The 69,221-nt window shown below is 36.0% G+C and overlaps 8 protein-coding genes across 19 annotated transcripts in view; 5 read left to right on the forward strand and 3 right to left on the reverse strand.

Moving 5' to 3' along the window:
• The first annotated feature begins 3,379 nt into the window (after positions 1-3,379).
• On the forward strand, positions 3,380-11,619 carry LOC132165545 (protein PHOSPHATE STARVATION RESPONSE 1-like). 3 transcript variants are annotated; one of them, XM_059576163.1, is made up of 9 exons: positions 3,380-3,571; positions 6,808-6,886; positions 6,976-7,617; positions 7,719-7,938; positions 8,024-8,100; positions 8,216-8,255; positions 9,027-9,084; positions 10,082-10,151; positions 10,889-11,619. In XM_059576163.1, the coding sequence occupies exons 3-9, from the start codon at positions 6,982-6,984 to the stop codon at positions 11,237-11,239; spliced, it is 1,452 nt and encodes a 483-aa protein (XP_059432146.1). In that variant the 5' UTR covers positions 3,380-3,571; positions 6,808-6,886; positions 6,976-6,981; the 3' UTR covers positions 11,240-11,619. The 3 variants fall into 3 exon arrangements, with proteins under 3 accessions (XP_059432146.1, XP_059432145.1, XP_059432144.1); XM_059576162.1 differs by having other exon boundaries at positions 6,808-6,862; XM_059576161.1 differs by lacking the exon at positions 6,808-6,886.
• Positions 11,620-15,450: 3,831 nt separating this feature from the next.
• Positions 15,451-20,905, forward strand: LOC132165889 (cellulose synthase A catalytic subunit 4 [UDP-forming]). The gene is made up of 12 exons (XM_059576581.1): positions 15,451-15,575; positions 16,230-16,428; positions 16,531-16,649; positions 16,887-16,944; positions 17,040-17,190; positions 17,397-18,009; positions 18,135-18,272; positions 18,569-18,694; positions 18,796-19,008; positions 19,097-19,609; positions 19,696-20,046; positions 20,135-20,905. Exons 1-12 carry the CDS (start codon positions 15,492-15,494, stop codon positions 20,714-20,716), a joined length of 3,147 nt encoding a protein of 1,048 aa, XP_059432564.1. The 5' UTR covers positions 15,451-15,491; the 3' UTR covers positions 20,717-20,905.
• Positions 20,906-21,864: 959 nt separating this feature from the next.
• On the reverse strand, positions 21,865-31,523 carry LOC132165890 (probable inactive histone-lysine N-methyltransferase SUVR2). 7 transcript variants are annotated; one of them, XM_059576584.1, is made up of 11 exons: positions 31,282-31,522; positions 31,055-31,148; positions 29,012-29,245; positions 28,872-28,907; positions 28,279-28,777; positions 25,195-26,429; positions 24,783-25,045; positions 23,910-23,976; positions 23,739-23,789; positions 23,065-23,161; positions 21,865-22,388 (listed from the first exon to the last, which is right to left on the reverse strand). In XM_059576584.1, exons 3-11 carry the CDS (start codon positions 29,192-29,194, stop codon positions 22,360-22,362), a joined length of 2,460 nt encoding a protein of 819 aa, XP_059432567.1. In that variant the 5' UTR covers positions 29,195-29,245; positions 31,055-31,148; positions 31,282-31,522; the 3' UTR covers positions 21,865-22,359. The 7 variants fall into 7 exon arrangements, with proteins under 7 accessions (XP_059432567.1, XP_059432571.1, XP_059432570.1 ...); XM_059576588.1 differs by having other exon boundaries at positions 25,195-26,016; positions 26,221-26,429; positions 28,279-28,774; positions 31,055-31,522; XM_059576587.1 differs by having other exon boundaries at positions 25,195-26,016; positions 26,221-26,429; positions 31,055-31,522.
• Positions 31,524-33,151: 1,628 nt separating this feature from the next.
• Positions 33,152-37,126, reverse strand: LOC132165822 (homeobox-leucine zipper protein ROC2-like). The gene is made up of 9 exons (XM_059576504.1): positions 37,034-37,126; positions 36,658-36,861; positions 36,231-36,548; positions 35,737-35,850; positions 35,418-35,630; positions 35,080-35,257; positions 33,774-34,021; positions 33,266-33,668; positions 33,152-33,171 (listed from the first exon to the last, which is right to left on the reverse strand). The coding sequence occupies exons 1-9, from the start codon at positions 37,124-37,126 to the stop codon at positions 33,152-33,154; spliced, it is 1,791 nt and encodes a 596-aa protein (XP_059432487.1).
• Positions 37,127-40,667: 3,541 nt separating this feature from the next.
• LOC132166113 (plasmodesmata-located protein 1-like) lies at positions 40,668-42,749 on the forward strand. The gene is made up of 3 exons (XM_059576878.1): positions 40,668-41,629; positions 42,150-42,299; positions 42,480-42,749. The coding sequence occupies exons 1-2, from the start codon at positions 40,858-40,860 to the stop codon at positions 42,287-42,289; spliced, it is 912 nt and encodes a 303-aa protein (XP_059432861.1). The 5' UTR covers positions 40,668-40,857; the 3' UTR covers positions 42,290-42,299; positions 42,480-42,749.
• Positions 42,750-47,655: 4,906 nt separating this feature from the next.
• Positions 47,656-48,326, reverse strand: LOC132166326 (mitochondrial import receptor subunit TOM9-2-like). Its single transcript, XM_059577129.1, has one exon. It carries the CDS (start codon positions 48,260-48,262, stop codon positions 47,945-47,947), a length of 318 nt encoding a protein of 105 aa, XP_059433112.1. The 5' UTR covers positions 48,263-48,326; the 3' UTR covers positions 47,656-47,944.
• A 3,252-nt stretch (positions 48,327-51,578) lies between these two features.
• Positions 51,579-53,319, forward strand: LOC132166798 (uncharacterized). Its single transcript, XM_059577684.1, has 5 exons — positions 51,579-51,641; positions 52,078-52,188; positions 52,363-52,452; positions 52,685-52,780; positions 52,971-53,319. Coding segments are annotated over exons 1-5 (528 nt in total). The 5' UTR covers positions 51,579-51,640; the 3' UTR covers positions 53,201-53,319.
• A 2,298-nt stretch (positions 53,320-55,617) lies between these two features.
• Positions 55,618-69,221, forward strand: part of LOC132165268 (pre-mRNA-processing factor 39-1) — a 13,817-nt gene continuing 213 nt past the window's right edge. Inside the window, exons 1-14 of one of the 4 annotated variants that reach the window (XM_059575753.1) lie at positions 55,618-55,725; positions 57,738-58,237; positions 58,650-58,759; positions 60,103-60,332; positions 60,989-61,156; positions 61,669-62,032; positions 62,521-62,664; positions 64,366-64,518; positions 64,610-64,726; positions 65,361-65,441; positions 65,556-65,705; positions 66,893-67,192; positions 67,859-67,972; positions 69,038-69,221. The exon at positions 69,038-69,221 is cut by the window's right edge and continues 213 nt beyond it. In XM_059575753.1, the coding sequence (XP_059431736.1) occupies positions 57,772-58,237; positions 58,650-58,759; positions 60,103-60,332; positions 60,989-61,156; positions 61,669-62,032; positions 62,521-62,664; positions 64,366-64,518; positions 64,610-64,726; positions 65,361-65,441; positions 65,556-65,705; positions 66,893-67,192; positions 67,859-67,972; positions 69,038-69,151 (2,511 nt within the window). In that variant the 5' untranslated portion in view covers positions 55,618-55,725; positions 57,738-57,771 and the 3' untranslated portion in view covers positions 69,152-69,221. Of the gene's footprint in view, positions 55,726-57,729; positions 58,238-58,649; positions 58,760-60,102; positions 60,333-60,988; positions 61,157-61,668; positions 62,033-62,520; positions 62,665-64,365; positions 64,519-64,609; positions 64,727-65,360; positions 65,442-65,555; positions 65,706-66,892; positions 67,193-67,858; positions 67,973-69,037 lie in introns of all 4 variants that reach the window. The other 3 variants (XM_059575755.1, XM_059575756.1, XM_059575754.1) reach the window with 3 other exon arrangements.

Raw genomic sequence — 69,221 nt, forward strand, 5'->3', positions numbered from 1 at the left:
CTCACTAAACAATTTAATCCGAATCTCAGTGTAATACGATTGAAGCAAGGGTTTTATAAGTTTATCTCTTTACAAAATATAATAGAGTTTGATAAAGCTTGCTAGTTTAATTGAAGTGTCTTCAAAGAAAGGCACTCAAGATCTCAATCTTCAGAACAAGTTGATGGATCAAATTGAATGGCTGCCTGACACAATAAGAGGCCCTGCTTATTTGGAGAGAAATTGACTATCATAACTAAGAATGCAACCATATATTGAGAGAATTCTGTGTGGGTTTAATGAGAAGCAAAGTGCAACTGTTTGGAGGAAACAGAGGACTTCATTTATTCCTCTTCATGACAGTTGAGTTCAACCAACTAAAACCAATAAAAAAGAATATTTAAATAAAGTAGCGATATATTTAGAGAATTTGATGTTTGGTATTTTGGAAAGTGGCTAGCTAAAATAAAAAAAAATAATAATAATAATAATAATAATAATAAATTGATTTTCTGACTAAAATTTAGCTAGATTTTGACTAGTTCCCCACTATGTAATATATCTTCATCTTAAAAAAAAAAGAAAAAAAAAGTTGTATTTGGATTAGACCCAACAGATTGTCCACTCTAGTGGGAGTTGTCTAATCTTATCAAATAGAAAGTTGGAGATGCCATCCATACAATTTGGAAAGACATTTATTCTAACCAATTGTCTATATATCTAGGTCAAAGTGTCTGGTTTTATGATATAGAAAGTCTGTTTCTACATTGTACAGTTCAGATATCAGAAAATGTTCTTGTCTAATGTCTCCAAAATATGCATCTATTCCTGTACTGTGGCCTGCGGGTATATATATATATATATATATATGATTCTAAAGCCATCTCCATCCCCTCTAAGAAGAATCCGATTGATCATCTCCTTTAAGAAAAGAATCCGAGATCTTAGGATAATTCTTTCAAGTTATTCAGGACTTTAGTTTGTGTTCTGAGCCACACACAATACATAAGTTGAGGTGTCACGCGTCCTCAATTGCTAAGGTGACAACCCTACTTTGCATCTTGTGCACACAAGAGACCGGACACAAGCCTTGCCCTTACTCAAGGCTTGTGATAAAACCTTGCTCTTACTCAAGTTCAAGGTTGATTTTTCTTGTTTCCTCTTTGTAAATATGATTATGATAAATTTTCCAACTACTTTTTTCAGTTGTTCTAATGTAATCAACAGTTGATTTACTACACCGAGCAATTTGATTAACAAAACAATCTGAATTTCAATGACGTATATCAGCAACCAAAGAGAAGAAAAAGAACACAGATTATCTTAAGGTTGGAAATTAGGAAAATAATTTAGTTGACAAAAGACACATAGAAGGCAACATCTGATGAGTGGAGCAGTTCAGGGAGACCTTCCAGGTTCGGAAAGAACACTCAATGACATCTGTTTTTAAAGCATGTGAATCTTACGTGTATTTTTAATAGTAACAAATCATTTGCATTTTAAATATGCATGTAAAAATCACATGCAGTAAGGAAACACATTAATTTAATACATTGAATGTGAAGAATTTAGGCCAAGCCAACTTAGAAAGATCGCTTTATCCTTACATTTCTTAAGAATATTGGTGGAGAGATGGTGGTTAAACACAAAGAATTTGATACTTGCCCAAATAAAACCATGCCATATTATGCTCTCTTTCTTCTTCTTCTTTTCTCTCTCTTTTCTGCACAAATAAACATCATGATCAAAGTTTTTAAAGGCTACATCTTTTCTTCATTGATTTGATTGTGTAAATGTAAACAAATCACAATTTATCATAAAAGATTTTTATGGTCTTTTATCCTCTCTCTCTTTCTACTTCTTCCTGCCAAACAAAGCTTTAATAATAGAATCTACTTGTCAGCTTTACATAGCGGCAAGTTGATACATATATAAAATTAGATGCGACTTTGTGGAAGCTCACCAAAAGAATATCTAGTTTTAGGCATTAAAGATCACAAATTATGGGGTTATATCTTGTGAAAAGTTTGAGCAGTTCCACTTGGTGTTCAGACCCAAAATCAGCTTTTGTTTATATATTAATTAATATTTGGTGCAGAAAAGTTTTGATCACTTCTTTAATCTTTACCTTTTTCCCCCCTCCCCTCCATCTCCCATCAATTTTGTGTACTTCTTTATATTTGTGGAACTCATAGCAAGCATTCTTTATCAACTTAACACCTCATGTTTACAATAAACAAATCATTCATGTACTTTTTTGTCTTTCCTTTCTTTTTAAAATATTTTGGGCATGTAAAAAACAAGGCATGTAGCATGAGGTCCATGTCATCGTGTTGGTCGAGTGACAAAAACAATTTATGGGTGGAAGAATATTAATTTAAATGATTGAGTCTATATTTGTTTTAGCAGTTTAATTTTTTTTAAATAATTGATAGAATGCTAAATTGATCATTGTGGTTGGCCTAAATTACAAATCACTCATTGTGGTATAAAAAATAATTTATAGGTCATTGTAGTAATGTAGTTGGCCTAAATTACAAATCATGTACTCTTTATGGTATAAAAAATAATTTATAGGTTTTCAAGGTATGCCAAAATAACAGTTTAATCTGTTACTTTGTCACGTTATACCCAATAAAAATGTGACACATGTTATTATTAATTTCTGACTTTCAAAAATGACAATTAAGATTTTTCACATTATTTTACGACGCCAACTAAGATTACACACCAACTCTCACTCCACGTCATACAGCTACAGTAAATTAACCTAATCTTTTATATCCCCAAAATTTTACCTCGTGCGTAACCCTCCCTTATCTTCATCTTTATCAGCCGCTTGACAAAATACAATCGTCAAATTCTCGCAAAATGCTCCCAAATTGTTGCAAGGAAGATGAAGCTTTTACCCAAAAATTATTTTTAACTTAAAAGCTCTATTTCTTAAACACAGTATCAAACAAGCTCTATATCAAATTCAAGTCGACCCACCTCCTTATCCGCAACCTAAGATGAGAAAATATAATATACTATCTCATATACTTTTTGTCTTTTTTCTTTTTCTGGCCTGCACGGAAGTCCACCAAGAAAATTATCCATCCACATATTGACACGCGTCCAGGCAAAATTCCTATGGACCATGTTTGTGTCTGAAAGGAAAAGAAGAAAGCCCTATGGGCCTTTTAAGGCGATGAAAGAGCATTTCTCTAATCGTACGGTGCAAACGGCAAAATCATAAGCCCCACGTGCACCCATCAGATATTACCACCGCCCACCAATAAGGAACTTCCAAGCGTGGGCCCACCACATATGAACTGAACTCTTCCCTGACACTTTCCAACACGCGCTGTTGTGGAGCGTGGACCATCTACTGTTCCTTATATCGCAGTGGCCAATAGCCTGCCCAGGCCCAGAGAGAGAGAGCGCAAAGCGCACTCGTCACCGTTCACTTCCTTGGGCACGCCGGTGACGGAATTTAAAACACCCGTCTGTCTCTACAGCACTATCTCCATTTTCTGAGCTCAAATTCTCGGTTTCGAATCGATTCTGAGCCTTTCGTGTCCTACTTTCCGAGCTTTCTATGAATTTTTAGGTGAGAATTCGGTGTACCCTTTTGATGATTTTGTACAATTTTGTGTTTTTTTGGTGAAATTTGAAGGCTGTGTTGGTTGCTATTGTGCAGTTTGGGATACCCATTTCGAGTTTGATTCAATTTTGGTGTTTCTCAATCTGTTTTGTGGCAAATTGAATTGGGTCATCTCTCTCTTCCATGGGTATTTGATGTTGTTTTGGTGTGTCGGTAGATAATGTGTTGTTACTTCCATCGTTTTTTATGCCTATACACTGTTTGTGATATGTATTGATTTGCATGGTGGGGTACGTGGCTATTTTTTGGTGAATTTCAGGTTTTGGGTGGATTAGGTGTGCTGGTGATATTTGATTCTTGGAGCTAGTTACCACTTTTTTCTGGACGTTTTTTCCTTTTCTTTTTTGTGATTTTTTTGGGTTCAATAGATGATAGCTTATGATAGAGCTAAACCCATATGGAGTAAATGGCGAAAGCTTTTATCTTGTGAAACCCATATGTTTTGTGTATGATTAAGTAAGAATTGGCTCCAGATAAGGTGGAATGTTTGACTAGAAATTATGTTTGGCCAACCAGAAATATGTGGACTAAGGGTGTCTTTTGTTGACATTTGAGAGATATCCTCTGCGTTGTTTTGAAGTGAGACTTACTAGTGCTTTAATGATGATCCACAATGTGAACTTTTGGTCTGATATGGTTGGGAAGTAATGATATCATGGTCTCTTGCTCTTACTTTGATTGGTATTGGTGAACAGGATGTAAAAGTATGTGACAGCCTTAATGGAGTTGCTAGTCTTCAGATATTTATGAGAGCCATTCAGATCAAGTTGGACTCATAAAGTCTGAATTTAACGGCTCCATTAAGTGTTTGAGAAAAAGTTGATTCTGGAAATGGCACTGGAAAACCTGTAACGTTGTGCAAAATCTTTGGTAGAATAGTGTTGCGGGACTAGAATCACATTGATACAGTGCCTCATCCAGTGCTAGGAAACAGTTTTTTTACTTTATTTGCTTTTAATCATAGTGAATTGAATCAATATGTGCAACTTTAACTTAAAGAATCCATGATGTAGTCTAAAAGTATACTTTGTTCAGGCAAGTATGATGTTATCGTCTACCTAGGTGTTGGTTAGTGCTGACATTGATTTTGTGGCAGAATTAGCACTTGTGACTTGCAAGACTTGCCAACTAGGTTGGCCAGTGTTGTGTATACTTTTCTGTCTCATGTTCTTTGAGAAATATTCCTATTCATCCTCTGTTTTCTCATTTGTAGGTCTTTGGAGATTTGAGTCTGATTACCATGATTATAACACCCAGGAATAAAATAAGAATTTTTGGAGTCCTAAAAACTTAACAAGAAAACAAATAGAATACTTGTCACGAGCAACAATAGGTTAGACACGGAAAATTCTGTAAGCGTTAGATCTATACAATGTGAAAAAAGAGATGGAAACACAAAAGAAATTCGAAACTGTGAGGTTTTGTTCAAACAAAATGGCATCTTCCACATGCCAGTTGAGAATGTGCGGAAATTCGAATGAGGTAACATCTCATTCGAACGACATTGCATCTTCCACATGTCAATTAAAAAAGTACAGGAAAAAAGTGAACAGACACAATCTCATTCGAACAACATCGCATCTCCGCGTGCCATTTAGCATATGGAATTAGGTGAGACGAGACACCTACGTACATTTAATTCAAGTTTGTTTGAACAAACTTTAATCTTGTTCAAGCATGATGAACAGTAACCACATAAAATTGTCAATTTAAGCATCTAGACCGAGAGCCAAATGTTGGTTTCTTGTTTTCCTTCATCCCTTGAGCCGAGAGTTAACATGAGAGTGCATCCTTGGGGGTTTGATTAATTTTGAAATCAAATGAATGTTAACAAAGCAGTTAAAGGGAAGGTCAAGAAAAATAAAAGTATTATAGAAGTTAAAGGAAATATGCTTAAGTAACTATGATTAGTTGTGAAGCACGGTTGATTTAAATATTGCTATAGTTATGTGCTAGTTTTCAATCACTGCAATGTATGGTATTTTGTTTTATGCATGAGATTGGAAAACCTAGTTATATGCACAGTTTTAATGTTCAAAGTTAAAAGAAAGTCTCTCTCTGGTTCTAAAGAAATGTGAAGCATTGGTGTTTACCTTAAAAGAATCTTGGTGCGATACCTTTGTATTTTGAAAGACAGAACACGTGTTAAAGGAAAAGTTTTAACGACCTTTCGAAAAACAACATGATGTTTTAAGGCTTTCATTAAAACAAGAGAGAGAGAGAGAGGATTTTTTATCAAATAAGAGCTCTCATCACACACAATTGATTGGATATGTTTCACTTACTGAGCCATGGACTCATAGTTCCACTTGTAAAACATTGTTTTACAAAAATTGTCAATATTGAGGCAAAGGACGAGCAAACATGGGAACCGTAGGTTAAAGCTTCGAGGGTATATTTTGGACTTTCTTAGATTTGTATTTTGATATAGCTGACGTATAGGTTGATAGAATATAATGTATAAAATGAAAGATAGATGTGACTATGGATATATGCCTAGTATTTTCTTTGACTATATTGTGTTGTTCATGGTCTAAGGACTCATGAATCTAAATTCTGGTTCTTCATTGGAGTAAGTAAAGCTGATAGTGACAAGCTTAGGCATCTCCCTTTGGATTATTTGTTAGATATCCTGGATATCCTAGTTTGGCGAGCTTGGATCCCTAGTATAATCTGGTGACTTGGACTTGGTTGTTTTAGGACTAGTATCTTTTTGAATGTCTTGCATCAGGAGCTTTTCATTCAACTATTCTCTGGGTACAACATCTGAAGGATCGTCAAGCATGCTTAGTGTCTGGCTTAGAATATTATTCATGTCTAATGAGTACCAGGATCTGATCCAGAGTTAACACCCTACATATTTCTTTATACAAGATGATGATATTTATGATCATCAATTCTTCACTCACCATAGTTTCAAGGGGCTGATCCCATATATATGTCCCATACATCCTCCATAAGAATCAAATTTGCTTATTGACTGCTGCTTTTGTTGATTGTGGAACTGGAATCTGAATGCCTGTTTAGATGTAAAGACGAAATAATATTAGAGTTCAGATGACTGAATCAAATTCCCAATCTTGACTGAAAGCTTCTCATCTTCTTCTCCACCAAGAAACACTAATTACAATGTGCTTCCTTTTTGTTCGTAGTTTACATTAATGTACTACTTCTGCTTGCAGATGTAAAATTTGATGAAATTTTCCTTGGTGTGAGTATCAAGAACGAGCAACCAGGGTGCATTCTCTAGGTTTTTAGTTGGCGAGTATTTCTACCATGTTAGTGTGGACCGCACAAACTAAACTAATAATTGACTATATAACTGACACATTCTTCTTTTCTGATTTAAGGACAAAATGGAGGCACGCCCTGCTGTATCCATTCGAAGATCAGGTGCAAATCAGCTCAGTAGCATGGGGATTTCTGGAACACTGTCTTCATCTTTACCAGTCCTTCCAACCCCTTTGGAAGAAACATATCCTAAGCTACCAGACTCTCAACAGGTTTCCATGGAAAGAGAACTTGTAACAAGGCCTCTTACCCATGTGAGTCATTTATCCTCGAACAGTGGAGTAGTTGGTCACATGTTTTCATCATCCTCGGGATTTTCTTCAGATCTTCATTACTCATCTCATTCACCCCATGAAAAGCTTTCAAGAAACAGTCCTTTTATTTCTCAGTCATCAACTAATGGGGCATCTTTACCATTCACACATTCTTCTCATTCAGAACCTCTTGAATCTACAACGTCAAGTCATTATCCTAAAGAAAACACTGCTTCCTGGCATACTGATTCACTTCCAAGTTTTCTTGATTTTCCTGTAAATACCTCTATTGAGAATGGTCAGGTAGAAAACAGTAATTGTAGTGCTGTCCTGGCATCTGAGGAATTTAGTAAATGGGCAGACCAGCTAATCACCGATGAAGATGCTTTGGCTTCTAATTGGAATGAGCTTCTTGCTGACACCAATGTTGCAGAGTTGGAACCAAAGGTTTGATCCTCATAAGACATGATGATTAATATACACCCACAAGTGAAATGGATAATTTCTAGTAGAATTAATTTTCAAATGCTTTGGGTTTGTTTCTTTAGATGGCATACCAGGTGCCCAAACTATCTCCAAATTTTCAATCGCACCAGTCCCAAGTTCATCTGCAGTTTCCTGCTCCATCTGGAGAAATTCATGCTGTTGCTGCCCCCTCTTCCTCAGCCCCTGCCTCTTCCTCAGCCCCTGCAAAGCCACGCATGCGTTGGACACCAGAACTTCATGAAGCCTTTGTGGAGGCAGTCAATCAACTTGGTGGTAGTGAAAGTATGTAACACTGATGCTCTCACTGCACTCTTAGCGTAAAATTATGTAACTTTTTCTTCAATTGTTTATTATTTTCATTTTACAGGAGCTACTCCAAAGGGTGTGCTGAAGATCATGAAAGTTGAAGGGTTAACAATCTATCATGTGAAAAGCCATTTGCAGGTATTTATGATTTACTTATTTTACCGTGAGATTAGTTTCCTGCTAAAACAATGTGTGAGTGTGTTTTTGCATGTGTGTTCACTTTTAACTGGAGATCTTGCTCCATTAATTGCAGAAATATAGGACAGCCAGATACAGACCAGAGTCGGTAGAAGGTATATAATGTGTGGGTGTATGAGTATGCATGCTTGTTCCTGTGTATGAGTATACATGCTTGTTCCTGTTTTTTGTTATGTTTGTGCTGCTTTCATTTGACCTCAATGTATTAGTTCCTTTTCATTTAAATGTTTTCCTCTGCTGGGAAGAATAGGGGGTGGGGTGTTATACCTTACTGTATCAGTACCTTTCTGTTTGGATTATTTTCCTTTGCTGGGAAGAAGGGGGTGGGATGTTTAAGTATGCATTTAGCCCCTATTTATGCTTGCATGGAAATCTTTAAGTCTTGAAAAGGACATGTTTTTGGTAAATGCATATTATAATGTCTGTTATGTTTTTGAGGCTTTTGCATTATGTGAAAGTAAAGAGAGAAACATATAGTGTTGGACAAAACTTTCTGTCCCAAATATAAAATGAGACTCACTTGTTATAATCTGGAGGATTATTGAAGTTGTTATTAGCAGGGTATCGTGTGCTTTATTGCTGGAGATAATTTGTGTTTAAGAAACGTCCCTAAAATATTATTCCACTCTCTTATACCATCAAATGAACATTTCTTCACTAATTTCTTGACTCAACTCAACATAATTATGCCATAAACGGAAGTAAAAGTTTTCTTACTAATCCTTTCTTGCTTATTGTTTGCTCCAGCTTATGCTAGTTCATTACTGATGTTTTTTGTGGTTGGTGCAGAGATGTTGACTTGTTTTACTATTTACAAATTACTTCTAAAATATTTAATGCAATGGGTTGTTAAATTCTATTTACAGGATCCTCTGAGAAAAAATTGACTCCTATAGAAGAAATGTCATCTCTTGACTTGAAAACGTAAGTCAACTATTGGTTAATAGCTGGAGGAATTTCTGTTGTATCATTTGGTGCATTACATTTACTCTTTGGCTTGCGGGATTGCATAATTTTGTCTTGTCTGAGAAATTTATTACATGTAATGCACAACATGGTTTATTATACATCGCTCACTATGTTTCCACATGGGTGACTTGACTTTGGCCTTCATGTTTAATAGAGTAGAGGGATGCTGTGGGTGTTGATAGGCAGTTTCCAGTTATACGAGACACTGCAATGGTATAGCTTGGGGGTTCTCCTTTTCATAGGATTTTTTTTTTTTCCTGATGGGAGATATGATTTTATAAAAATATTAAAAAAATGAATACCTCCTTTTCTTAATGAATTTGGTGAAATTTGAAAATTGTTTATGCTCCAAACCTTTAAGCCATCTAAGGCTCTGCTAATAGTATGCATGAGCCCAGAACCACAAGGAAGGTTGTAGAAATCGACAAGGTTGAAATCTATTAATACTGTTCCTATAAGTAGATGGATATTTCTCATACATTCATGTTGTGCTTTAAGTTGTAAGTTGTACCATCGGTAAGTTCTCATGCCTTTTCTGCGGTAATTCTATTTCGTGAGGAGAGGAAAGTTGTATGTACAATTTTTCTAGCCAGCTCTTTCATTTTTTAAGACTGAATCCAGCAAGAGCAAAACTTGTTTGTAAATTCTATAGCAACTTTAGCCCCTTGAACGTGTTCTGTGCAGTCACTATTGGCAAGCCTTTATGATTGATGTTTTCAGCCGAAGTGGCTCTGTAAGCCAGACATATGGTTATGGGCTTCCATAATGCGTTAAGATTACAGGCTGGGTAGGCTGTTTTTGAGGATGATTCAATGGGCCTGGATTAGGTCCAAAGGGGGCCCAAGTTTCAAATAATTCGAGCTTATACATGTTTTGGCTTGTAATCTCTCACATTAGCTATTGAATTACTATTCTAAATTTAAATTGATCTATGAACTCTGCTTTGTTACAGAGGTATTGAGATTACTGAAGCTCTGCGGTTGCAGATGGAAGTTCAGAAGCGGCTTCATGAACAGCTCGAGGTATGAATTCGTCTAGGTGGTCTCTTTTCTACTAGATGTATAGAGGATTGCACCTTGTTGGCATTTTTATTTTATTATTATTATTGTTCTTTGTCATGAGTGCTGCAATATTGATAATGGCCCTAGTCAAAATCATTGATATGTAAAGGAAGTTGCGAATAATTTGTTCACATGAAGCGGTTGATATTCATGGGAAGTCCAAAGATGCAGTAAAAGGAATCGGTGATCTACCATTTTATCTTTTTCCTCATTTTAGAGAAGTAGCACTGCACTTCAAGTGTAGTGTAGCTATGATATTTTTCTTTCTTTCTTTCTTTCCATTTTTTTTTTTTTTTTTCAAATGGCATTTGTCGGGTTAGTGTTGACAGTGGAAGATTAATTTGCCCCACCTTTTATTAGTCTGCAGGTTTAATGTTGGGACCGGGTAATACTGATATACCTGACATGGGAAATATTGGGGCTGCATTGTTTATTTGGGCATTTTCATTGCAACATTTACTTGGCAATTTTTGTTGGTTGCTGCTATCCTTTTACTGGCTTGATTGCTCATTGAATCATGGATAAAACGTAAGGTTGTTTCTTGTGAGCATTGATTACTATGAATATTTTGAGGCCGTATCCATCATGCTGTAATCCCACCCCTTCTTTTTCTCGGTTCTACATATTTTCGGTTAGTTTCGGTGTTGCTGTTTATGTAATTTGTGGTGTTAATATTGCTATCTTTAAGCTCTGAGCAGATTCAAAGAAATCTACAGTTGCGTATAGAAGAACAAGGAAGATGCCTCCAAATGATGTTTGAGAAGCAATGCAAGTCTGGTATTGACAAGCTGAAGGCACCAGCATCCACTTTGGAGAACCCCTCTGCTGCGTCTTCCGATGCAGTACCGGGTTCCCCTGACAAAAGCGAACCGGAAGCCTCCCAGGTAGACCACGGTAAAACAATAACTGATCCAGGTAGTGCCAACACTAGGATGGAAGAAAGTTCGCCGGAGCAAAAGGCACCTGAAACTAAAGCTCCTCAGAATTCTGAGCCCGATGCTTGTGAAGCTAATTCTCAACCCTCAAAGCGTCCAAGAAAGGATGAATAGCCCATATTCATCGGCCAAATCAGCATTGGACTGAGAAGAGGTTACTTATTAATGGAAAATATTATTCTTGAGAGACATAGCTGACTGATGGATAGAGCTTTGGAACTGGAGCTGGGGTTCCTCTCTTGTCTTTCTATTATATCATATGATTCTCAAGGACAATTTGCATGTGCAGTAACAAAGTTGAGTCAAGTTTTGATCATAATTTTCTTCAACCGTACAAATCCTCTCATTTGTACGCTTTAAGTTAAGCAAGGATGAAGACGCATAAAGAATTGTTGCAAGAATCCTGCTGATTATGCCTGCATGGGAGTCTATTTTGCAGTAAAAATCTGTGGCCTCAGTTTTAAGCTATCAAGAATCAATAATCATTTCACTCCGTTATAATGTTCTCATTTATCATTTGTTCTTCGGGGAATAGGATCGTCTTCATTTCATTTGAAATCGACAATATATAGCTAATATTTTTAGAGGGGTAAAATTGTCATTTTGGGTAAAATTGTCATTTTAATTTTTTTGACAATTTTACCTCTCTAAAAAACACTAACCGAATACTCTACATTTCATTTGAAATGGAAAGAATCATTTTTCCGTAGTATGGCGTTCGTTGGCATGTGATATGTTTGCATGCTTTCAATTCTAATGAAACCCACAAAAATATTTTTTCCGGTGATTTCCGAAGGAACAAAGTTTTCCTCGGGTTGCATGACATTTTTTCACGTAGACTATTGAACTGAAATTAGTCTTAAAAGCAAGTAATTCATTTAAAAAAAAAAAAAAAAAGCATGTGAACATTTACATTAGGCACATGTCAATTTAATATACTAAAATGTATGTAAATTTTACATGTTATACTAAAAATGTACGTGAGCATCACATCACATGCTCTATGAACAAATGTTAATTTTAGCCCCAATCTACCTCCATATCGGCTCTCAGCAGGGGTTGGTTTTCACTATTCGGCAGCCCATCCATAGGGGTGAAATCTATTATTCACCCACAACAAACAAATAATTTGTGATTATCCATTCTTGTTAATCATCTTTTCTTCCACGCTTCAAGCTCTAGAACGCCCAAAAAATTCATCAAAATACAAATCGCCAAATCCTCCTTTGGTTCATCAAAATATAATATCAACAACGCCAAACCCGATACCCAAATCATCAAAATACAAAAACTAGATATACATGCATATAAAATAATGGGCATGCGGTTGGGTGGATATTATCCACCCCCACATGCCCATATACTGTTATCTGCCCGAGGTAATGTGTCAAAAATCCATCCATTACCCTTATGAGGGGGTGGATTCGAGCGGTTAGACCGAGTAAGATTTTTTTTAACTTAGTCTATTTAAACTGACATGTGTACTTAGAATGTGATTTTTTACATGCATTATGACAGTTTAACAGACTAAATTTGAAGATTTTGAAAGAAAAGTTTATTACATTAAATGAGGGGATAGTGAAAAGGGGGCCCACCCCAAGGGTAAGGGCCTAAAATCCGCCCATCACCCATACGGGTGAGCATATTCGAGCGGTCAGAAAAAATGTATCGAGGATGATAAAATTTTCTTCAATCCAGTCTATTTAACTAACATATGTTTAGAATATGCAACCTTAATCTTAGCATGTTCTCTTCTTTTTTTCTTTATTCTTTTTTTCTAATTAATGCAGGAGAGGGGGATCTTAGCATATTCTCTTGTTGTGTCTAACCTTACCCCTTAAGTGTTATGGGCTATTTATGCATATACAATTATTATTATTTTCCTTACTGATATATATATATATATATATATATATATATATATATATATATATATATATGCTTATTATTTTGTATTTTACTTGACTAAACCTTGTCATAAAAAGTTAATCACATTTGTGTTATCACTTAAAAATAAATAATCAAGTACTTGCAATTTGAACTCTCTAAAATTACTTAGTCTCACATATTAAGAAATCAATGTGAAACTTAGTACCCATAAGCACTTCTATAATTAATCCTATTACTCAATATGGGCAATCCGGCGCCTACCATACGTGGGACTAACTTTTGGGATGTCACGTTAATGTTGATCATAATTAAGAAGTAACAACTCAAGTGGATTATACAATTGGATATGATCCTGTTGAAAGAATTTATATATATAATCTGAATTATGGGTTATGATATTGCTAGATGGCTAGGAGATCCATTGCCTGAATTGTTCTACACAATCTGCATGCAACCACGTTAATTATGAATCTCACTATTTGGATTGGACAAGTGCATGCAATTGTTTCATTCACGTACAAGTGGTTTCTCAAATTTGTTGTTCGCAGGTAGCTAAAAAGGCTTGACAGATTTGTGACATTGCAAGAGGATGATCAGCAGGTCAAAGCTCCTTCAAGTGCTAAGATGCTAGAAGGAGCTTGCTGAGCTGAAGCACTTTCCTACTTCCAAGCGCTTGCTGATCATCGATCTGTTGGTCTAGACTCTAGAGTAAAAATATACCTTCATTCATAGCAGCTGAGGAGGATATCTTGGAAATTAAGGCCAAAAGGGCTTTCCTTCGTCGATGATCTTCATGGGTTTTGAATATATATAATCTCAGCCAGCCATTTGAAACCAATGCTGTGACGAAGTCAGATTTCACAGTTCAATATTCCTACTTCCATGGAGGCTACTAATTGGTCAATATATATATATAGGACTGAGGAAAAATTAATAAGCATTATGGCCTTCTAATTAAAGAGGGTAGTTTGCAGTCACCACAACAAACGCAGAAATTAATGAAGTTTTGTGGTTCTCATTGTTGTTGGCAGGTTCTTGTCCGATGATGTTTTTTTTTTTTTTTTTTTTTTTTGGTTTTTTTTGGTGAGTAATTGTCCGATGATGTTAATGCTTCTGTTTCTTTTTCTTTTCATTTATTTCCAGTTTGTCAAGGTTCACATTTTGGTGTAATATTGGAATATCTTTGATTTGAAGGAAAGAGTGCAGTCAATGCTACTCACCCTACTATATTATTCTTTAATTAAAATAATATAGAAAAATAAAATTGCTATTATATTAATTAAATAATTAAATTCACAATTTCTTATCATATTAAGTTTTCAAGATAATTGATAATTTAACATAATTTTTTTTTTTTTTCAATCAAATAAGGAGAGGATCTTTTCCGCTCCAGATCCAAAATGAAGAAAAAAGTGGACAATCCTAAAATCAAAACAAGGGTGGGCTCCTCAACAAAAGTCCCAAAATAAAAATATATTGCAGGAAATACAAGCAAATAATAAGAAATAGGCCAAAAATTAGCCCGGTCCTCTAGATCTTGGTTGAAAACCCAAGAAAGGGCACCACAAAGGATGTTTGAAGAAGCTGACCAACTGTTTGAAGAGGCATTACATTTCCATCAGGAGCCGTTGGAGAGGAGAGAACACCCCTAAATTTAAGCACAAAAGTCTCCAAAATAAAACCTAACAGGGAGACAAGAGCCCAAATAACCCACAAAACAACACAGAAATACAAGAAAACTAAAGCAAAGATAACACAACAAACACAAAAGAAATACAAAGCAGAAAATTAAAAAACCACAAAACACCAGTAGCAGCGGAGGGAGGCAGCAGCGGGGAGCACCAGAGAAGCCACGAATAGAGGAGAGCATAGAAAATGACACGTGTCTGTGAGTAAGATCCACGCTAACCCTTTTAATTATACCCATGTCTCGACACGAACCCAACGTGCCATATTTAAGGCTGGCAATTTTTGACACGACCCACAAACCTGACACGAAATTCGCAAATTCGGATTAAGGCCAAGTCTAATCCGTTTAATCAAATGAATCAAATTATAATTAACCTATACAATATTATACCTAACATGTACTCTTCGATGCAAACTTGAATTCAAACAAAAATTGCGACCCCTAATTGTGACACATGCAAAGTGTGCATGTAACACTTTTGTGATAATATATGGTAGTTGGGTTGTAGAGGGTAGCGTCAGGCTTAAAAGGCTTTGAGTCCAAGCTAGCTATGCAGCAGAGAAAGCAAGGAAAACCAACTCGATCCCCCCTACCTATCGCTCGCTAACGTCTCTTAGACTCAAACATATGACTTCCCAACTCACAGTTGGTAGAGACTCTCGAACCCCCACACATGTTAACCTCCAACCTCTTCTTCGCTATAATATCTCCTTCAATCCACTTCTCTCTTCTCACCAGCTCCCACTCCACATTCTTTTTCCTGCTTTCATCTCCCTTTTGCTTGTCATGGCCTCCAACGCCATGACCGGCGGCCTTGTTGCTGGTTCTCACACCCGAAACGAACTCCATGTTTTGCCCAGTGGTGACGAGGTAATTATTAAGCTTCTTCTTTATCTCTTTCATTACGTACACTTCTTTTTGTCGGTTTGGTTTAGCGGTTTCAAAACATGTAGTTTAAAAAAATAGAGATTTTAAAGCATACTAAGAATGTGTTTAATTGGTACTGAGATTTCACGGACAAAAAAATGCGTTCTTAAACCAACTTGCAAAAAAAATGTATCTCTTAAAAAAAATAAAATAAAAGATTTGATTTGAAAACGTCGGACAATAGGGCTAAACTGTCATTTACTAAAAAAAAAAAACGTTTAATGACATTTTTCAAGTCGCACGTTTTAAAATCACTAACCTAAACGGACCATTAATGAAAATGCGATTTTAAAAAACGCAATTAAACATTTAGTAAAATTACAGTTGGACATTTTTTATAAAAAAAAAAAAACAGTAATAAAAAACACAACGCGCTTGTAGATCTGCAATTTGAAAGCTGTTTTCAAAAACACTTTTTGCCGGCAAAATCGCAAGGCAAACAGACTCGAATTTTCACTTCTCTTAGGCGTTTTTTTTTTTTCTTTTCTTTTCTTTTCTTTTCTATTGAACAACCATGTTACTTTGAAAGCATGATGAGAAAGATAGAGTGAAATAAGTTTATGTCAAGATTTTTCTTACGAATGTTCTTGATGGCAGCAACGGCCTCCAACCCGTCAGTCGGCATCAAAAATTTGCAGAGTTTGTGGCGATGAGATTGGATACAAAGAAGATGGTGAGTTGTTTGTGGCGTGTCATGTGTGCGGCTTCCCCGTTTGCAGGCCATGTTATGACTATGAAAGGAGTGAAGGGAACCAGAGCTGTCCTCAGTGCAACACTCGCTATAAGCGCCATAAGGGTTAGCTTAATTAAGCTCTCATCATTTTAACCCTATAAACTTCAGACTTTCAATGGAAATGGGACTCAAAACATAAGGTTTTCTGATTTTCTCTCCCTCCAGGATGCCCTAGAGTTGCTGGAGACGACGACGACAACTTCGATGCAGATGATTTTGATGATGAGTTTCAGCTTAAGAATCGCCATGATGATTCCGATAGGCAGCATGTCACCGTCCATTCGGTAATATCATATAAATTATATGAGAAATATTATTTAGCATACTGTTATAAATTGTGGATGATGAGATAGCGAAAATTAGCCCTCGATTTTTCTTTTTTATAATTCCTTGTTGATTGAAAAGCTAATTTTTATGTCATGTTATCCCGGTTGTATAAAAATTATATATATAGCAGTCCATTAAAAAGATTCAAGGGAATTCAAACTGTAGGAAAGGACTTAAGGTGGTGAGTTTTGCAGGAAAATGGGGACTACAATCACCCGCAGTGGCATCCTACTGGTTCTTTTGCAGGAAGTGGTAAGAGATGTTTTAACATAAAGGGGTTAATTTATTTCTTCCATGATCATTTATTGATCTATGCATTTTTGGGTGGTGTTGAATTGGATGTGTAGTTACTGGTAAGGATTTTGAAGGCGAGAAAGATGCCTACAGCAATGCAGAATGGAAAGAAAGAATAGAGAAGTGGAAAGTCAGGCAAGAAAAGAGAGGTTTGGTGAACAAAGATGATGGAAATAATGATCAAGGCGAAGAAGATGACTACCTGTAAGTGTGATTATAAACCGAATCACAAAAAATGTATTATTTGGGTGCGTTTATAAATCGGCTAAACTGATATTTTACCAAAGGTTAAACTGCGTTTTTAAAAACCACATTTTCAAATTGCGTGTCTTGAAATCACAAACCCATAAAAGATATTGAAGATTAAGTTGTTCAAACCATGCACCAACAATGACAGCTTCCTTTTGCAGTTTGGCTGAAGCCAGGCAACCGCTGTGGAGGAAAATACCAATTGCCTCAAGTCAAATCAGTCCATACCGCATAGTCATTGTTCTCCGGCTCTTCATTCTTGTTTTCTTCCTCCGCTTTCGAGTTATGACTCCAGCATATGATGCTTATCCCCTGTGGCTCATCTCTGTAATCTGCGAGATATGGTTTGCCTTCTCTTGGATTCTTGACCAATTCCCTAAGTGGTTCCCCATCACCCGAGAGACTTACTTGGACCGCTTGACCATGAGGTTTGAGCGTGAGGGAGAACCAAACCGTTTATCCCCAGTTGATGTTTTTGTGAGTACTGTCGACCCTCTTAAGGAACCGCCAATCATAACTGCAAACACTGTTCTTTCCATCTTGTCTGTCGATTACCCTGTTGAGAAGGTGAGCTGTTATGTGTCGGATGATGGTGCATCAATGCTCCTTTTTGATACACTATCAGAAACTGCTGAGTTTGCAAGAAGATGGGTGCCATTTTGCAAGAAATATAGTGTTGAGCCAAGAGCCCCTGAGTTTTACTTCTCTCAGAAGATTGACTACTTGAAAGACAAGGTGCTGCCCAGCTTTGTAAAGGACCGCAGGGCTATGAAAGTAAGCAATTCAACAGATTAAGGAAACTGAAAAATTTTCTTTGCTAATGATCAGCTTTCTTGCAACAGTACTTCCCCAGAAACCAAATGAGGCTTAAGGAAGTGTGTTTGTGTTGTGTATTGCAGAGAGAGTATGAAGAGTTCAAGGTAAGGATTAATGCATTGGTGGCAAAGGCTACAAAGAAACCAGAAGAAGGATGGGTGATGCAGGACGGTACCCCGTGGCCAGGAAACAACACTCGCGATCATCCCGGCATGATTCAGGTTAAACAAATATTGATTAAATGATTAAATTTATCATTTTCTATCATCTTAAGCTTTTGGGACAACAAGTGATTTAACACTTTTTTTCTAGGATAACTATATGTCATCAAAATGCGACTCCTAATTGACATTTAGCCTCTGTTTGGTTCTTGGAATCTTCATTTTTGAAGAATTTGCTGACTCTTTTTTTTAACCTTTCCAAATTTTCCCTTATTCTTTTCAACAACCAAACACTATGCTACTTTAATTAGTTGAGAGGGTCTATTGCCTAAAACTGCTAAAACTCTGCTTTGCAGGTATATCTTGGAAGTGAGGGTGCACTAGATGTGGAAGGTAAGGAGTTGCCACGGCTAGTATATGTTTCCCGTGAGAAACGTCCAGGCTATCAACACCACAAGAAAGCTGGTGCCATGAATGCTATGGTGGGTAGCTCGTTATTCAAACAATGTCAAGCTGGGTGGTGCAGTTGATATATATCTACCAATTCTTATAACTTGGATATTGTTGTGTATGTGATCAATAGGTTCGAGTTTCTGCAGTGCTTACCAATGCACCTTTCATGTTGAATCTGGATTGTGATCACTACATCAACAATAGCAAGGCTGTAAGGGAAGCCATGTGCTTTTTGATGGATCCCCAGCTCGGAAAGAAACTCTGCTATGTCCAGTTTCCTCAAAGATTCGATGGCATTGATCGACACGATAGATATGCTAATCGCAATATTGTGTTCTTCGATGTAAGTCTTAAATGCTTTGTCATCTGTTGATCTGCATAACAATTTCCACAAATGTCTGACCAAGACTTTCATTGTTCTTTGGTTACAGGTTAACATGAAAGGCTTAGATGGCATCCAAGGTCCAGTGTACGTCGGCACTGGAACTGTCTTCAACAGACCGGCATTGTATGGCTATGATCCACCGGTGTCTGAGAAGCGGCCGAAGATGACATGTGACTGCTTGCCTTCGTGGTGCTGCTGCTGTTGTGGTGGTTCAAGGAAGTCAAAGCCAAAGAAGAAAGATGAAAGAGGCCTGCTTGGGAGAATCTACAACAAGAAGAAAAAAATGATGGGGAAGAACTATGTGAGGAAAGGGTCAGGATCCATGTTTGATCTTGAAGATATTGAAGAAGGGCTTGAAGGCTATGATGAGTTGGAGAAATCATCACTTATGTCACAAAAGAATTTTGAGAAACGTTTTGGACAATCACCAGTGTTCATTGCTTCCACTCTTATGGAAGAGGGTGGCCTTCCTGAAGGAACTAGTCCAACATCACTTATTAAGGAGGCCATTCATGTTATCAGCTGTGGCTATGAAGAGAAAACGGAATGGGGCAAAGAGGTATATTAGCTCTTAGCTCCATTACATGATTTATAGGAGTTTATGACTTGTAAGATCACAAAATGATTAATTTATTTCCCTTGCAGATTGGGTGGATATATGGTTCTGTCACAGAAGATATTTTGACAGGCTTCAAGATGCACTGCAGAGGATGGAAGTCAGTGTACTGCATGCCAAAGAGACCAGCTTTCAAGGGGTCAGCTCCAATCAATCTATCAGATCGTTTGCACCAAGTTCTGAGATGGGCTCTCGGCTCTGTTGAAATTTTCCTTAGTCGCCATTGCCCTCTATGGTATGCTTATGGAGGAAAGCTGAAATGTCTGGAGAGATTGGCTTACATTAACACCATTGTTTACCCTTTCACTTCCATCCCTCTGCTTGCATACTGCACCCTTCCAGCCGTCTGCCTTCTGACTGGAAAATTCATCATCCCGACTGTAAGTAGCACTAAAAATATTTTGATTTGTATTCTTCCCATCTAGCCATGCACACAAGCTCTAACCAGATAACTTATTTGTTCTTCAGCTGACAAACCTTGCTAGCATATATTTTATGGCTCTTTTCCTCTCCATCATAGCAACGGGCATTCTTGAGCTCAGATGGAGCGGCGTGAGCATTGAAGACTTGTGGCGTAATGAGCAATTCTGGGTGATCGGTGGCGTCTCAGCGCATCTCTTTGCTGTCTTTCAAGGCCTCCTCAAGGTCCTTGCTGGAGTTGACACCAACTTCACTGTGACATCCAAGTCAGCTGATGATGCAGAGTTTGGGGAGCTCTACCTATTCAAATGGACAACCCTTCTCATCCCACCAACCACTCTTATAATTTTGAACATGGTGGGAGTTGTGGCCGGAGTTTCCGACGCCATTAACAACGGCTATGGCTCATGGGGTCCGTTATTCGGGAAGCTGTTTTTCGCCTTCTGGGTCATTGTGCATCTTTATCCTTTCCTCAAAGGTCTAATGGGAAGGCAAAACAGGACTCCTACCATAGTAGTACTTTGGTCTGTACTGCTTGCATCAATTTTCTCATTGATTTGGGTTCGAATTGATCCTTTCTTGCCTAAGCAAACCGGACCAACCCTTAAACAATGTGGGGTGGACTGCTAGACATGCTTTGATTCACCTTTCCCTTTACATGATTCCCATTATAGTTTATGCCTCTTGTTGTTTGTTTCAATCTTTCCTAAGCTTCCAAAGAGAGTTTGTTGTGAATAGTCATTTCAGAGAGATTTTGTTGGTAATGTACAAAAGGGGAGCCCCTGGCATATTCACTTACAAATATTATAAGAAACACTTTTATCATGACAAAAGTTTCTTTCTTCCTTCCTGTGCTGTGAATTGCATTTTGTGGCTACCATACATTTATGTATTATAATCCTGAATCATGCACATTTCCTAGACACATACATATTGGGTTGCCTTGCCTATTGAAACATGTTTTGGTAGTCTCATAACATTTGAATTTTAAGAGTGTTGCTAGGTGTATTACAACTTCTACTATAAATTTCTTACACTCACGTAGCAATCCATGCAACACTTACCACGCTAACCGAGTTTATAAAAAGTTATAGTAAAAATTATTCTACTCCAAGCATTTTCCAAATTTGAAATATTTGCTCTGCAGCTATGAAAGTGGTAGCTAGATCTTGCATCATAAAAGAAACAAGTTAACGTAATTACTTGAAAGAAATTAAGTATAAGCAGGGACCGAAAATAGAAAAGAAATTAAAAATTGTATTAGAGGTTTAAAGTACCAATTACCAAACCGTAGTAAATTGGTCAGTTAGACACAACACAATATACAAGAAAAATTGTATTAGAATTTTGATTGAGGATATTTAGTTAAATTTGATTCTAATAATGAATCACACTGGATAAAAGACATGAATTTTAAGCTGAAATTCATTAGCTCCTTGAGAGTGTTGCATGATTAGCATGAATCACTTCGGATTAGAGAATAAAATCCAAGTACTCATATCACTCTTTTAAAAATATTCTGAGCACAAAATCCGAATTGATCTTCCAATCATTTTAGGTTTTGGGTTCACCACACATCAATCTCAATTGGATTTTCTACAATTTCCTCTACATTTTCTATCTCCCGATCTTTGCGACAGTAAGAACTTCAATTATCTCCACAATCATCTATGTTTCCGTCTTCGGCCTTTTCATGAAATTGTTGCAAAAAATCATCTTCAATTCAGAATTCTTCAAATTGTACCTTTTTCTCCACATTCCTCAAACAGCAACTTCAATTAAAAGAACACAACCTAGTCTTATATTATGAGCCACTAGAATTTGCAAACTGGGAGAGGGGCATAAATAAACATTTAGGCCCGCTATAGCTTTAATTAAAAGAGCACACTAGATGCTTTTTTTCTGTTTTTACATTATCTACACCCCTTCTAAAGCAGCAGCCGAAATACAAAGCCCTATGGTTCCAGCAGTACAATAGCCTGAGATTTAGTGGCAAGATTTTTGCATGGATGGCCAACGGCTTTGGATCACCTATGGTCTATCTACAAATCCCTGTACAAATGCAGCTTAAAAAACTACCCTTTTGCTTCACACTTCAATCCCAGCGTTCAACTGATTGACAAGATTGCCAATATCCTGTTACTCGGCCACTAGACATAATTAGAAGGAGCAAATTCAGTAGGGTAAAAACTGCTTCATCAAAATTTCTTCATTTGTGGGAAGGATATTACATCAACAAATGTCGCAGGTAGACAATCCCCCTTCGCCATTATTCATCTTGCAATAGTTGCAGATCTAGATCCTGTGCCATGAAAACACAAACGTCATCTATAACTGCAGTAGCAGCAACAGTAATCAGGACAATCAAGAATTGAAGCAAATATTGGAAAAGGATCCTCTCCATTTCAAAATCCCTCAATTTCCTTCATTTAGTGCATTTTGAAGAGTATTGCATTTAATACACTACCATCATTAAAACTTTTGGACAACACTATCCTTCAAAATGCACTAAATGGAGGAAATTGAGGGATTTTGAAATGGAGAGGATCTTTTTCTGCAAATATTGGCCATATTTCCTCAAACCATTTAAAAAAATTGCAAGATTTGGTTAATGTAATTTTAAAGTTCAATATAGTGTTTCATTTGAATCCTATACTCTTTTTTTCTTAATTAAATATCACCTTCTTAAAAGGGACATGAAAAATATCATTGACATTAAAGCTTGCAATTAATTTAATGATGACATCATCTAAACAAAAGATATAGTCTGACTTCCAATATGAAAGCTTCCTCTGACACTTTAATAATTTCATAATGTGCATAAGCATAAAAATTAGCTCAGAATCACAAGCAATGAACTCAAGCTACCACAAGTGCACAAAATCATTAACAAGGAAAATAAAGGTCAATAAGATGATGCTTCCATAGAGAAAGATACGTGACCACTGCATATCAGAAAGTTGATAAAATATACTTACTAATTGATCGCTTCATGTTTCTACAGAATTTGCTACCACATAGACACCGGAACGCCTTGACAGGCTGATCATGGTCGTCAAAATCGATCCCATAATCCTGCGACACATCATGTATAGCAGCTTAACAGAGGGCAAATAGAGAATCAAGATTTGTTGCATACATAAACTAAGTTCAACGTTGGCTTTTATTACATCTAATGTGAAATGTTCTCTAATGACAAGACAGCATGATACAACTGAATCTATATATCCAAAAAGAAAACAGGGCCAAGTTTATGCGCGACTGCATGTACAAACTCAAGCGTGCAAGCACATGTACCAAAAGATATAAAGTTAAGAGAAAGTCTAAATGTCCTCTCTTTATCCAATGGCTGATTTTCAAAAAAGTTGTATGGGAGGACAAATAGTAGCTCTCTAAAGCTAAAGGCTTCCATCCTTTATTTAGTTGATTCTCCAGCCTATACCCCAAACAAAAAAAAAATAAATAAATAAAAAATAAAAAATAAAAAATCCCGTAGGATGTGTTGACACACTTTGTACCATACATGGAACTGTATTTTGTTTCATTCATGCTATCTATGTTCTTCATTTGGCAGCAGTATACATAATAACAATATAAACCAAATCATGCTATATGCACAACCATGAACAATCTAATAACAAACTCTGCTCACCCACGTAAGCTCTTCCAAGGCAGCCACCACTCTTGTAGTGAAGAAGGCAAACTACATTAGAAATAGACAAATAAATGCTCCATTAGACTTGCTATTAAATATAACTAAGTCTGCTATCAGCAAGCAAGGAAATTGCAGAAAATACAAATAAAAGCTTCAAAGATTCCATACATGGTAGTAGGTGTGATCAGGGGTCTCCACTTTAACAGGGATCTCAACCAAGTTCGCATCCAAACACCTAGTGAAATAAAGAATGAATTGATCAGATGTTCTGCAAATGGAATCACGGGTAAAACAGTTATCTAGCTAGTTGAGGCACAAGCCACAATTTGTCACCATCTATTGCATACAGATAGCAATACAGTCTCTCTTTTTCTCTTTTTTTTTTCTTTTTCCGTGATAAATAAAAATTTATTGCAATAAAGAGACTTGAGTAGACAGGTTTGCATGCAGTCTTCTCATATGTTGTTTGGATAATTAGTTCACCTAGGCATTCACACATCATAATCATTCCAAAAAAACATTTCTCCTATGGACTAATCATTGATGTGTGTGAAGCAACACAAAGATTTCATTTAGTTGTCTCATTACGCCACCAAGGGGGGAGAAGATGGAGGGAGGGAAGAGAAGATGTAGGTGGAGCATTTTGATTATTTTCTTCAGTTACTCTCCTGCCTTTGATTGTTCAAACGGACCCATTTTCAGATGGAAAGCTTCAGATTCCAGCTCTATGTCATGTCCACTTTTCTTCTTGGTGCAAGCATCCAAACACTCAGGCTTGACATCCTCAAAATCTCTCCAGCCGATAGCTAGGTCCTCTCTTATGTTACTAGTGCATCAGCACAGCCTGCTTTTATGCCATGCTTTTGATGGCCCTGCTATAATAGTTTGTATGTAATATAAATAATCATTGGGTGCTAACTACTATATAAGTCTCATCTACAGCAAGTTCTGGCAATATCACTGTGCATCAAAATCAGTATGCATGAAATTCTATGGCAATGCAACAAACTTAACATGCGTGGTAATCTTGCCATCAAGTACCTATGATTAATAAACCTAGCAACATTGCCAAAAAATGTTGCATCCAAACAGAGAGCTTCTTCACTCTTCAGAGCTCCTGAACCCCAGTCTGCATCCAGCAGCACTGAGTAAGTGCGTTTCCCACTTTTGTTGCTTTCCAAGTTCCTCTCGTATAACTCTGAGCTGGTTAGAATTTCTCCAACATATTCACACACAAATGCACCTTTTGGCAGGTCCTCTAGGGTTCGGAGACCCCACCCTTTTCCTTCAGGAGTGCAAAACACCTAAATACAGAGCAAAACAATCACGGAAGCTACATGAGAACAAACTACAGGATATTTCAAAAGCAAATTCAAGAATAACTATTAGTGAACATAGGAAAACAACAATATAACTCCACATTCTACCAGAAAGACCAAGGTACAGTCCCCACCTGCAACTTGCAAGATATACCTCGCTGCACCACTCGATTGCCACAGTTTTTACTACAGCTGCATTTGCTCCAGCATTCTTTGATAAACTTCCTCCTTAAGTGGCCTTTGCATGGTTCTAAACAATCATCAATCCTCAGTCTTTCAAGTGGACATTCTCTACAATATAAGTGCTGGTGTCTTTGCGGGTCACGAGTCATAGAGATACACTCTTCCAAAAATTCTTCCCTAAGAAGATCGCCTTTTGCGTATGCAAACTGGCCTCCAGTTGTGTTTGCACAATGACAAAGTGTAGATAAGGACAGGCAATCACCCAAACAAGCTGAACAACAATCCTCATCTCCAATCCGAGAGAGGGTGAAGTTAACATTAGCATTTTGGAAAATAAGGTTTCGAGGTATGTACTTAAAGCATGGTAGACATTCACTGTTGATTTCGTTGACCCATGAAATTCTGACCCTTTCCTCTCCTTTTGTTATGTCATTAACATCATGAAGAGACCTTAAATCACTAGGAGGATTTTTTTGCTGCGGGACAACCACCAAACAACACGAATTTGTTGATTCAGGGTCTTCCAATTCCTTTTCGTGTTCACTTTCAGCATAGCCATTTGGAATAATCTTCTTACTGGCTTGTATGTGTTCATCAAGTCCATTCAGAGATGTGGGAAGTCTTGAAAGAGGTTCAGCCACTTCAGCAGAGCATTGAATATTGACTGATCCATTTGAAGATGGCATGCACAAACCTAGTTCATTGCCTCCAGCGTCTTGCACAGAAGATTCCTTCAACACATCAAGAGTTGGACTTATATTTATTGATCCTTCCTGCGATTCATCAGTGGAGTAAGTTCCCAGTTCCAAGAAGCACTCACACATATCATTCAACAGTTTCTTGACAGAAAAATTTGTGTCAATGATTTTATATGTCCGCAAACACTTATCCTCCATCAGTTTTATAACCTCATCGCGACTAGGCATATGGAAATCTGGTCTTCCAAGAGTGGAGTCGCAGCTCAGAGAAATTTTTACCTCTCCTAAGGGCGAGGAGGCAATCTCTAAAGCAGGAGGAGATTCCTCCGGGATGGTTGCAAGCTTGCAGTTGGTTCCCCTCTCACTCGATGAAGCTAGAATACCATCAATTCCATTTCCTTCAGCTAGACGTTGGGATGCTGGAATTTCTGGACCATGGTTTTCAACTGAATCATTTCCAACTGAAGAACCCACCTTGCTTGGTGGAGCTATAAGCAACACCAGTCGGTTAGAAGAGCATGAATTGCGGTTTTAATATTAAACAAAATTTATTGGACAGCACCAAGCCTTTTATATCAATGCTTCGCAGTCATTTAAATGTATCATTCATGGTTAGGCATGTTACTGAGATTATTCTTGGTCCAACTGACAGAAACAACCAAAGCATGATAAATCTTAGAAGTGACTATATACACGTCATATATCCACTGTTAACTAAAATAAACAAATATTTCATAGGAAACCCCAAAATGTTCATTATGCCTTGATTTCCTAATTAGACCAATAGGGGTCACACTATAGATAGAATAAAGCACACATAAATTTACGTCCAATTTTTTTTTTTTTTTTTTTTTTTTTTGATAAGTAATAATCAACTTATGTCCAAAATTAATTATGTTACTGCCACACATAGGATTAAGTAAATCAGATTAACCCAGTCCTGGAAAAGCCCAAGTGGCCCAAACCTAAAGAGTACAAAATTTTCCTAAGAGAGTAGGGTGACCAATAAGTTGGAGAAAATATGGATATCAATTGTATGCCATACATTTTATTAAATGCAACAATAAATTAGCAAAAGTTGCAATAAAACATTAGATGATAAGAAATTATGAACAACTTTAATAAAGTATTAATTGTCCGAAAAGCCTTAGCTAAACAAAAAGTATGAATTTAACCACTTAGTCAACATTCTAATGCTCCTCCTCAAGTGTAGGCCTATATTAGCTCTCATGAGTAGGCCTAACACAGAAAATGATATGGTGATAAATTACCATTTATCTCAAAAATATAAATTCATAGAAAATGATAAATTTAATCGTTTAACCATCACATTAACATCTCAAGTGTAGGCCTGATGTATACTTCCTCATGTCCTTACAGGCGCTTTGCGCTTTTTTTGATATATACAACAATATTTATCAAAAAAAAAAAAAAGTGTAGGCCTATATTAGAGCTCTCATGAGTGGGCCTAACACAGAAAATGATATGGTGATAAATTACCATTTATCTCAAAAATCTAAATTTATAGGAAATGATAAATTTCATCGTTTAACCATTATATTAACATCTCCCCCCTCCTTCCACACAACAAAATAGCCATTATTCCACCAACGTTTTCAAGAAAAACAGATTACACCAGCACAATCACCAATGTTTACCAAGGATCCAAATCTATGAACCATCAAACCAAAACAACCTATCTAATGAAATCACACACTGCAAGAAAATCCCAACCACACAACCAACGGCAATAACTTTTCCAGTAAAAGCTGCCACTACCACACTCTACTCTAAACAGAGATGCAAAGGGCTTGCCTTTTTATATAGGCGGTGGAGATACAAACCACTAGATCGCCTTAAAGAGAAGGCCTAGAGACCAAATCAAGCACATCAACGGTGAAGCCCTTGACTCCATAAACATAGTTGAAGGCTTCCAAGGACGTGGAGTTGTGATAAAGCCCAGATTGGCACAGAAAGATAAACAGGAAAGATGAAAAGTGCCAAGCTTTTTACTCTCGAGACTACAATCTCTAAAGGATTATTGCTATGATATGATGAAAGATTATTGTACCAAAAGCTTAGGAAAACGGTAAATTTAATACAAAGAAAGTGCCTTTTTTGCTAATGAGATGTTACAAATATAGACTATATCATAAGACATGTAGTGGAACCCAGGAGCAGAAAGGGAAAAGGAAAAAATGTGGAAACAGGGGATAATAAAAACAGAACACAGATGATAAAGACATCCAAGTTTTAAAAATTCCGAACACTAAAAAGTATTTGCACACATGAGCTATGTTAGTCCAGACATATTGACCCAGAGGAATGAATATGCACCTGGATGGATCACTGCAATTGGAACCTCATAGTCTGGAACATCTGCAGTAAGCATGTCATCAGTGAAAGGCTCATCTTTTGGTTTGATCAATAAATGAGTATCAGGAACCTTCTGCTTGGACAGAAGAACAATGCCTTGTTCAACTATCGGCTCTCTAATGCACACATGAGATGCTCTCTCGGACATAGATCTTTTCCCGGGGGAAGCAATTTGAGGTAAGAGAGGTTGCTTGCCCTTGTTAACAGTACCATGCTGGGGTGCAATGGGTTTCAGTATGGACTGAGGTTTCTCAGTCATTTCCTGAGGCCGCTGTTGCAAACAAGGATCCAGTGGTTCACCCTCCTCCACTTTAGGCCTTTTCAACGGACTTCCACCCAAACTGTTGTTGCATGCATTGACAGATGACGAACCCGGACCACCTTGGCCTCTGCGCAACCTCTTTAGGGGACGTTCAGGCTCATCCTGTGTCTGAGCTTCTTCCTCCAAATCATCCTCCTGCTAGTTTGAAAGGCAAGTCAGCATGGGCAGAAAATCGAGAACACAAACAAATATAAAGGAACAACAATGCAAAGAAGAGAAATTAGTGACATACATCAGTACTCTTACATTTCTTCTTCTGTTCTACAACCTGATTGATAGTATCAATGTTAGATAAACATATAAGCTAGACAAAGGGAAAAAGGGTAAAACAGCACCCAATTAAATTCTAAGTAACAAAAGGGAAAACTGTACCACATTGTCCTCCTCCTCAAATATAGCATCTGCAAGAGCTCTATAATTCTCTTCTTCAATAAGTTCCCAGTTTTTTTCATACAATTTTAGAAGTCTTTTTAATACTGGTTTCACTTTATCTTCTTTAATTCCAATGTCCCTCATTGCCCGGAAGGCTGCTGCAACTCTTGGATTCGGTGCCATCAATGATCATTCACCAGCTACTTATACAAGAGACTCAAATGCAGAGTACACCTAAACTTTCCAATATATAAAAGAGTGTCAGGATAAGAGTCTTAAAGTACATGTACAAGTTCATCAGCATATTTTTCAAGTCAATTACTAAAATGTAGAACAAAGAAACAACAGTTCTAAACACATGTCAGGGCACTCAAAGATGGGCGATAATCATAGAGAATAAAAATATATATATATTATAAGAAGTAAACTCCCAACTAAAAGAAAATATTGAATTTTGCCTCAGCAGATTTAATATTGACCCTAAAACAGCATTCCCTTTGAGATATGTCGAGACCCAAAACTTCTTACTTCTTCAAAATCTTCTTTGTATCAGTTTCTCACACTAAACTGAAAGAAAAACAACACCAAAAAAAAAAAAAAAAACTCTTCTATTAGGCCAAAGTTGAATGCAACAGCAGATTAACTGGTGATATAGTTTGGTACACCAAGCCACTTACACCCACCTTGTTACTTAGCCAGGTTTATAAACAGCCATAGCCATAGAGAAGACAGAGCAATTATAGCTAAATCTTGCTATCTATGCCTGTTGGAAAGCCACGTTTATTTCAAGCTTCACATAATGATAGTAATCCCATAGATTTGTCATGTAAATAATGCAAATTGTGATCGCACAATAAGCAACATGATACTATTTTCTCCAAAAACCTAGCATTCCTTAAATTTTCCCATATATTTAAATATTAGGATGCAATATTAATGATAATAAATTGAAACTTAAAAGGTTATAAAGTTTCAGGCAATAAGGGGAAAAAACACATCAAGAAAGAAACGCAAGAAGAAAGTACAACAGCATAGAGGCTTTAACCTTTTTTCTTTTTTGGTAAGTTTTAAACAACAACAGAAAGTACGGTCAGCATTCACACACACTCACAATGTTAAATGCAAAGGAGCTATCAATTAAGAACATTCTCAATGGAAGAGCCAAATGTTACTTTTATCTAAAATAGCTCATCAAATGTTTAAAAAAGCTCATACATTGGATTAGCCAAAAAAAAATGTAAAATAGATATTTGATTGGAAGAGCTAAAATAAAAGCTAAATGTAGCAGCACTTTTCAAGGGAGCTATTTTATTTTTCATTGTTTCTCACTTGTTTTCTCTTTTTTCCAAATCTTTTCCTACTTTTTCTTTGCCTATGCTCTTTTTTCCAAAATTTTTCTCATTTTTCCTCTCACATGTTCTATTTTTTTCAAAACTTTTCTTACTTTTAATAATATTTTAATAGAATTCATAGAAATATAGCTAATCGGACGTAAAGACATTTAAAAATAGCTTAGCTAAACTAAATAAAAGTGAGTTTTGAAAAGTCATTTTACATAAAGCTCCTCCATTGGAAATGCTCTAACAATCGTACACACTCGCTCAAAATGCTAACGCAAAAACAGTTATCAATCAACAACAATCTCGCCAAACCAAATTATCGAAGTTCAATCTCAAGCTATTAAAACCTAAAACTTACCTTACGCCCCCAAGAAGGAAAAAAGAAACACAACTCAGTTGAGAAACACAAGCACAAAAACACTCTTTACAACACAGAAGAAACCAACACTTCTTTCCTTTTTCCAGAAATTTCTCAACAACCAAACAGAGCCTTCGAACTGATAGATTCTCTCAAAACAAGTACAACATTTCGGAAAAGACAAAAAACCGAGAATTTCTCGTCGATAAAGAAGTGAAAAAAGAAAGAAGCCACTGAAACCTAAAACTTACCCTAACCAAAGTCCCAAAACAAAAAAGAAACACAACTCAGTTGAGAAACACAAGCAGAAAAGCACTATTTACAACATAGAAGAAACCAACTCACTTCTAATCTCTAAATGCAACAATATTCTTCCCTTTTCCAGAACTTTCGCAGTAACCAAACAGAGCCGAAGTGATAGATTCTCTCCAAACAAGCACTACATTCAAAAAAACAAAAAAAAAGGACTTTTTCTCGCCCATAAAGAAGTGGAAAAGACAAAAACGAAACGTACATTTTGCGTTCCAAAAACAGAATCGGCTATAGATTCTGATTTTGAAAGCAAAACTTACCGGCCACCAGCATTAAAGAGTGATTTCGGAGAGCAGATTCCGAACTGAAATCGATTTTGTAGAGGGGGGGGAGAGAGAAACATAGGAAGAGGAAAGGAGAATGAGCTCCCGGAGGTTTAAATAGTCGGGGGAAAATATATGTCACGCGCAAGGAAGGGCGTGAAGAGCACAAGTGCTGGGCAGGTGAGGGACTGTTGCGCGCGGGAGCGTGTATTGACGCGTCTACGTAAGAGCGTGATGCGTTGGGATGAGAGACGGCCTCGTCAAGAGCGTGATGCAACGGGCTTCACTTACTGCCGGAGCTGTTAAACGAATATGCTTGGGTCCGGCCCGGATAACTCATTCGGTCTCAATTTATTTAATAAATAAGAAAACTATGGACATAAAAATATATTTAATTATTAAATAAGATATACTCCTATGAATTATATAATTTATTCAATTAAACTCGTTTTGACTCATTAAGTTATTATATATGTCACGGCCATAATTACATTAAATTTTACAGAATCACACCTTAAAATTACCTTACATTTGGGTTATTTAATATTCTTCGTTAACGATGCTTCGTATATGAAAAATCATTGTAAACGCTTCATCTTATATTTTATTCATTTTTTTCTTTTTAAGCCTAATAGAAAAAAATCCTCCTACTCTCATCTCTCTTCATAAAAAATTTATTATTATGAAGCAAAAATGATTTTTCAAAATAGAAAAAATGGAATTGTTCTTCATAATTTGAAGAAAGTTTTGAAGTTTGAACAATCAGATGTAAATGCAGGCCACTTTCAAGCCCTCCTGGGCTGATTGGCTTTGATCCATGGTTGATATGAGATTCGTTCTTTTGAAGCCCATAATTAGATTAGTGGGCTGCAATGTTGAGAGTCAGTCTGGTATGAATTAGACTCCTCATTCAATTAGAAGAACAAAAAAAAAAAAAAAAAAAAAACTTAGACCATATTCAAAGTTAAATTTGATGCCATAATTTGGGTCAATATTCAACCTAGGGCTTAGGTTGGTAACAGACCTAGACTAATTAGACTGGTTTATTCCATAGAATACTAGAAGAGAGCACTACAGTTATAAGTTTCTTACAAATTGATGTGACAGTTCATGTGACACTTACTACGTCAGCTACTAAATAATTAAATTTTACTTGTCAGATTTTGTTGCTTTAATTTTTTAACTGTTAAGATACTACCGTGTGATATTGTAAGAAAATTGTAGTAAGTAATCCGAGTATTTTCCAATTTTTCACCCTTGTTGTATCACGTAGCACTCGTATGAATTGCCACATGAGTTTGTAAAGGTTGTAACAAAAAACTGTAATACCCCAAATATTTTTCTATTCGCTACAACTAACAAACAAATTGACTCTATTGCACTGAAACCTGAAATGGCTCTTCAATTTTGGGACTATTTAGGTTAAAAATTAATAGAGGTTGATTTTGTGAAGATGTTGATCTACATGAATCACTAATTCCTTTTCTTACTATTTCCTCTTTGTTAAAGATCCATGAAAGATGATGCATTCTGTACCTTCATGTTATAGCCTCTATGAAATACATATTATACATTAATCATTGAAGTCTTTGAATTGTACCACCAAACAACCCATCATCATTGAAGAATCCTAGCTTTGAGAACCCTACCAAAGAGGCAGCCAGAGGCCACATATAACTCTCTAAGATTCATTGTGACATTTTATTCATATCAAAAGTGAATAACCAGTAATATACAAATTTTATATCAATGAATTGAAATTCAATATATGCTAAACGAATGAGGTTGTGGAAGAATACACAAAACAGATCAAAGACTATATATACAAGAACCATTTTGATTTCCAAGATAAGTTGATTTCAAAATCTCACTCTTTCTTCTCCAAATCTGACTTAAAAAGGACAGGAAAAAAATATTAGAATAATAGATGATAACATGAATACTACTATATTTTACCCATTAGAAGTCTAGAGGCACTTACTTGCTTCCTTTATCTCTCCAACAATTCCCCTGATAATATTGCTCATGGTTTGAATGGCTGGACCCTCCTCCAAGTCCAGGACATCAAGCTCTTGTTGCATGGCAATGGTTACTAGGGAGCCATCAGATTGGAGGCCACCAGAGCCATCAGGCATTATAGCAAACCCTGACGGCTTTAAGAAATCATTTTTCCATATTCCAGAGAAAAGAGCAGCGTCAACAGCTAATTTGGTCATTGGTGATGATATAATGAAGTGGCAAAATTCATCGTCTGAATCCTCTTGCAACAGATATTCTGTGGAATTGTTCTGTGAAACTACTTTCTTATGTAAAGTGATGCAGATACTATCATCTTCTGTGGCACATGTAAAAAGCTCTTCAGACTCTTCCTGAAGGCTTGGCCACTGCATGCAACATACTAAAATGTTAGCTTTCTACATAAATGGATACATTAGGAGATTGACATGCAAGCAACTTAATTTAGCATATTTGTAAAGATAGCAGTGAACCTGTAATTGGAAATTCCTTTTCACAAGAAAGTGGAAAAGTAAGAGAGGTGCTGCTTGAACATGGAAGCTAGTCAAGGCAATATAATTATTTGAGCCCAGTGTTTCAACATGATTAACAGTCACATCCCTCAAAACCCTTATTCCTTCATCAGCCAGAATTTCCCATTTCCTTCTGTTAGGAGCCTCACTAATGCAGTCAAAGTACTCCTTCTCCATGCACTTGATTAAATTCAGCAGATATACATGAGCTGTGAAACCCGTGATAATATCATTAGTCAAATATTTGTTTTGGAGAAATCATAACACATGGAACATTAGAAAGCATCCAGCTCCACTTGAAAGTATCTGAACATGCATGAGAGATATATCGACCAATATTATCAAACAAACACATAAGAGATGAGACAAATGTATGATACTTCCCACTTATAACCATGCTTCCAAGCTCTAATTTCTATGTTGTAAAAACAGATAAACATTACAACCATTGCATGAGCGCTTCCTAACCTCCAGTATTTAATCACCTCCGCAGTACTTAACTTCTAAACCAAAGGTTCCATGTGAAAAAATGGAAATAGATTGAACAGGAGTCAAAAGCTCAAAATGTTAATATAACACCTCAAGTTTCATATTAAGAAGTTAAGTAGCTCACATAGAATGGGTGATTTACAAAGACATTTATGAAGTGCTATGTCCCACATGGGCGATTAATGGTTCGCCCCAGTCTCGTAATACATATGCTCCAACTTGAAAGGAAGTGTTAGAGAATGACGGTAATATTGTAGTAAAAAAAAAAAAAAAAAGAAAGGACCAGCAGTCCCTATGAGTTGTCACCATGAGGTGGCCCTATTGTACCAGCTCTCCTTTCCTCTAGAATGATGTAGTTTGCTTCCATGAAAGTAACTTAGGGTGAGGGCCAGAATGTACTATGTACAAATCTCCTATTCTTAACAATTAGAAACAGCATTAACAAAGTTTATATTCATGTAAATGTTATGGAAGTAACATGAGTTCAAAAATATAACAAATCAATGCATATTATGCATAATTGTGCAGTTAGTAAAGAGTAATGATAGGCATCACCCTTATGTCTATTTGTGTCCACTCAAAATTAACGTGGCTTTTAAAATTACCATTGGATTTGTAATATATCATTACTGAATTTTGATCCAATTGTAGTTTTAAAAGTCACATAAATTTTGGGTTGATACAAAGGAAACACAAGGGTAACATCTATTATTACTCTTAAGCAAATGCATTATATACCCAAATATCACATCCCAACTTGGATTATAGAACAGCATACCTCGCCATCCCAGTGGCATCTGAGGATGGAAAAATGTACTTTTGTTTCGCTTAAACTTCTGCAACAATAGCCTAACCCAACGGTTTGCACAGAATGCGAGGTTCGAGTTGACTATTTTTGAGTACATATTTTCTTGGACTTGGTGCTCATACACTTCCACATTCTCAATCCATATAACCTGCTCCAGTAGAGACCCAGAATTGGATAAAAAAACCCTTTAGAGTATTAAACACTAATCAATATAATCAGAAGGACCCTTCTATCACATCTTAAATTCTATGCTCAATAACACAATTTTTTTTTTTTTTGTGGCAAAATATTGGTGCCTTTTCACTAACCTCAGAGCCATTGCCACGCTTTCTGATTATCACCCCAGAAGGCCTTCGCCGACACTTCACTGCCGATGTAGAATCAGAAGGTTCATGGTGGAAATAATCATTCGACACATCAACTATGGCCCATATATCTGGTGCGATCTCTCTTAGGGACCTCAAGAAACGGAATTTCCGTATTGGCACCAATGGTGTGGGCAATTGACATTCAGCATTGACCTAGGAAACATATTAATAAGTATTATTAGAGCTTACAATGGATACAAGGGTTAAACAAAATGGATCAGGCATTATAACCTCCAAATGAGAGGCCCAGAAAGCTTACCACTACTATATCAATGATTGTCCGATCAGTATCAATCAACTGCGACAAAACACCAGTTGGCAAATGGCTAGATCCATCATGGACAATGCCAGAAAATGTTGAAGCCCATACATCCTAAAGGGGAAAAAAGAAGCAAGAATGAAACATATATGGAGGAGAAAGAAGAAGGACGAAGAAATTCAAATCTTTAGCTGGTATTTATTTTCCCTGAATAAATCTATATTAACATTGACATTACCATGCTTAGTTATGCTTTCATGTTGTATACAAAGAATTGCACATATCATTTCATTGGGAGTAAGAGAAAAATGTAGCTGAATTACTAAACTAATCTTTTCAGTATATTAGGAGTTTAAGCTTCATAGGAAATTGGATAAACCATAACTGGTGGATTTGGAGGTCATCCCATTCTGTAATTCAAGTCATAAGTCTTGTTTGGCAGACAGGTCATGACAGACTGTAACTATCTTAATCCCAGGGTTAAGAAATCTCACCGCATCCATGAAGGTAGAATGCAGACTCTTAGGGGCAATTGGAACAAATGCAGTCTCAATGGAACATTCAACTCTCATTCCAGGCGGAGGTGGACTCCTGAACCTTTGTTGCAATTCCTCAATTGAACCAAATGCTGGAGTGCCAACAACCCAAGTGTTTGCTTCTAAAGCCATCGACATGATTTCCTTGAAAGCTGCCTTGGAGATGTTATTTGCCTCTTGCAGTTCTAGGAACTCACTACTCTCCCTAGAGTTATAGACGATTTCTCTATCCATGGATGCTTGAACTGGATGCCAACTAGAAGATTGTCCAAAAGCCTGCCACATAAGTATAAATTCATGTCAGAGTTACTAGTGTCAAACCAATTACACTGGGCAAGACAAATGAGCTGCAATTTAGAAAAATCTTCAACTGGTTTGTTCAGACCAGTCCTCTGCTTCTGTCTGGAGCACTACTCCAGGAGCATTGTGCATAATCTTCTTCTCTATAATGAAACTGCTCATGGTTAGGAACTTGAATATTTAAGTCTTGACGATCCCACGAATTTATCCTGTGTAGCAGCCCGTCTTCCGACTCAACCTCCTCTCCCGAGTTTTCATCCCCCAACCACTCTATATCAGAATTTGTCAACTGTAAAGAACAAAGATAATAATTAAATAAACTTCCATGTCAATCATACAACAAAAGTAAAATTTCCTTTATTGACAATTGCAGTTTTTATAGACCCTAATTTTTGGTGTAAATTGCAGAGCTTGAGAACTCCCAATGTGACAACCAAGCAATACTTTAATGAACATACTACCTCAAGCACAACCGAAACAGAGCTGTAGCAGTTGTACTTTTGATGCTTATATAGTAGCATATCCTGACTTCTTGGGACAGGACATGCAAACATTTCTCCATTAACGATTACACATGTTTGTCATAGCTTCATACCACTTTTATAACAAATCATAAACTTCCACTGTCACTTTAAATATATCTGTTATGAACAAATTAAAAGGCTCATGCAGCAGCAGTGGATCCAGGACAAAACAAATTTGATTTCCAAATGAGCATACATTGTTGAATGTAGCAGGCATTCATAGAAAGAAGATAGTTGCCAATTGATCACATACTGTACCTCTCCTGATTCCATCTTAGATGATTAGATCTCCACCACTTGCATGAAGTAAGAACCTGAGGGACACAAAAAGACCAAAGTTTTCTGCAGTAATACAAAAGTAGAACATGATTATTTGAGAACCACAAGGTGTGTGCTTGATATATGGATGGAAGCCCTTTTTTTTCCACTGATACACTAATCATGACAATTAATAAGTTCCAAATTGAGAGAGATCAAAATGATATAACCTATAAATATACAGTAATACGAATGATGGCAATGTAATTTGCACTCAAACTAATGACAATTAATCAGAGGTACTTTTCTTGTTTTCACCACTAAGAATGTGGTGTATAAGAAGCAAATAATGGAAGCTCCATATAAGACCAAATATATGAACAGAAACCCAGAGGTGAGGTTTAGTCAAGATTCGAAATTATCAATTATTCATTTGTAGCGAATCTAAATTACCTAAAACCATCACTCTCATCTTATGGTATTAACATAATGAGTGATAGACAAAGTGAAAAAAGAAAAGAATAGAATTCAAAATGTAAACTGGTGAATCCAAGAACAGATAATGAAAGTGAGATAAATTGGAAACTATAAAGCAGAGAATGATCTTTTTCACTTCAAACAAGATTGCTCATCTTAATTGTGTTGCATCCTATTGTTGGAGTATTCAAATATTTCATAATTGAACAGCTTTTCATCACATCTGATTGTGAATTATTGACAGTTGAAACTAGTTCAAGAAAAAATCAAAGAAACAATTTATGCAGAGAAACATATACATGCATGCGTGCGTGCTGACACTCAAACACACACACACATATTTTGGAGACCAATCTTTCAAACTAACAGATTATATCCTGAAAACAAAGAAATTAATGAAAACTGAGATATTTATATCAAAAATGAAAGCCCATGTTTAACTCAAACCCATTAATCAGAATAAGAAGCATGTGGTGAATTATTTTAATTTTTCCAAAAAAAAAACAAAAAATGAAATGAAAAAGAAACCCAATTCTTTTGAAAATGAAATCCTACCTCGAAAATCCTCCAACGCACCAATTCTTTGAGAAACCATTTTTACATTTTTACAAAACCCCACCATTTAAAACTAACCCAATACTCAGAGTAAGGCATAGAATCAGTTTTCTTGATAAACAAGAATTACAAAATCTCATGCACAAAGTCAGAATAAGAAGTTGTCTAGAAAACCACCATAATCAAACTGATTAATACAATACAAAGACGCAGTCTTTCTTGGTGAATAACACTAATTCTGAACTTTAGAACTCAAACAGAAACTTCAAGAATCTTAAAACTACAGCAAACTCTTAGAGTACCAAGAAACAAAAAAAAAAAACTATTTTCAAAGAAAAAAAAATGAGAAGAGAAGAATCAACTTTTCAAAGCAGATTATGATGCTAAAAAAGAAAGAGAATTGAAAGATATTCAAAAAAAAATTGTTAGAGTACCTCCGAGTGACTGCTCAATCTAAATTTTGAGAGAGGGAAATGGGTGTCTGGGTTTTTTTCTTTTCCTTTCTGTTTGGTTGATTTATTCCCGCCTTGAGCTTTTTCATGTACGTTGCTTCTGGTTATATATATAGTTTTGGGAGTTGGGAGATCACGTGAGTGGCACGTGATTTGTATTTTAAGAGGGGATAAAATAAAATTTTAATTTTCAACACCCTTAAAAAATAAAAAAATAAAAAATACCATTTTGTAAGTGTCCTCTCTTTTTTTCTTTTTTTTTTTCCTTTCTTTTTTTGGCATTAGCCATGTTTCTAGTTCTAGGGATCATGAGCCATAACACCTTATTTGCTATTATATGAGATTTTCATAAACTTAGCATATAAGAGAAGTCATCATTACCTACTAAAGATGAATATTTAGCAATTGCAAATATATTTTTTGCTATATTTGATAATGTGGGTGTGGGGAATCACTTAATATTAAACAAAAATTATAAATTATAAAAAATAAAAAAAAATAAAAAAAGGCGTTGAATGGTCACATTCAACAGAAAACAGGAGTGGCTGTGCGACCACCCTACCAGGCCAGATGTAGTGGTGGAGGCATAGCCATCCTTCTCCTCTATTGTTTGAGGATGGCCACAATCTCTATTTTAAAATATATATATATATATATATATATACAAAAAAAAAAAAATACATTCTTACAAAAATTACAAAAGACTTCACAAATTTAAATTTTTTAAAAAAATATATATATAATTTCTCAACATTCTTACTTTTTATATCAAATCAATTATTTTTTTATTATTTAAACAAAAAAACTTACTATAAAACAAAACTTTTTTGCTTTTTCATATAAAAATTTTCAAAACTTCTATCTACTTTATATCACATCAATCACCTTCAAACAAAAAAACCCACTATACATACCCATTACCAAACAAGGCCTTATAATATCTGCTTTTTGTCTTAAATCATACCATTTTCTTTCAAACCATAGGTGCTTTGATCAATTAAATTGCTAAGGCTTTTGCATAATTGATTGCTTTCATAGCACGTGTTTGAAAACTTTCCTTTTGTGATTCTTCTTTTATTGTTATCTTAATCAACAAGTTGCCTCTTCAAAAAGTTATGTCAACTACAATACTGCAAAAACTTATTTGGTAATTCATATTTCATTAAAATATGTGTTATATGGACCATTAGTTCACATTTTAACGACTAATGTAATAAGTGACATGTAAAGTTTATAAGAAATTTATCGTAAGAGTTGCCTGAAGCAACCCTATATTAGAAGTAATTTTATTGCTTAGAGAATTAAAGCCATTGTTTATGGTAACACCATGGTCTAGAGTTCAATTAAGTGCACTTTGACCTACATTATTTCTGCATTTTACCAAGTACTACATCATATGTACTAGACACAAGAAAACTGTGAAAAGATTGATTAATGAATAGTAAGTGAATAAATTTTCGTGCAAACGGAGAGATGATAGGTCAAAGAGACGTTATTTTGAGTGCAATCATTCTAATTCTTATCATTTAGAGAATTAATGCCCTTGAAGGGTTTACACGAAAAGAGTCGTAAGAATTTTACCATAATCTGACCTAACTTCACTAAAGTTTCAATTATATAAAACAATGCTGCGACGAGTGCATTTTCTGTATATCTCCAGACTCCGGTATATTGCTTTTTCTAATCATTGAATCTATAGCCCATGACCTACCCCATACTAAACTAATCCTTGGCCACAACAAGATCAGAATATTATTATTATTGATCTTCATACAATTTTTATACAGTGAGAGTAATATGCTTATCAAATACTATTATTGATCTTCACCCATTAATATAACCGTTGAGGTGGAGCTAGCAAAACATTTAAAGACACTGAAAGCAACCAAGACAAAAACTTGCCCAAAAAGTTCCCAAAACCCCACAAGCCAACAGTCTATATAGAAAAACCCTGTGTCCCTTGTTTTCAACCAAAATCCTTCTCTAGAAACGCCCGAATATTTCCAAACAAATTTCCAAATGGGCTTGCCACCGAAAGCTCTCTCTCTCTTTTCTATTTCTTCCCTTTTCTTCATCACAATTTTCCTGTTCTTTCCCTCTGCTATAATTGCTGCAGACGACACAAACTTGGTCTACAAGGGCTGTGCAGATCAAAAATTCCAAGACTCAACTGGGATTTACTCTCAAAACCTCAAGACCCTTTTGTCTTCTCTGGTTTCCCAATCTTCACAGAAACCTTTCTCCAACGCCACCTCTGGTGGAGGCCAAAATGACATTTTGGGTCTGTACCAATGCAGAGGGGACCTCACTGTCTCTGACTGCAACAACTGTGTGAGCAAGGTATCAGCCATGGCTGACAACCTCTGTGGCAAAGCCATAGCTGCTAGGATTCAACTGTACGGGTGTTACCTGCGGTACGAGGTTGTTGGGTTCAAACAAGTTTCTGATACAGAGCTGTTGTACAAGGCGTGTGGACCAACTCAATCAAGTGAAAATGGGTTTGAGCAGAAAAGGGACACAGCTTTTGATATGGTGGAGAGTGGGGTTAAGAGCGATGGTGGTGGTGCTTCTGGGGGTTTGTTTTACACAGGAAGTTATGAGTCGGTGTATGTGTTGGGGCAGTGTGAGGGTGATTTGGGCACCGACAGTTGTGTGGATTGTGTGAAGAGTGCTGCAGAGAGGTCAAAAGCTGAGTGTGGTTATTCAATTTCTGCCAAAGTGTATCTCCAAAAGTGCTATATTAGCTATAGCTATTACCCAAGTGGCGTCCCAAGCATATCTTCAGCATCAGGTAAAGTCAGATAGACAAAAATCTTTATCATATACTCTTTTTACAGATAAAGTTGATATTCATGATTGGAAGGCCAGAAAATACCTTCAGAGGGGGGAGGGGGATCCTCACCTTTCATTTTTTCTAGAATTGAAGTAAATATAAAGTACATAATGTTTTGTTTTAATGAGGTAGCTCTCTGTTGGCTTTCTGTCTTTGTATCTTGACAGAAGCTTTGTTGATGGGTTAGATATTGATGTGTTTAGGGGTTCTGGTTGTTCTTTTGTTTGATTTGTAAAGGTTGTTGTTCCAGCTTGCTTGCTGGATTGTGGTGTTTTCAGTGTTTTGTGGTTATAGAATTTTCATTCATCAAAATAATAAAAATATTCTTTTTTTTTAATTATTCTGAAAATTAAAAACCAATTGATGATCTGGGTCTTTATGTGTGATTGGGATTGGTGGTCCTCGAGTTCTATATTTACTCTTGTGGTGACATATTTGAGTCAAAGCTTTAATGCCGTGACATGTTTGGTTGGTGTAGGGACTGGGCAAAAACCAACACAGAGGACAGTAGCTATTGCGGTAGGAGGTTTGGCAGCTTTTGCCTTTGTTATTGTTTGCCTGTTGTTTCTTAAATCACTGATTAAGAAACGAGGTGGTAAGCATGGAGGCTTTGTTTGATTGCTCATATGTCAGTATTCCTGTCTCTCTTGCCCTTAATTATATTACTAAGTCACTGTTATATAACCAAAATGACGTGTTAGTGGTCTTTGAATATTAATAAAAGCTTACAACGTCATTTTAATCGTAATACAGGCGTGTAATTGCCTACTAAATAACATTTGTTTGATAATTATGTAATTACATGCAGATGGTGAGAGGAGGGCGTTGAAGTTTGCAATGCTTTATGAGATCGGTGGGTCTAATTTTTTGACAGTAGCTTTTATATGAGAGAACAGAAAGTAAAGTTAGGCAGAATTTTATTGGGGAATGTGAAAGGGATAAGATACTACTAACTTTAGCAGCAGTTTGTTCTCATGTACGAAGGATTTTGAGCTATACTGAATGTGAATCCAGTTTTAGTTGCTAATTTGCTCTCTACTTGGATGTATATCCATAAAGGAAACTTTACATTTTTTTTTTAATATAGAGTATATATTGCTTCATGATTCATACTGCTGCAAGTTTTTGTGCCAAGTGTTCTTTTGTGGGAAAATGCTTGGTCCTATAGTTTTTATTACAATTCATATTTTATGAAAATGAATATCACTTGAGCCGTCATGTGGCAATTTTCGTTTTAGTAATTGACATAATAAGTGTCACGTGAACTACTATGTTAATTTGTAATGGTAATAAGTGTCACATGATTTGTCATATGTCAATTTATATATTATTGATTTACATTATCAATATCGCATGAATTGTCATATCAGTTTAAGAGACTTATAATAACAAGGTTCGCACTACTAATAACACTTTCTTTTGACTAAGTTCTCTTAAATTAAACTCCAGCCAAGTATGAGAATGAGTTGGAAAGCATCTATTGGTTTGTTCCCTCAGCCACAAGTAATAACACACATTGCATGGTGGGCAAATTATAGTAAGTAAAGGTATAGTAAGTAGACTTTGAATATGTCACTGAATATTTCTCTTTCATAATTTTGTATCCAATCTTAGGGTTTTGGGGTCCCATCAATTGATGTGTCACCTTCTCTTTTTCTTTGTTTACAATCAACTAAGATGTTTGTGAATCAATATAGTCAATTTTGACCCAAAGGGCTGCCTAATATTTCGAGAAAGTACATGCTAAGATTGCCTACTCTCTGGCCAAGTATACAAACCATTGATTCATTGAATATTCAATATTTTCCATGCTTGGTTGGCAATTTGTTATTAGATTCTAGGATGTTTTTTTTTTTTAAGCAAGATTGTTACCTCATCCCTTCATAATTAAGAAATGAGATGGGCCATATGCATGATCTTTTTCTTTCATTTTTCTTGTCTTTGTGTGTTGGCAATGATTGAGACCTTTTGCATTTCTTCCAAAAAAGAAGAAAATAAGAACATCACAATCACCACTACTCTTAGAACCAACTTTGTTGGACTTAAGTAGGAGCGTTGTTACAGCATTATAGCTTTTATTATGATTTTTTTATAAACTGATGTGACGCTTATACATAAGTCATTAAAATACAGATTAACACGCAAATTATTAAAATATAAATGATCACATAAATTTATAATAAAAATTAAAATATCTCAAAACGCGTTTTGATGTAAATGACAACTCAGGATAAGTATGCATTTTATAAGAAATAGATTCTTTCAATTTGAAATTGAGGTGAGCCATTTAGGCAAAAGGATGAAGAAATAAAACTATATTGTCCTCATCTTTTACAATTATGACAACTTTATCCCACAAATTTATCAAAATGGCTCCCCTCCATTTCAAAGATCCATTTCCCATTTCATACTAGAAAGTCATTATTTTTCTACTTTACTTGATCAATAAAAAGTCATTACCCTAAAGTCTTAATCAATAAAAAGTATGCTCACATAGAGGCCACTTGGTAATTAAAGGAGAAGCAGGCCGCTAGCCAGCTGTCTCATCTTCGTAATTACCATAAAAGCCATCAAGTCTATTAGGGCCACCACCAAGCTTTCTATTTGATCCAAAAATCAACTAGTGTACAACATTAACTTACTGTTCACTTTGATAAGTTTCATCTCCTTTTCATTCATGATACATGAGCATCTAAGCCCAAAGCAAAGAATGTCCTCTAGTCTATTTTATCCAGTCAATTAGACATTTCAAGAACAGTCTTTTATTATTATAATATGCTTTATATTATATGGGTAAAATGTCTATAAAATTGTCATGTGTCTCTTAGTATGCGATTTTATACGTTATTTTAATAGCATGTGAGAAGCACAAACTTTTTTAATAGAATTTCCTCAAACCTTGTTAATGCTATTAAAAAGTATATCATTCTCACATGTTCAAACAACGCTTACTATGTGAGTCTAGAAGTACAAGAAAGGCTTTTGATGATTATAAGCTCCCACGTCACAAGAGACCTTTTATTCTTCCATCTCTTGCCCAACTCTTTTTTCAAATCTACCATTGAATCTGTAGGACTACAAATTCAATAATATATTTGAAAAAAAAAATTGGATAGAATTAATTGGACAGAAATTAGACAAGAGAAGAAAAAAATAGCATTTCTCTACATAAAAATTTGGGCAACCTAAAAGAAGAAAATTGTGAAACCCACCTACTTCTTGGGCAACCTATGAGAGGAAAATTACAAAACTTACCTACTCCATATAAGTGAGTCTCGCATCCTAGGTTGTTGGGGACAGGTGAGCCCTGCAATCCCCTCTCTCTCTCTCTTAATAAGAAGAATCCTCATCCCATAGCTTCTCAGCCTTCTCAAACTTCGGAAGCATCGAATATTACTATATGTCGTGGAGAGACTAAAATTGTAGTTTTGAAGGTTGTGTGGATATGTTATTCCTGAGTTATCTATAACATAGGACTTTAAAAAATATAAATCTATCCTCTATTGAAGCATTTGACAAAAGTAAATAAACCTCTTTGTAAAGTGATCTTATTCCACTAATTGGATATATGATTATATTCCTTCCAACGCTATCAAAGACACAAATGGAAGTTCCAAACCAATCGTGAGGAATGTTTATATTGTATGTACAGTACGTACAAAAACACCCCCTGAATGATCCGCATGAAAAGCCTTTTACGGGTATATTCATTAGAAACTCAAGTTTCTAGTGAGTTCAGAGAACACAGTAATACATTCAGGTTTCCAAAACGATCTCTGCCAAAGAGGTTATAATTTCCGGCCAACCAAGGTTTTTTTTTTTTTTTTTTTTTTCACTCTAAGTACCTCAAACCTCAAGCAGCACCTACGTTTAAGACCTACTTTTGATTTCTGTACCAACCCAAGAAAAAAGAAAGTAAAAGAGAATAGATAAAAAAGGAGGAGAAAGAACACGCAAAAAAAGCAGAGGGTCGAAAAAAGCATTTGCATGTGAAATTATCTACTTCTCATCCCCATCTTTTACCCACTCATTCCCCTAGAATTCTCACACAATTTAGATCTCTGTGGTAGTAAATTGACATAATGGCAAGAAATCATGATTAACAATAGTATTTCTTGGCCATTCTTTTTCGGTTGCACGTATACCATTGCATTATTCACCATTAACAATGTTTGAGAATCAAACACGTCACTGGTCCTTAGAGCACTAGCAGGAGCTTCTCAACCATTTTTCCTCAATTTCGGAAATAAAACTACTTTTTGATTCCTTATAAAAAAAACTTCGCAATAAATTCCCTTATTTTTCCCTATATGAATTAAATACTATTTTTTTTTATCATTACAACCAATGAGAGAGGAGAGAGGAGAGAGAATGAGATGTTTTATAATTTAATAATGCATAAGGAGTCTACAGTGTTTCCTAATGCCACATTAGAAGCCCCTAATTTAACCAACATCAAAGGACATCTACAGTGTTTCCCAATGCATTGAGAAACACTGTAGATGTCCTTTGATGTTGGTTAAATTAGGGGCTTCTGATGTTGGTGTTTTTTTGTGGTTTTTTTTAGATTTTTCCTAAACATAAGGAAGGGAATGGGCTATAGGAAGTCTACTGCTAGTGCTCTTACAAGGAGACATAGCAAATGACAATTGTTATGAGTACGAACAAAAATCAAGGATCTTAAGACTAAAATTAAAGAAGACAGACTTTCAAACTTTGCAAAAGACAATAAGAAACTATCCGACAATTATTTAAAGATCTTTGAAATGGGTAATAATATAGGGTGGTATCATACACATTACATGAAAACCACTATAAACTAAGCTTGGGGCTAATTGGTTTGTATATAAATGTTGCATGCCTTCCCATCCATTGTGAGTTTACTAGCGAGATATGGCACTTAGTTCTCATCTTATTTGGAGTCTCACGGGTCATGCCTAGCAATATTCTAGATCTACTTCAATGTTCGAAGACGCAAGGGAGGAGACAATCCAAAGAGGCCATATAGAAAATCATCCCTACTTTACTAACAGGGAACATTTAGAGAGAGAAATTGACGTCTTTTCGAGGACCGCAAATCTAATATGCTACAATTAAAATCCTCCTTCATGAGTTCCTTTTCATATTGGGCTGTGCAAAGTCTGTTTCTAATTTCTCTTCCTCCAAATCTTATAGGCCTTGTTAACTTTTTAGATTTTCGACCCCAATAAAGTGAGTTGCTTTTCTTCCATATTTTTCGTTTACATGAGCTTTTCTTCTTCTTCTTACAAATTATTATTCTTCAAAAAAAAAGTACACCTTAAGGAGAACTATATCATAAACCTCAATTTCAATGCAAGTTTCCATTATGTATAATTACAGCAACTGATTACAACATTAAGAAATGAAATGAATTTTCTGATTTCACCAATTCAACCCATCAGTCCAAACCTAAAGAAATCGACCTCACAGCCTGTGGGATGAATAGTTCAGTTTTAATAAACCCCACTAACACCTAAGTCTCTCAATGACTCTCAAGTCTCACCCTCAATCAATTTAACACAACAAAGCATTAATCCTAAAAACTTGTGTCCCCCTACCTCTCAACTCCCTGAAGTCCATAATTCCTTGTACTTCAAAATCTAATCAATTCAATAATGATGACAACAATCAATGACTTTGGACAAACTGTAATAACCGGAGCATGCAATTGATTACAAATCAAGAAGAAAACGAACTGACTATGGACTCTGCATAGAAATTACTACATTACAACGATGACCTACATTCAAAAATTCCTTGAATATCAACCAAAATTTCTATTAGTGACATAGTAATCATCATAATATGATTCCAATTCCTGAACCCAAAAAAAGGAAGAAAAAAAATCAAAGCATACTAGCAAAATTTTAATTGACTACACAATTCATCATCGCTAAATCATCTCATACTGCAATGCTGAAGTAATTCATGGTCTCTTGTAACCCTAAACAGCATTCATATAATGAAAACAATTTTAACCTTGAAGTTTTGGCATAAATTGTAGAATTACATAAATTCCTAATTCGACTCCTCGTTTTAACTTCTCAAAATACATCACAGAGAATTTATCTGAGAAAAATACATGGTTATTGGTTAAGCAGTTAAATCCCGCCTTTTTAACCCGGAAGAGAAACCCTAAGACTAACATAATGTAAATAATTGCAAAACCCCAAACCCTAGAAGTACACAACCATATCAAATCCAGACTCACATATCAAATTGAAGAGCGGTACCAACGTGGTTGTTCTGGGTTCACTTCGGGGGCTGGGATGGGGTGCCCAGGAGGCTGGCCTGTTGGAGCTCGAGCTCGTTGAGCTGCTGCTCGCGGTCCATCTCGATGATGAGAGGCACCACCAGGACGAGGAAGGTGGTGCCGGCGATCCACGCTGCCTTTCCAGTGCTCTTCAGGAGCTTCTTCGTCACGAACGCGGCGTCGCACGCCGCCTGCCTGCCCCGCAATACGATAGGCGACTCCCTCAGCCTTGCGATCACGCTGCTGCTGTTCTCGCCGCTCTTCGCGCCCCGTCTCTCTGGCAGGGACACTCCGCCTCTTCGGGGTTGGGACGCCATAGCGAGAGAGTAGGTGGCTGCTGAACACGAGGGTTTTTAACTCTACAAAGAGTTTTTATTTTTGGTACAATGTTTTTATTTTTTCATTCAATGTTTTAAGAGATGACAAATCTAGTATTTTAGATTTTGAAAAATATTGAATCACCACCTCCGTTTATTTTCATCAATCCCCTATTAATGGGGATTCGGCTTACATGCTGTTATTTTAATAACAGCATATATGTTGTAGTTTAATCAACGGTCAAAATTAAATTTTTCAAAATCTCTCTTCATTTTCTCTCCTATTAAAAGTTTCTAAAAGTAAGTTAACTTTAAAATTCAATCTTAACCGTTAATTAAACTATAGCATACATACTGTTATTTTAATAATAGCATGTAAGCTCGATGCCACATTGCCACTAATGGAAGTCCACGTCATCACTACATAATCATGTAATATCATGACACGTATCTACCTTCAAAAAATAAAAATAAAACAACAACAACTAAACGGTAAATTCACGTCGATATAACATTAAACTAAAAAAGTGGAATGATTTAACCTCCTTCTTCTTCAAACCGAAGCTTCCTTCTCCATTTGCGGCCAATAAAAGCATGAACCGTAGACCACGAGCTCTAAACCCAACATATCAAAATTACACAAGAACCTCCACAAAAGGCACTACTTCGCTTTGGGATCGATTTCGCTACAAAAACTCTCAAATTTTGTTTTTCTTTTCTTCCTTTCAGCAAATCAAACCCAAATTAGTAGGCTTTAAGCTCAAAATCGAGTGGCCAATTTCCCAGTTTTCTTATTTTATCATTTCCATTGTCCACTAATCTCGCATCAAATGAACAAAGCAGAACCACAATCTAAAACCCTATTTCATGATGCCGACGGCACCGAAGACGAGGAGCGCGACGGTGAGAGCGATCTCCTTGATGGGAGGCTTGTTGTTCACCACATAAGATGTCTCCATCATTATGTCCTCGTCCGTTATCGAGAACGCGTGGTCCACGTACGCCATTGATCTCCCTGCAAGCTCTTTGATTCTCGCACAGGTTAAAGGTTTTCTTGGATAGGGTGGAAGAGTTGGGACGACAGCAGCGATTAATAAGGTAAACCTAGACCGACACGAGAATCCAACAACCCTAAATCGCAATCGCATCAAATTTGGGGGAAAACACGAACGGGAAAAATGGGATAAAGGGGAAAAATGTCAAATTATTTCACTTTTTTTGTTTAATGTTATATTGACGAGGATTTACCGTTTAGTTTTTTTTTTTTTTTTTCTAAGGTGGACACGTGTCACGATATTACGTGGAGATAGCGTGGTCTTCTGTTAGTGGGGGATTAACGGAAATTAACGAAGGTGGTGATTCGGTCTTTTCCAAAATCTGATGTACTAGATTTGTCATGTTTTAAAAATTAAGGGGGGGAGGAGGGAGAAATAAAAACATTAAAACCCAGGTACTAAAAAGGTTATTAACCCTTATTTTTAATTTAAAGAGTTTGAAAATTGAGTACCATTAAGGTATATAAACTATTATTCGACTGTCATATAATTATCCTATAATTAAAATGATGTGACAATAAAAATTAACTAATATTTATTTTTATTTAAAGTGCAATGATCTTAACTTCATGAGGCGTGATCCCGATTGAGCTACCCTTAGATATTAAAGTCCTTACTATCCGAGTTGTATAGTAATTACTAAATAGCATTACTTTCATTATTTTTAACAATAATTGATCTAAAAGTTGCTTGATAATCTCGAAATTGCCCATTAACATTGTTGACATTTGTAAATTAAAACTATAATTTGTAGGGTTACTCCAAAAACAATAACTAATCCAATTATTTAAAAGAAATAGTTAAGAAATTATCAAGAGTAATGCTACACACATGATACAACACACACATTTTACAAATACCCCACAATATCGATGTCAAAATTCCAACAAACCCTATAAATTTTTTTGTTTTCAATGATGATTGTCGAGTGATCAAGGGGGTAGTTCGGACTATCATGTTGACATTGTGTGATACAAATGTAAATTCTAACAGTACTCTTTTCACAATGAGTAATGTTAACAATCTCATTTTTATCTCACAATGTTAACTTGACAATTCCATTCAACTTTGGATCAGTTTATTCTTATTTTTTAAATGAGATATGTAAAGGTTAGTTGAAGTTGTCATGCCGTATAGTTGTTGGATACAAAATTGGTGTATAACAATACTTTTCACAATGTTGACGTGACACTTCCAATAAACCCTATGATTCGTCATTGTTAACAAAAAAATCCAACGATTGGTTAGGATTGTCATATTAACATTGTGAGATCATTCTAAAATAAAAATGTAATATTATTATTTTTCTTTTGAAAGACAACGGCTATTTAGCATTCTCTCAACATTCCCAGGTGAGTTGGTATGCTCTATCCACCTTTAACTAAAAAGGTAAAGAAAAAAAATACCAATAATGGATGAAGAATACCAACTTAACCAAGAATTTATAAGAATATTAAAGTAAAAGTTGTAATAGCCCAAACATTTTTAAAAAAAAAGGGGAGGGTTAAATACTTGTTTACTACATGCGCTTTTGGCTCATTATTGAATAAACACCTCAATTTGCAAAAATGTCACAAACGGTACATGTGGGCATCTTATAAACACAATTGGTACTTGTGTTAAATTCTATCAAAAAAACTTAATGGCCTATCATGTTAAACCTATTAGTGGGTTCCATATCTCTCATATGCAACATTAATATTATTTTAATAACAAAAATAATAATAATAAGTAAAATTCAAAAAAATTAGGGATGGTTCGACCACCCTCTATAGTCGGCTTGATCACTCTCTATAATCGGTTTAGAAGTGGTTGAACCATCCCAAATAGCCAAATGAAAATGACTAAAAAGTACATCTCTTGGCCCCGACCACCCCCATTTAGCCACCCCCTATGAGGATGGCCAATATTATCATCACCTTCGTAATCAAAAGCCCATATCAAACCATCTTCCATCATCAAAAGGCTAGGGTACAGATTCAACACCAACACCATATATATATACCATAAAACCATTCACACCCAATCCTCCACAATATAAAATGATCTCTGCAGCCCCCATATACAATGCCTAGTTACGTGTTCTAAAGGGCCCTCGCTGCAAATCTGAGCCCGAGAATCCTTTCTTCTTGGTTTCCAAGCCAAGAAATGGAAATGGCACCTTTTCAGACGTTCCACGTGCCTGTTAATTACTTCTGCCTTAGTTTACACTCTTCCTAAAGTATACATATATTGATATATACTTCCTTATACGTAGGCATCAATGCTTCAAGAAGAACAAGTGGTTTTCTGATTTCATCTTCTCTAGAAAAGAAACCTCATAAGTGAGTTCCCTCCTTTACCTATCTATTCATCTTCCATTTTAGTGTTTATTCTTTTATTTTTCTCTCTAAATGATATGTTTTATACAAAACATAAAACAAGCGGGTATGTTTTTTTTTTTTTAAGGTGAATAACGGAAATAAGATTCAAACTCAATTCTTACTTCGTTGTCATAATCGTAAGTTAATAAGAAAAGGGGGTAAATTATATATATATAGAGAGGTTTGAACTTGTTACTTATCATGTGAAAAGTGAATCTTTTCCAAATAGCCCGGTTATTCACTTTTTCCTTGTTTTATTCTGATATAGTGATATATTAGTATATTCTTTCGATTATAGTTGCTGTAAATTTGTGATCTCATATATGATAATCGTTAGAGTAATGCTATTTAGTAGAATGATATACTTAATTAAGCCTTTTGTTTTGGGGTTTTAAAGTGTATGCAAGTGCGAAGGTGAGGGCAAACAAACAAGATGATCAATTTTCTCTCCCAAATGATGGTGAATCATTGCTGATTTTGAGGATTAAGGACTCCCTATCCATTAGAGGTATATGTTGCCCTGCTTTATCATCCATTAACATTCAAATTGTAGTTATGAACTTCTAATTTATAGTAATATTTTTTTCTTTGAAAGGCTGTATATGTAATATATCAATATCAAACAAAGTTTTATTTTAAACTGGATTAGACGAATCAACTCTAATATGTGTTTTTTTCACAGACAATCAGAGCCATTCTCCACCATCTCTTGCCAAAATCACAAAGGCTCACATCCCAAAGCTCGGAGCTCAATCTATATATACCTCCAGAGGTAAAAGTAGTTTCGACTATTTTGTATTGAAAATAACAAATAAAATGGAGAATAAAAAAGTGTTATTAAACAAAGCTAAAATCAGGAGTGTTCAGTAATGTTCACACATATGCCTTGCTTTCTTTTTTCTTCTTACTACTAAGCAATTTAATGGAAGAAAGGGTGATGTAGAATGTAGATCAGATGAGATGTTTTGGTGTTTATTTATCAAATAAAACATCTTTCTTCTCAGAAACAGTGAAGAACAATGGACAAAGTCATACAAATACCAAATCGAATATTACAGCTAATTCAGTTCCACCCCCACGAGCTGTCTTGTCCAGTCCAGGTAATATTTACATTTTGGTCAATTTGAACAATCACCACAGAGAGAGTAAGTGAGGTCCCGGACAGTTCGAGGTGCGAGGCTCATCTGTCTTCCTTTTAAGGTTGTCTGAATTGGCTGCAATTCCGTGCGGTCTTTTTTTGACCGGTAAAAGCTTCTTCCACACTAAAATTTGACAGTATTCTGTTTGCAGACAATGATGGGATGATTGGAAGTAGAAAGAAATTGATGGAAGAGAAATCTTGGCATTCTAGTACAAATGGGAAGATGCAAGGCCAAAATAAGGTGAAGGCAGCAAGGCCTCTGAGCAAGAAAAAGGGCTCCAAGGAAGTATCAGATAATAAGAGTAGCCTTAAGCAAAGGAAACTTCATGAACAGAAGCCACATCTCAGAGAAGGAAAATCAAGCCCCAATGCTATATGATTTTGCTTTTATGCAGTTTCAGAAACTTCATGCTTAATTTTGAATATGCCAAATGCCTTGGGTGGCTTCTTGATGCTTGGTTTTAAACTTTTTAAAGTGCAATGTTTTTTGAATTGTATTGGGAATATTCAATTGAAATTGAGTGAAATTTAGAGATGGAACTCATTACTTCTGTTATTGAAAATGAAAGGTAAATAACAGTGATAATGTTTGAACTAAGGGTTTTTTTTCCGATACACGTTAAATTACTATTTGCCGTAAAAGTATAAGTTTATATCAAATAACGAATTTAATCATTTAACTAATATTTTAACGCTTCTCCTTCCATGTGGGCTCAAACTTTTAATTCATACGTGAGACCTAACACGTAAAATATTTAATTGTAATAATAAATAAATTGTAGAATCGATATTCGAACTTATGACCTTAACTTTAATATATACCATGTTAAATTAAATTTACTTGTCAAAATTTATTACTTAATTTTTTCGCTCGTGATATTCTATATGGCACTCATATGAGTGTTACAGTAAATTAATAAAGAAATTGTAGTAAATGCAAGTAATGCTTAAATCTCAAGTGAGTTTTTTATTAACAAAATACTCATTATAATTGCTGTTGAGAAATAGTCTCATATTGCATGTGGACAAGATTTTGGGCATGTTTACAAGGAATGAGCAACTCTCTCTTATTGAACTGGTTTTATGAGATGAGTTAGGCCTACGAATTTCTTCATTGTATCGGAGACTAATATAGGAAGAATGAGAGCCTACACTATTTACCCCGTAACAATTACCAGGAAAAATATCGGCTTACACGTGAGGGAGGGTGTTGAGAAATAATCCCATATTGCTTGTGGACAAGATCTTGGACATGTTTATAAGGAATGAGCGGGCAACCTTATTTTATTGAACCGGTTTTAATTGCTACCCCGAATTGTGATTTGGAAATTCTCCATATGTGATCATACTTTATTCCCTTGATGAAAAAATCAATATTCATTTAAAAAAACATTTGTTTGAAGAATATGAAAACCTCTTAGAATATTCAAAACAACGATAGATCCATCAATTTAATTAGTTTCGTTGTTTGGAAGAGTATATTTAAAAATTATAAAAACAATACTATTATAATAATGAAATAATGGTTATAGTAATGGCAATGGTATTATAATTGTAGCATTAATAGTGATAGTTGCCACTATAATAATAGAGCAATGACAACAACAATAGGTCAATATTGAGCATTATTTTAGTGGGGCTCATGTTTAAAAAAAGTGTATGATAAAATTGTCAGAAGTGTTTATGAAATAGTATTGAACAGAATAAAAAAATTAAGATAGCCTTCATTTTTTTTTTTTTTTTTTGTTCAGTTGAATAAAGAATGGTTCCTTTTCACTCATGATCCAAAAGGAAGAAGGAGGGACAATCCTAAAAACGAAAAAAGGGTAGGCTCTCCAACAATAAACCCAAAACAAATTAAAGCGGTGTGGAAAGATAATCTTTACATCTTAAAAAATTATATAGACAGTCTCCACATTTGAAAAAATAAAGCTAATGAAAAACATTTCGTGTTTATTTATTAAAAAATATTTTGTTTTAAAAGAATTTTGTGATTTTTTATTGGAGAAGAATTTTTCAACTATTTGAAATTTGAAAACCCAACAAATCAACGGGGCCACAACTAGGGGTGTTCAAACGGAGTAGTTATAATTGTCCCACCAATCGCTAATCGTTTAGGGTGGTTGCGGTTAATGGTTTTAGGAGTATATATATATATATACTCCTAAAACCATTAACATTAAAAATGGCATCGTTTTGGCCGTATATTATTGTATGCATGTAAAATATAATGTGGTACATTATGTTTTGGGCCAAGCCTTATTCAAAAATATTGCCCGTCCCCAAAAAACAACATGTTCTTTTCATCTTTTTGAGAACACTTAGGCTTAAAACACTTAGAAAACCCAAAAGCCAATATAAAAAAAGTGGTTATAAAACTGTCGGTTATTAATTTGAATTACCATTAACTGCCAAAGGCAGTTGATGATATAAATCCTTTTGATTAATGAGGATTTGATTTGTGATTATCTTTTTGTGAAATCAAAAGGATTTATATCACTAACAGTGGTCATAGGCAATAATCACCAATCGTGATTACTTGTGCAGCCCTAGATACAATGAGTCTATGACTTTCTGCTATAAATAACCGCAAACCTCAATCGCTTGTGTGGCCCTAGCTACAACCCACGAGTCGATGACTTTTGCTGTTAAGTGCATTTTCTTCGTCTTTATCCGCACGGCCCAAATCAAACCGTCCGTATTTTCCCACGGCCCAGATCCCACACCAGCATCAGGTACCATAGTCCCGCCCACACCCCGCCATCCACGATATAAAATCTTCTCCCATATTCCATACCCTACTACTGCCACTACTCAATTTACAAAACCTCAAGCCAAAACCAAAAACCTTCGAAGCGAAATCCAGAGCTCTCTGCAAACGACGCCGTTTTGCCTTTTCCTCAGGTACTCCCCTTAAGCATTTCTTTGTCCCCTTTGTTTCGGTCTCGGATACTCGCAGTACGAATTAGGGTTTAGAGTGCGAAACGAAACCCTAGGTTTATTGTGTAGCTCTGAAAACATTGGTCTGTGATTCTGTGTACGGATCTGAACCGCGCGTTTTGTTTTTGTGAAATTATTGCTTGTTTTGTGTAGCTTTGGTGGTTAATGTTTTTGTAGACTGGTAGCATTTGTTAACTTTTAGTTCACAATGTTCACAGCAATATTTACAGCTGAGAAATGTTTCAGTGGTCCTTAATTTCATGTTTTAATCCTGCTCCAATGTATAGGAACAGTGAGATTATGTCAAATGCTGAATACTTACTGTGCTGAACAAGTAAACTTACTGTTTTTGATGATTGGGTTATAGCCCAGGAAAAAAGATGATTGGGTTATGCATTTGGCTAGATATAGGGTAAATTTCTGTATATTTGGCTTGTTCATGGGGCTTGTTTGGTACATCATATTCGTGAAAACTTAATTAGGAAATTGTGACTCTATGTAAAAACTTTATTGGACTTTATGAATGGTGCAAAACTGATCAGAATTCTTCCTAATTAGAGGTATAATTTTTATGTGTACTTGGGTTGCGCCCCCTCTACACTTCTAATGAAATTGAATTACTTATATATAAAAAAAAAGTTAACAAGAATTCCCCCACCACCAAAGCAATACCTCTATCTGTTGCCGCAGCACCACCACTGCTGCAACACATCTAAGTAGTTGTTGCTGCTGCCTGCGACCACTGAACTACCACTGCAGCTCCTCAATTGCATCATGACTGCCATCCCAGCACTGCAACTAATTGAGCTCCATTTTTAAGTTTTAACCATGTAACATGTGGCACCTCTTTTCCTCCCTTTACTGCTGCCATACCATTGGTTGCAACACCTTGACCTCTATTGCTGTGATTTGGTCCCACTACATTTCTGGGGATGGAAACGATACCAGCTGAGCATAACATGGGAGTGGTATAAGATTTTTGTTATTCTTTTTCTCATTAAGGGAGTTTTCTCTTGTATGTTTCTTGTGTACTAGGGTTACACCCCTATGTGCTTTTGATGAAATGCGTTACTTGTAAAAAAGGAGTGGTATAAGTTCGGGTTTACAAAAGTCCAATTGTTTGGAAAAAGTGGGTCATTTTCATTGTACATGAATCACATGGGAACATGATTTCCTAGTGCGAAGAGAAGTTATAGATCATTGTCACAAGATACTGTTGCTTTTAATAAGTAATAGACATCTGATAATAGAACGTGCTTGTGATACGTGTTCTACCAACATCTATTTTTTTAGTTGTTCTTTTATTCTTGACCTCTTTTATATGCAAATTAAGACTAACATTGGTTAAAAAAAAGAAAAGTATCAACTTTTGACATTTTGGGCAAGTTCATACTTTTCATTCACCACCCTGATATCATGATGTGTATTAACGAGTTCCTCACTTGACAACGGTGTGCGTCCAGTCATTTATGATCCTGAGAGACCCTGGGGACCTAATAACATGACTGTTGCTTTCCAATTGGACTTTTTAGCATATAATCGTTTATCATGCTTGCCTGCTCCTCTTACCGAGGAAAAATTTTCTAGGGCTTGGCTTGCCTTTTTTACTAGCCTAAAATTCTAGCTTGAGCTCTGTTTGCTTGGCTTAGCAAACAGAATAAAAAAGCAACTCTTGTTTGTGTTACTCTTCATTTGATTTGCTACTCTACACATCACATGCATCAAATATGTTAGCCCCTCAGCTGCCTGGCTGCCTCCCTCCCCCAATATCCTTCTTGTTCCTTTCCAAATTAAATCTGAAAGTGGTTAGTGGTTGATAAATATTTTTTGGATTGCCATTGCAATCGTTTTTGTTTGAAAAGAATTGATGCAAAAACATGCAGTAGGACTGCATTTGAATGCTTATTGCTCTGATGTTATGCATGCTTTTCCTGAATTTATCAAAAGTTACAGTTGTAATATTTTTAGTTTTGCAGGGTATACTACCGAGTAATAATCTGTTCATCAAGTATGGGAGACAGTGAAACAGTAGTTTCTGAAACGTCTGCTGCCATGGGCTATGAACCTGCAAGCTATACTTCCACTGGCTACACTGATGCAAGCTCAAATGTTGTTCCCAATACTGATGCTTCCCCCTCCGAGGCTACTGGAGATTTTGCTGCTTCTGCTGCTCAAGCTGATGCAAATTCAACTCTTCCCGGTGGTTCTGATTTAGGAGACGGGAATGTATATGGTACAGAACCTAATCCTGTCATGCAAGAAGCTCATGCGAATACAACATTTGAAACTGAGCCAACTGTTAGTAGTGAGAAAGTTACTGATCCAGAAAACGCAGCAACAAAGTTGTCTCAAGTAGCTGGTACTAATTATTCCGTTAATGCTAGTGTTGGTGAAGCGGGAAATCTGGCAGTTGAGAACGGAAATGCTTCAGATATTGTGGGGAGAGCTGTTGATGAGCAACAGTTTGATGGTTTTGGTGTGTTTTTCTTTCCTCTGCAATTTTTGTTATACGGATTTGTGATGGGCAAGGCGGTTTTTATTTTTTATTTGTTATATTCATCATAAATCACGAGCACATGATACTAAGCACACGATGTGGAAATCTTTAAAGTTTTTGTTAAATAACTAGAAAAGCCAGTTCCAGCACTACTTATTATATCTTCCTTCATTGGAATTATATTTTACGTACATTTTATTTTTCTTGTAAGTGCTAAATTTGCCAATAAATCAACCTCTTTGCTTAAATAGCATTTAATTGATCTTTGTTTATAGAAAAAACAAGTTTTAGACAGATGCATCTGATATTGAACTTCATGATTTTTGTTCCATGGATTTATTGTCTTGGTTTGATTGATCTTGTTTTAAACCCGTTTCATTTTTATTTGTAGTACCAGCTATGTCCGCTGAAGAAGATCGACTGTGGAACATTGTGAGGGCTAATTCTTTAGATTTTAATGCATGGACTTCCCTGATTGAAGAGACTGAGAAGGTGGCGCAGGTATGTGATCATTAATTCAGATGTATGATGAATCATTTGGTTGATTTTGCCAATCTCTTATGGTGAGGAAGGTTCTCAACAAATTGGCTATGTGGTTTTGATGTGCTTATCTATTTACATGCTAGATCGCATGTGTTGTATCTCTTTATCTATTTGATACCCTGAGTAATGCTATACATCACTCCTTATCCTCTCCAAGCCTATGTGGTGTAGTCTGCCGTAGCGTTTGGTGCATGAAAATTGTTTTTTTGGTTGGGGGGACCACACCATGTATGCTTTGGGAAATTGGGGGTGCGGGTGATGTATAGTATTACTTCCAATACCTTACATGAGCTAGTTGTTGCAGGTCAATCTACATGTCTAATAACATGCTTATGTGTTAGTATATTCTTGCCCTTTTGTTTGGAAAAAATCTCTATTTACATGTCTTGTGAAAGGGAATATCACCTTTTTAGATGGTGACTACAAATTGGCAGGATGGCATGCAATTTCAAAGATGGCCTGTATTGTACCTCTCTTTAGCTTTCTGATACTTTAGTTTATATGTACATTATGGCTGTCTGAAACACCACTAGCTTATTTTTATACCTAGGTGTTAATATGTTCTCACCCTTTTGTTTGGAAAAAAATTTCTATTAATCTGTCTTGTGAATGGGGATATTAACTTTGCAGATAGTGACTACGAATTTGCAATAAGGTCCATTGAATTCAAAACATAATTTCTTTTTAAACTTTCCCGATTTATTGTATTTTAGATTCTCATCTCTAAGAGAACCTGTCGTGCATGTACTTGAGGTTTGTAATTTTCCTAATAAATTCTTATAATTTCCCCAAAAAAAATCTGAAAATAACATGTCAAGTTTTGTTATATATGAGTTTCAATTTTTTTGAATGTAGAGGCCCTATAGCCATATAGTTCTGTGTTCCCTGAGAAGAATTTTTTTCCTAGAGTGCCATTGTGAGCATATGTGAAAATAATATGTCAAGTATTTTGGGCTGTTGCTTTTGCAAAAATCTGGATTTTCTTTGTTTAGATGGATTCCTTTTTTTGGGTTTGTGTAATATGGTGTACTAGTAAATGTGTAACAAACATGGTTTCTTTTGGAAATTTTGTAATGTGTATTTTTTTTTTTTTTGTTAATAAAAAATTTAGTATCCTTCCAATGAGAATTCCCTCGATATTTGCTTTTTCTAGTTTTTTTCTTCAGACTTCTGCTTTCTAGATTCCTGCCCCTTGATTTATGTGGTTGGTGTTATTATTATTTTAATATAATTTTTTGTCTCTGCGCTTTGGAGGACCGATCCCGGTTGAACTAACATATTCCTCTATATCCCTCGTGCAGGAGAACATATTGAAAATACGAAAAGTTTATGATGCTTTTCTGGCAGAATTTCCTTTGTGTTATGGTTATTGGAAAAAGTATGCAGACCACGAGGCTCACCTAGGCTCAGTTGATAAAGTTGTGGAGGTTTATGAACGGGCAGTTCAAGGAGTGACCTATTCGGTGGACATGTGGTTGCATTATTGCATATTTGCCATAAGCACATATGGAGATCCAGACACTGTCCGAAGGTAATAGATGTTGATTTAGCTTTTATTTATTTATTTATTATTATTATTGTTATTTGTTAATCGGCGTTGGGAGATCATGATTGCATGGTTTCCTCAGTCACAAGGCTATAGTATTTTTTGCTGCTAACATCATTTCAGTATGCCTGCAACAGTGATTCTTCACATTTATGGCGGAAAGATTTGATGGGAATGCACTTCAGAAATGCTTTGTTTCTGATGTGCAAACCCTTGATTTGATGCTACTGTACGGGGTAGCTGTTTTTAGGATCATTTTCAATTCTTTTGTCTCTCGTTATACCCCTTCTCTTCTTGCCTTTTTCTCCAAAGGCTTGTGCAATAGTAATGTAGTTATCTTTGAAGTATGGCTATCTTTAACTTTGACACTCTGAGGTGCATCAATATGCAATTTGCTGCTGGGAAGATCTCGTCAGGTTAAGGGCTAAGATGGCCTCTTTCACTGCTCCATTTCTCGGACATAGTATGGTTTTTTTTCAGGAAGGTAAATGCAGCGTTTGGAAGTGATATGCTGTTACAATGAATTGTTTCTTCTCCTTGTCATAGTGTCACTGTCACCCATTTATGGATGTGCTTGTGTTAACTGAGCTGATGCTTTTACTTATAGAATCACAGTACCTTTTATTTTTATGGTGTTTCAGGCTCTTTGAACGAGGGTTAGCTTATGTTGGAACAGATTACCTGTCTTTCGCTCTTTGGGATAAATATATTGAATATGAATACATGCAGCAGGAATGGGGCCGCCTTGCTATGATTTACACCAGGATTTTGGAGTATCCAAATCAACAGTTGGATCGCTATTTTAACAGGTAATTCCTTGACTCCTTTTACTTTGCCCATACATCTATTTGTTAGCCTCATACTCCTTAGTTGTGGGCGTAGGTTTCTTATCGTAGCTCTGTTTCCTGTAAACTTACAGTGTTGCATTGAGCACCTGTGGGTTGGTTGAAGGTCTTTGTGGCAGGTTTTGGAATTAGTATGGTTGGATGTTTTCCTCACTCCTAATTGTGATCTTTGCTGGTTCACTAACTTTGAGAGAAAATTTTTGTACTAAGCTTGATATCCTTGGATTTATGAACATATCCTGCCAGTTTGCAATTTGCTGATTTTGTAATCTTCCGTATATGTCATCAATTACAACATCTTTGTCTCTCCAAAGAGCCCCTGATGTCTTCAAGATTTGAGTCTTATTTTTTATATTTTTGTGTGGTTTCATGTCTTGTTTATTGAAATAAGGTGATGTGCACCACTTCTTTGTTATTTTGCATAATATTTCCTTTTTGAATAATTATATACATCCCTGGTGCCTATGGTTCTACAGCTTCAAAGAGTTAGCTGCAAGTCGACCTTTGTCTGAATTACGGACTGCTGAGGAAGCTTCTGCAGCAGCAGCTGCACTTTCAGACGCTAGTGTCCAAGAAAACGAGGGAGAGGTTCATCCTGATGCTGAGGAACAATCTCCTAAACCTGTAAGTGCTGGCTTAACAGAAGCAGAGGAGTTGCAGAAGTATATCGCCATTAGAGAAGAGATGTATAGGAAAGCTAAAGAGTTCGATTCTAAGATCATTGGTTTTGAAACAGCTATTAGGAGGCCATACTTTCATGTGCGACCCCTCAATGTTGCAGAGCTTGAAAATTGGCATAGCTATTTGGATTTTATGGAAAGGGAAGGTGACTTTAACAAGGTATTTGAGTTGTTTGTTTTCTGTTTCTCTGTTTTGTAGTTTTTAGTTGTCCTCCTTGTTACAATTGACTCACAGTTAAGTAATATCTGCTGCCCGATATCCTTTATTGGCTAAACCGTTGGATGAAGCAACTTTTTAAACGGGAAATTGAACTGAGACTTAAAGCATGGGCCTTCGATTTGGTTTCTTTAAGGCTAAGTACTTCAAACCCTCATTTGTCAGTGGACGTTCCAGGTTGATGATGTGTTTGTATAGTAAATTTTATTCTTTTTAAAGTTCCAATGTTATGCATGCAGGTGTCTTCTTATCTTCCTAACCATCTGTCTGTCAGGCAAGGAGGGTCCCTCCCTTCGTATTTGAGGGGCCCCTCTGTTCCGCTAACGGAGTATATCTTATGCATATCTCCTTTGTGCTTTGTGATATCCCTTTAATTAATTTAATGAAGATGGCTGTATAATGTGATGTCATTTTTCTTTAATGTGAATCAGGTGGTCAAGTTATATGAAAGATGCCTGATTGCTTGTGCCAATTATCCTGAGTATTGGATACGATATGTTTTATGCATGGAGGCTAGTAGTTGCTTGGATCTTGCAAATAATGCACTTGCTCGTGCAACCCAAGTCTTTGTCAAGGTAGGAAATTCTTTATCAGAATATTCTTAATTGGTACAGTGGGATAGAGATAGAGAAGTAAAGGGCAGCAGGAGACTGGAAAATAAAGTCTGGGATGGGTCTATTTGAGCCAGAGGAAATGAAGAGGAAGCAACATGCCTTGCTGGCTGTGTTGAATTGAAGATTAGGACAATAATTTTCCTACTTCTCTTCTGGCTATCATTCTTTTGCAGATAAGGGCCTAGCGTTAACACTCTTTGTGGTAGGAGGGATGGGGAAAAGGAGAGGAGTGACAAGTAAGGGAAGTTTAGTTTCCTTAATGTTGTTTGGCAGAAGGGAAGGGTAAAGAAAAGGAGTATAGCTGCATGTGTTTGGCAAAATTTTCAGAATTGGCTTTCGCTTCTCAAATGCAAAAAACTCTTCTCAAATATTTCTGTTTGGAAAACTTTTCCAAAACTCTTTTCACTTCTCAAATATTAGTTATCCAAGCGGATTTTCAGATGTGACCTTATCACTAACACACTTTTCAAAACAAAACACAAAATTCTTTCCAAAGCACAACATTTCTCAATATATATTATTTCCATGTGTATGGATTATCAATGTACAATTTTTTTTTTTCAGCTGTGGAGGATGTTGGTTAAATGTACCAAAATTAAAAAATAATTACCATAAACTTCCGGCTGCCCGGCAGTGGCCGCCATGAACTTTTGGTGGCCCCACAGTGGCTTCCATTAATGTCCGGCGGCCCCACTGTGGCTACCATTAATTTCTGGCGGCGTATAGTGGCCACCATTAATGTTTGGCGGCCCCACAATGACCACAATGATTGTCTGGTGGTCTTACGGTTGCCGCCATGAACTTCTAATGCCTTGCGGTGGCCACCATGAACTTTCGGCATCCCTACAGTGGCTGCTGGGACTGTCTGGTACGGATGCTGTGGTAGCTACCATGGAGTGTAAACTGCAATAGTTTTTTTTTCTTTTATTTTAGGGGAACACATTTTCAATTTTTTTATTTTTCAAAAATGCTTCCCAAAATTTTACCAAACGATTCGTTAATGGATTTCATATACAACACTTTTTTCAAATGTAGTCCCACTAGATCAATTCTCAATTTTTACCTTTATTAAAACCCAAAATGCTTCTCAGAAATAATTTTTCACTTTTCCACTGTTTAAGTAGTTTAAACTGATGGTAAAGAAGAAATGTCACAAACTTTTATAGGAAGCCAGCTCTCCCACCGTTGGATGAAGTGGTTTGGTGGGCGCAAAGGGTTTGTGCGTCTCCCACCTACCAAGTGAAGGGTTTCCCTTCTCTTCACTTTTCCCCTTCTCCATCCCCCCAATTCTGCCAATCAAAGATTATAAAGGGTGGGCATCTTGTGTTCTTTTTCCCTTTCTTTGTTAGTTAAATAGATTATGGGTTGGAAGACTCTTTCAACCATCATATAGTTCTTAGCCTTCCAAGAATTGTTCTTCTTTTAATTATAGATAATTTAATTTGCTTCCTTCATATTTTCTGGTCATATTATCAATATTTTTTTATAAAAGAAACACGGTATATTTGAACTATCAATGTTGTCTGCTAATGAAGCGTATGTATTTTCATCTTCCTATGTTAGCGTTCAGCCATGAGATTTGACAGACAGTTATATTCTGTCTCTATTTTTTAATTGAATTCCCTTGTATGTGATATTTTTATTTCACCAAATTTATAACAGAGACATCCGGAGATTCACCTCTTTTCTGCTCGGTTTAAAGAACAAAATGGGGATACACCTGGTGCTCGAGCTGCCTATCAACTAGTAAATGGTGAAATCTCACCTGGTCTTATTGAAGCAATTATTAAGCATGCAAATATGGAACATCGGCTGGTATGTTGGACAAAGAATGCTATTTAAGGTTCCAATTTCCCACAAATAGGTTTTTTTTTTTACCACTCAAATCTTTTCTCTTTTATGGCAGGGGAATCTGGAAGATGCTTGCTCTTTGTATGAACAGGCGATTGCAATTGAAAAGGGAAAAGAACATTCACAAACGTTACCAATGTTGTATGCACAATACTCTCGGTTTGTCTACATGGTAGGTTGGGCAACATTTTTGTCTGTTGTGTGTTTGGTGTAGCTTATAGATATAATGATTTTTGTTTGGTTTGATTCTCAAGACCTAACTGTATTTCTGCTATTCCGTCTTTTCTTTTGTTTTTGTTTTTTTTTTTCAATCTTTTCACTCCTTACAACTTATGCATGTTTAAACTTCAAAGATTTTGCGGTTGTTTTTGTTTCTTATTACTTTTTTCTTTTCTTTTCTTTGAGTCATTTTCAAGGTGAACATGGCTAAAATACACTTACCAGATTCAGCTTTAGGGAAAAGTACCTGGACTTGCTGCACGAGTGTTTCAATCTGAATAACCTTTTGTTTTTGCCTTCTTTTAGATGTTTCAATCTGAATAACCTTTTGTTTTTGATTCTTTTAGATGTTGGTTGTTTCTTCTTTGTCTTGCTGTGAATGAAAACAAAATAAAGAGTTTCTATGATGACATGAAATTCAAATGAACTGAATTTCTTGATATTGCCCCCCTTAAGCCTATTACTGTATTCATCCATTGGTACTTCCCCTTGGACATTTTAGTGATATGATTATTGGTGATTAATCTTTGTTTTGATATCAATATGTTGTAGCTGATGTCTCTCATTCCTTTTGATTTTGTTGGCAGGTTTCTGGTAATGCAGAAAAAGCTAGGGAAATTCTAGTTCAAGCACTTGAGCACGTACAACTTTCAAAACCACTGCTTGAGGTCTCACTCTCTCTCTCTCTGTGTGCATGCTTGCAGACACTTTTTGTTTTTTCAAATATCATCCCGATGATGTTCTTTCAGCTAACATGTCGCTTTTGCTTCCGTAACCTGCAGGCTTTAATACATTTTGAGGCAATTCAGACCTTACCAAAGCGAATCGATTATTTAGAGTCTTTGGTTGTTAAGTTCATAGTTTCTGACCTGGAGAGCTCCAATGTTGCTAGTCCAGCTGATAGGGAAGAGTTATCATGCATTTTTTTGGAGGTAAATTGCTTAGCAGTGAAGCTTTATGATTACATGGCTTTTTGAGTGGAAAATATAGGAGTATTATGAGTTAGTTTTCTGTTGACGATTTGGTGGGCAATTCTTCAGCATCCTTTTTTTCTTTTTCTTTTTCTTTTCTTTTTTTTTTTTTTAAAATTAATTAATTAATTAATTATTATTATTTTTAAAGAAATTGAATTTGAATAATAGAGGGGAGGGTGAACTTGGAGCTCTACCTCTAATAACACTTCCTCTCCTTGTAAGAACAGAATGGAGGGTGAAGTTGTTGGTTCAGTTTCATCCACAATTTTCCATTGAAGTAATTTCAGACTATCTACTGAAAACTATTTGCTCCTATTCTACTAATTCCGTTTGAGAATTGTATGTTTGAGATTTGATAGTTGCTCCAAGCAAATCAATAGCTGTAAATTTGTGCACTTCTTTAGTTAAAGTTAGCTCTTTTTTCTTGTCTTCTATCTTGGCATTGTGGCAGTTAACAGAAGATCCTCTCAGTTGTGTGGAATTTCAATAAGCATTTCCAATGTTTTGTTCAACTTTTTATTTTTTTTCATTTTTTAAAAAGTCTTTGATTTTTGATCAAAGACTTTTTTAAAAATAAAAAAAATGAAAAAAAAGTCTTTGATTTTTGATTTAGGCTTTCTATGTTTTTTCCTTGCGTAAGGAGTTATTGTTTGGGTCTTATGGGATTGGTTTGGGCTGGATGGTAACTTGTTTGTTCTTTAGGCTGAAGTCTTTTTAAGAGTGCTTCTATTCATCTCCCCATTATCCCCCTCCAATCCCCCCAAAGTTGATGTGGCATGGTCCTCTCAACCAAAAACCAATCCCCATGCATCAAATGCTATGGGTACCATGCCACATCAACTCTAGGGGATGGAAGGGGAATAATGGAGTGATGTATAACATTTCTTTCTTTTTAATGTTCAATGCATCATAATTATTTTTGTTCTGTTGAGTAATTTCCCATATTGTTATAATGGAGTTTATACATTTTTTTTGTCCATAATTGTCACTCTTTAACGATAAGTGCGTAGTTTAGGAATTAATATGTATCTAACTTGAACATCTTCGAGAATGGCAAACACCCATTTCCCTTGTGTTGATATTCTTTTTTCCTTCAAGGAATTATACTTGCTTCGAGATCTCATGTGCTTAAATGGACTTTTCAGTTTCTGAACGTCTATGGAGATGTACAATCTATCAAGAAGGCCGAGGATCGGCATGCCAAGCTTTTCTTACCCCATAGAAGCACCTCAGAGTTGAAAAAGCGCCATGCAGAGGATTTTCTAGCGTCAGATAAAACCAAGATGGCCAAGCCTTATTCTGTTCCTTCACCTGCACAGTCCTTGATGGGCGCATATCCTAGTGCACAAAACCAGTGGACAGCTGGTTATGGTGCACAGCCTCAAGCTTGGCCACCAGTTACGCAAGCACAGGGACAACAGTGGGCCCCTGGCTATACCCAACAGGTAGATTGTTATTTCTCAATACTAACTTGTTTACATCTATTTGTACAAATTATACTTGTTTGACATGGGCTGGCTGAGGAAAATCTTTTTCTAGTTTGCTAGAGCCTAGAGTTTCCACATTACATGGATTTTTGTGTCATAGTTAGTGTTAGCTGTTTCCCATTATTGCGTTTTGTTGGTAAATAGTTTGCCAAGTAATGTATCAAAGGGGTAAAAGCGTTAATGCATTTATATTGGGGAGAATTTATTTCTTTTTGTGTTTCTCTAGTCGCTGCAAAAGTATTTATTTTAGAACTCCCGAAAAAGCTTATTATTGTGCTCAAAACAACTGACCTCGACTATGCCCTTATCTTCAATAGCCATTGTGCTAAGTGTTGTTTCCATGTCCTGAATGAATCAAGAATTTTGGTAGTTCAGGTCCTTCAGGATGTTATTTTCACTCATAATAAACAAGAGACTCCTAACTGTGAATTTGGTTTTCCCAAGATAATCTGCTATCATGAATAATGACAACATTTCCCCCTTTTCAAGATTAAACGTGCTGATAATGTTTTGATAGCTTTCCAATTGCATGTGCATAAGGCAGGCTGTTTAAACTAGCACAAAACATTTTGAAAGACCTTCCTTTGTCATGGATGTTCTTCCTAAAATATCATCTTGCAACAGGCTGCATACAGTGCATATGGTGGTTATGGAAGCAGCTACACCAATCCGCAAGTAGCAACATCAGCACCACAAAGTGCCGCTTATGGGACTTATCCTACTACATATCCTGCACAGGTACCTAGTATTGTTTGTCATTTATTTGTTGTGGTTCAAATTTTTTTAATGTTTTATTTTTTTGCAAGCTGCTTAATGATCACTTTTTGGAGTTAAGTTACTCATTGACGATCTCTTTTGTGATACTACATTGGAACTGTTTTTATTTTTGGTCTGAATTTTCATTTTTCCTTCTTTTTGTTTGTCCTTTGTTCTCTTCTCTTTTGATGGTTTATTTGCTAGGCACGTTGGAACTGCTTTATGGTCTTTAAAATTCTTTATTCTAGAGAGAATATGCAGTCTACTGTTTGCCAAGAAAATACACGGGAATTAGGGTTATAGCCTTGTATCCTTTGGACAGGTGTCGGCCAACAGCCTTTAGGTTTGCCGGCGTTGGAGTCATCACCATTTAACCTTCTGTCTTCTATAGTTCTATTTAACCTTCTGTCTTCTATAGTTTGTTTAACAGGAGTTGCACCTCTTATCGCGACCCCAAAAAAAAAAAAAAAACAGCATGATGATATATGTGGAACCACATAAAATGGGGGGGTTTTTTTTTTCTCGTATGTTTCACAGAGGAATTTCCATTTTTTTATTCTAATTGGTACTTTGCACATTGTCAATTCTGGGACCTCTCTACTGATTATGCAGTATGTTTACGGTTGGTCTGCATAGCCAATTTTGGGACCCTGCTATGATTTTGGACGTTTGTGGGATTAAGAACTGTTTGGACAAGAATCCTTTCCATTTGAAATGGAGAGGAGGATTTAATGTTGCATCTAATTGTATAAATGATGACACATCATTTAAAGTTTTTGAATGGTGTGCCAACATATTTATCATGTGCATCATTTATACCGTTAGATGCAACAACGCTAAATGATGACCATGAAATTACTCATCTCAATTTCAAGTGAAATGAAGAGGATATTATTCCAAAATGTTTCATATGTAACAATTACACCCTTAACCCCTTGGTGCATGTTAATCTTTGTAACAGTAAGGAAAAAAAGGCAGTTCGACTTTGAAAACTATTGGTTTTCCCCTCGTTATCTCTAAAGCTGATAGTTTGCTTATAATTTTCAGCAGGCCTTCCCACAACAAAGTTATGCACAACCCACTGCAGCAGCGGTAACAATGGCGGCCCCAGCCCAGCAACCTGCTTCAGTTCCTCAGGCCTATTATGGGAGTTACTACTGAAATGGCAAGACTCTTCTTGCACTGTTTTGCCGGCTGTATTCTATTCTTTTTAACTTTTTGGTCTCTTCAC

Source organism: Corylus avellana, chromosome ca11, assembly GCF_901000735.1.
Source record: "Corylus avellana chromosome ca11, CavTom2PMs-1.0".
NCBI lineage: Eukaryota > Viridiplantae > Streptophyta > Magnoliopsida > Fagales > Betulaceae > Corylus > Corylus avellana.

Bases quoted from the DNA above. Each gene is read 5' to 3' on its own strand.
- LOC132165545 (XM_059576163.1), top strand. From the start codon at position 6,982: ATGGAGGCACGCCCTGCTGTATCCATTCGAAGATCAGGTGCAAATCAG. The intron at 8,101-8,215 runs GTATTTATGATT...CATTAATTGCAG, and splicing joins ATGTGAAAAGCCATTTGCAG to AAATATAGGACAGCCAGATA. The intron at 9,085-10,081 runs GTAAGTCAACTA...GCTTTGTTACAG, and splicing joins TCATCTCTTGACTTGAAAAC to AGGTATTGAGATTACTGAAG.
- LOC132165889 (XM_059576581.1), top strand. From the start codon at position 15,492: ATGGCCTCCAACGCCATGACCGGCGGCCTTGTTGCTGGTTCTCACACC. The intron at 16,650-16,886 runs GTAATATCATAT...TGAGTTTTGCAG, and splicing joins AGCATGTCACCGTCCATTCG to GAAAATGGGGACTACAATCA. The intron at 19,009-19,096 runs GTAAGTCTTAAA...CTTTGGTTACAG, and splicing joins GCAATATTGTGTTCTTCGAT to GTTAACATGAAAGGCTTAGA.
- LOC132165890 (XM_059576585.1), bottom strand. From the start codon at position 29,194: ATGGCACCGAATCCAAGAGTTGCAGCAGCCTTCCGGGCAATGAGGGAC. The intron at 23,977-24,782 runs GTACTTGATGGC...TTATTTCACTAG, and splicing joins GCTAGGTTTATTAATCATAG to GTGTTTGGATGCGAACTTGG. The intron at 23,162-23,738 runs GTGAGCAGAGTT...GATGTGTCGCAG, and splicing joins CCTTGGAAGAGCTTACGTGG to GATTATGGGATCGATTTTGA.
- LOC132165822 (XM_059576504.1), bottom strand. From the start codon at position 37,126: ATGTTTGCATGTCCTGTCCCAAGAAGTCAGGATATGCTACTATATAAG. The intron at 35,631-35,736 runs GTAAGCTTTCTG...TATGTTTCCTAG, and splicing joins CAATCATTGATATAGTAGTG to GTCAATGCTGAATGTCAATT. The intron at 34,022-35,079 runs GTATGCTGTTCT...CGGGTTTCACAG, and splicing joins GATGCCACTGGGATGGCGAG to CTCATGTATATCTGCTGAAT.
- LOC132166113 (XM_059576878.1), top strand. From the start codon at position 40,858: ATGGGCTTGCCACCGAAAGCTCTCTCTCTCTTTTCTATTTCTTCCCTT. The intron at 41,630-42,149 runs GTAAAGTCAGAT...TGGTTGGTGTAG, and splicing joins AAGCATATCTTCAGCATCAG to GGACTGGGCAAAAACCAACA.
- LOC132166326 (XM_059577129.1), bottom strand. From the start codon at position 48,262: ATGGCGTCCCAACCCCGAAGAGGCGGAGTGTCCCTGCCAGAGAGACGG.
- LOC132166798 (XM_059577684.1), top strand. The intron at 52,453-52,684 runs GTAAAAGTAGTT...CTTTCTTCTCAG, and splicing joins ATCTATATATACCTCCAGAG to AAACAGTGAAGAACAATGGA. The intron at 52,781-52,970 runs GTAATATTTACA...TTCTGTTTGCAG, and splicing joins AGCTGTCTTGTCCAGTCCAG to ACAATGATGGGATGATTGGA.